This window comes from Tamandua tetradactyla, unplaced genomic scaffold (assembly GCF_023851605.1).
Source record: "Tamandua tetradactyla isolate mTamTet1 unplaced genomic scaffold, mTamTet1.pri scaffold_178_ctg1, whole genome shotgun sequence".
Taxonomy (NCBI): Eukaryota; Metazoa; Chordata; class Mammalia; order Pilosa; family Myrmecophagidae; genus Tamandua; species Tamandua tetradactyla.
The window spans coordinates 22,139-84,259 of record NW_027518291.1 but is presented as its reverse complement, the minus strand read 5'-3'; the positions used below and the strand labels follow the sequence as shown (position 1 = coordinate 84,259).

At 48.0% G+C, this 62,121-nt stretch overlaps 1 pseudogene; it reads right to left on the bottom strand.

Annotated features, from left to right (window-relative positions):
- Positions 1 to 2,048: 2,048 nt before the first annotated feature.
- Positions 2,049 to 40,764, bottom strand: LOC143673187 (transmembrane channel-like protein 3; annotated as a pseudogene).
- Positions 40,765 to 62,121: the final 21,357 nt, after the last annotated feature.

Below are 62,121 nucleotides of genomic sequence, written 5' to 3'. Positions count from 1 at the left end.
GCGGCTCTGTACTCCTGTCCTGTGAAGTGCGGGTATCCCCGATGAGGGTGAGGACAGCGAGGGTCTCAAAAGGTGGCAGCCAGAGGGGGACTGGGGGTGGGGGTGTGCCAGGCGCGAGGGCCCTGGTGGCTGAGGCAGATCCGCTGGCTGCAGCCCACAGCCCACCCACCTGGATGACCGCGCACAGCCAGTGATTTCTTCCCAGAGCTGGGGCTGCCCACCAAGGAGGGCGCACCACGCCGAGTTCCTCCTCCCCCATCTGGCCTAGGGGAAGGCTCTAGATGTGTGCGCAACTCAGGTGGCTGAGGTCCGGGCTCAGCGCCGGCCTGGACCGGCCGTGCCCCTGCCGAGCTGACCGCGGGCCCCTGGAAGCCAGTCCTGGCTGTGGAGGGCCTGGAGATACCGGCCAGCGCTGCCGGTCTGCAGGTCACCGCGGGCTGCCACTGACATGGACTGGGACTCCGTGAGGGCCGGCTCGAGCCTGGGCTGGCGGCGGGGCGCCTGAGGCTGTGGGCACAGCTTTCTGTACACCATCCCTGGCCTGGTCCGCCACCCCGCGAGGCCTTCACGATCGGGCACGCGGCGCACCCCGCGCGGGGCCTCTGGAGCCGAGCCGTGGCGTCCCCGCCTGTCGCCCGCGTGCACGCCAGGGGCCTGGGGCGGGTCTGGCGTGGAGCATGGACAGCCAGGCCGGCAGGGCGCCCAGGGCACAGGCTGACGTGGGTTCTCGGGGTGCGTCTCCACCACATCGCCATCTCTTCCAGCCCAGAGCACTGGAGCAGCTCTCCCGTAAGTGGCGCCTTCACCGACGAAGTAGCATCTGGGACCCTGGGCTCTGCGGCCCAGCAGGGAGGGCTGGGGGAAGGGCTGACCGGCTGGACGTCTCCGAACAGAGGTCCCCAGCGAACGTCTTCCAGGGGCCTCTTCAGCGTCTGAGGTGGACAGCATCTGCCCTTGTGGAGGCAGCCGGGGCTGGCACGCTGTCCTGGCGGATACCTGGAAGACAGGGAAGCCCGGGAAGTCACGGCGGGGGATTCTCAGAGCCCCTGGCCTCCCCAGCACACCACTTAGCATGGCCGCTGAGCCTGCTCAGCAAGCCCTGGGCAACTGGGGTCAGCAGGGCTCTTTCCTTCTGGAAGTCTGGAAGCCCTTAGTCTGGGTTGCACACCACTGTCTCCACGAACCACCTGGATGGAGGGTCTGCTCGCGGGTGTGCCTTTCCCTCAGGAGTCCACGGCACAGGCCAGGTTTGTGTGTCACCCGGGAGAAGCCCTGCCAGCCAGCCGCCGGACCCGTGTCCCTCAGCTCCCAGCCAGTGGTCCTGTTGGAAAGCTCCTCCCTCAATGTCTTGAATCTGCGCAGGGTCTGCTTTGCCCCCCATGGCGTAGAGACAGCACCGCAGATAGCAAGGTGTCAGCTCCTGGTTAACCTGGTTGTTTTAAAATCTCTCTTGATTTTATCTAAACACTCAGCGTGTTATGGGAGCCCTGAGTCTGCTTCTCTAGATAAGTCCTGCCCAGGGCAGCCCCATCCCTCCCCACTCTTCCTCTGGATGCCCCCCACGGCCCCCCACAGGCTCTTCTGCCTTCTCATCGGAGCCGAGACAACTGCCCATAGCGCACAGCAGGATCCTGTCCAAGGGTGCCCAAGCCAGAGCCAAAATCTAAGAAGAGTTTTCAGGAGGTAAGCAATGAAAGATAAAAACAGATGCTTTGTTTCCCTGGAATAAGACTTCCCAGGTGGGCAGGAGGGTTCGCTCGCGGACTTTGTGGCCCAAGCCTGAAGGAGGGACATGCCTCCCGCCCCATGTTTACCATCACATCAGCCTTGGCCCCTGGGCTCCTGGCGGGCCAGAAACTGAAAAGCCCTGGCCTCCTGGGATTCTGCCAGGCTTTAGCCCTCACTTGCCGTTCCTGGCACCCCTGGCATCATGCTTACCATGGCCGGGTGGCTACAGGAGCACACGGGCCTCACCTGGTTGGGTCAGGCTCAGGCCAGGACGTGGCAATGCTGGGAAGCGCTGAGCTGGGGCTGTGGGCCATGGGGCGCTGGGGCATGGGTGACACAGCAGTCTCTGCCCTCCTGCTCCTGTGGCTGGGGGAGTCACGGCTAATCACGTGGCCATTGCTTTGGGGTGTTGCGGACAGAACCAGGCACTGCTGGCTGACAAGGCCCCTGTCCTTCGCGAGCCCCTTGCTGCCATCCTCCTGGGGCTGGACTCGAGCTGCAGGAGAAGGAAGGACATGTGAGATCCAGGTGGGGTCCAGGACTGTCCTCAGCACCTACAGCTGCGTCCACAGACTGCTGTGTGCATTTCTGAATATGCCTAAGCCATGGGCAGAGAACAACCTGCAATTTGAATCATTTCATCTCAGAGAGTGGGAGCTGGAAGGGGGCTGGGGGAATCAAATGAACCCCAAGTCTCTGAAGACACACCATCTGATTCCCCAGGAGATGAAACACTGGGGCTCTGGGCTCAGGCTCATTACTGATGCGTGGGATATGGTAAAATTCACATGGCAGCTGGGTTGCTTCTGTGAACAAGGTCATGCAGCATTCTGAAAAAAGATGTGCTTTTGAGCTGGGAGCGTGAATGCTGGATGATACCATTGTCACGCAGAGAAAGTCAACCTGGATTTTGGTTTTTGAAAGCCACCTCGCCAAAAGCAACTGAGCTCAATTGGCAAAGAAGATTTGCAGTGACTATGGGTTTCCAGCATGAGTCTCAGCCTCCTTCCAGGGTGACTGTCCTTTGCCAGTTTCTCTTTAAAAAACTGGGCTGGGACAGGGTTAGCCCTCAGGTTTGTTCCCTGGAGGACAGAGGCTCCTTCCAGTGAACTGGTGTGAAATCAGCTACATGTGCTGTGGGCCCCATTTTCCTCGTGTTTGGAAGGCAAATGTGGACTGTGCCAAGGCACCTTCTGACCCCCACCCCTGCAGCTGGTGCCCCCCACCAGGAAAGTTCCTGACTGCACCTGCTGCCTTCCCCCAGGCCCCACCAGGACTCTGCTCCTTATCTTCCCACCTAGGAGGTGGTTCTCCTATTTTCTGCTCAAGCAGCCTGAAAGGAAAAAGCATGTCTAAATGCAACTGGACACATGGGAAGAGGAGTGCTTAAAGGGTCCTAGGGTCTGGGTGTCTTACTGGGAAATTGTCCCCATGGCTGTGCCTGCCCAGGTGGAGAGCTGTACCCAGCAGGCACCTGGGTGGGCCTGGGAAGGATGAGGGGGCCATCCAGAGGTCATCCACAGGAGGGTCCAGACAAGACATTCTTAGGGGTCTTCTCCACATTTTTATGCTCCTTTTACTCCGCATTTTACAACTTTTTTCTGATTTCAGACCTATTTTCGGGTTATTCACAGGCCTTGGTATGGAGTCAAAATTGTAGATTTAAACCAGCATTTACGTCACTAGATTTTATTTTATTGTGTCTAACTAATTATGGAGACTACGGATTATCAGGGATTTATATTGGAGAGTGCATTAAACTGTCATATATTTATTTAATGTACCCCGATTGAGATATCAGAGCTCTTCATATCCTTTTTTTTTTTACATGCACAGGCACCGGGAATTGAACCCAGGTCCTTTGGCATGTCAGGTAAGCATTCTTGCCTGCTGAGCCACCGTGGCCCCCCTCTGCATATTTTTTGATACTTACCTTCAACCATTTGGGCAACTTTTTTCTTATCTTCAGATCTTGCCTAAAATACAAATGATAGTCATGTTTGTTTTGCATTTAGAAAGAAGCAATAACACATACTATGCTTATGGGAAAACATTCCTTGCTCCTTTCCTAACTGCACTAACTAAGGGACCAGGCACTCTGGGCTCAGTCCAGTTATCTGAGTGAAACAATGAGGACATCTGAGAGGTAAAGTTTAAACCCAGACAGTTTTAATTTGAAGGGCAGTTGTCCCATAGACCATGTTCAATACAGCCAATAATTATTTGCCCAAGATGCAAAAGAGAACATCTGGATCAACACGCTGGAGAATTATACTTCTACAAAATTGTCCTTTGCAAGTCCAAATGAAATTCCCAGTTCAGCCATCCATAAGGCTGGCTGGCATGTCTGCATGTGAGCTGAGACTAACAGGCATATAAGGCTGGCTGGTGTGTCTGTGGGTGAGCTGAGACTCAGGGGCATGACTCCTTCTGAGGGTGGGAGGAGCTGAGATTCAGGGGTGTGGCTCTTTCTGAGGTTGGAGACGCTTCATGCTGGTTCTTGGACTAAGCTGAGGTCAGAGGAACACTTAGGGTGCACAATTTTTAAGGAGGCACAGACTTTAAGGGCTGGGGCAGTGCAGCAAATCCCACTCTTCACTGGGAGCCTCCTTAAATTTTATACCCTGAGGGCTGCATTCCCCTCATCCTAGGATATGTAAAGGAGAGAAACTGTGGAAGGTTTTGGGGTATTTGCCTGCCTCTGGATTCTGAGAGATAAGGTTTGGAGCCCCAGACAGGAGACAGGGTGATGTCAACTGCAACCTAAAGATTATGAAAGGTGAGTGGGCTTTTGGGTACAACAAGTGCAGATGGGCTCTGATGTGCAGGCCTGGGCTCCAATGTGCAGGCCGGCACAAGGTAAGAAGGGCCCTCTCTCTTTTTCTCTTAGCCCACCACTACTACAGAAGAGCATGGGGTAGTGAGGGCTTGCTGTGGCCACTGGAGGAAGCAGCCGTGCTCAGGCAGCTGCAAAGCCTTCAGGAGACAAGGCCATCAGTGTGATCCATGTGCTGCTGTTTCTGGGCAAATATGGACCATTCCTCCGCATTATAAATGATCCTGGCAGACCCTGGTGGGAGGGATCTGTACCACAGGGGTGTGGCCAAGAAGCATAATAATGTGAGATTTCAGCCATGCAGTGACACACACAATCACAAAAATTGCAAAATACTTGCCGTTTTGGATCTGACTTTTGAGTTGATGGTTGCTGAGCCTTAGTTATCTTGCAATACTCTGAAGGTAATAGATCAACATGCTAGGACAGACAACACAGGGTAACATACTTCAGCTGAGTGGTCAGCCTTCCAGCCATGTTCCAGCTCTGTTGGTGTCAGGAACAACAGGTTCCCATGCCAGCTGTGGGCCACCCACTGACCCTCCCTAAAGACAAAGTGTGTCAGGGTCTTCACAGCTGGCAAGTGCTAGGAAGGGGCTGCTTTACTTCCCAATCCTTGCTTTTCACAGCAGCCTCCATTGCTGTGCAGCTGGAATTCCATACTGGTGAGTGCAGTAGGTAAAGGCAAAGAATGGGAGAGGCATTCCACAATGTATGGAGCTGTGAGCTGTTTTATTTTTCCTTTAAGCCAATCAAGCAAGGTACTCAGCTGAATTTTGAAATTCCTTCTCAAGATAATTCAAATTTATGGGTATAGGAGAATGATAATAGTGACATTCAGCTTTGCATTGGTGGCCACTATAACTGATAAATGCTCTAGATGACTCAATATATACTGAGTGGGGGTGGAGCAGCACCCCCATCCATCTGAGGAGGGCTGTATCTCCCAGACCTTGCAACTTGTTCCTCTACTGTGTGACTTGGAAACCCTGCTCAGCTCATCAGGTCCATATAAGTTACCTTTTGAATAATTAACTTTTAATAATTATTGCAAACCAGTGCTTTGTGGTCAGCCAAAAGGCAGAAGTCCCCTGGGGGTCTGTGTGTGGGACTCACAGAAGCAGCAGCACTGCAGGCAGGGCCACCAAAGGGCTGCTGATGTAGCCAGCTGCTGAGCCAAACCACTTGGGAAAGTCAGTCTCAATTGTTTCTGACACGACGTTATACATTTTCTCTTGTCCACTGTGAGAAAAAAGAACATCACATCAGATCTTATTGCTTTTGGCAGAAGGATGCACAAAACATTTTAAAAGTCTAGATCCCTGGAGTATAATCCTCAAAATCAGTTACAAAGCTAGGGTAGATATGTGCACGTAAATGATATGTAATATTTCTGAGATGATTTCATAGAAAAAGGTCATCTAATTAATGCATCAATTCAATAGGTGGGCTCAGTAGCCACAAGGACTGTGTGTTTGAACAGTGTTATGTGCTTGCTTGTGTGAATTTTTTATAATGGGCACAGAGAGAATTATCCTTGAGGGCAGCCTGCTACCAGTGAAAGAGCACCCATCTTGAGTTAAAAAACAAACAAATTTGAGATCTTTCTGTTTTTTAATTGTTCTGTGAGCCAGGCAGTCAGTGTCTCCACGCAGAGTGACTGTACTAAAATAATTTACCTGAACAGCCCACAATTTAAGGATGCCTTGTATTGGACAATGGCAAATATGGTTGGCAGCATGCATAGGAATAGCATAAATAGGAGCATGGCCAAGTAGAAGTTGTTGCACCTGCAGAGAAACCAAAGGTCACACGTTAAATTCATTCCCTGGACAGTTGCTGAGGATGCATGTTGTAGAGAGCCGCTTTCCGGGTTTGGCCTAGTGGACACGCTGCAGCCTGCTCTAGAGTTCCCCCCGCCCATCGAGTGAGCCAAGATGGCGCTCACATCCTGCTTCCGCAAATGACGCACACGCCCACCAACCCTATCTTCCAATCACCTCTGTATACGTGGCACTAACCTATTGGGTTTGGGCACAGTATATAAGAGGTTACCCGGACGGGGTGGGTGGAGACGACCCACAGGGAGCCGTGCCTGACGGCCGCATAGAGGTTGTTCCCCCGCGGGATATTTCGCCCGCACGGAACCTGTAACAGAGAATGCAAGCTTAACTCCAGTAAAGGTCTGTGCTTACAACTGCTACGTGTCTTGGATCTGTGTTTCTCACCAGCGCGGATTTGTCTGCGTCTCTCTGTCTCTCCTCATTGTCTCACCCGCCGGCCGGGGGCTTGACGCTGAGCGAGAAGTCGCAGACATGTGGTGGCCCGTACGGGGAACCCTTCTGCTGCCTTTCCCCGAGCTGGTGAGGACGTGCTTCTTGAGTTCGCAGCGGACTTCCCGTGCCTGATCACCGCGAGAAGGTGAGTACTTCTTATTACGTGAGAGTTAAGGGCTGTGGGCGTTCAGGTAGCCCCAGTGAATCGGGAGAGCTCCCCGATTGATTAAAGACAGTGCCGACTGCAAGCATGGGGCAGTCAGGAAGTTTACCTTTATTACCCCCTTTAAAAACCCTTTTGAAGCAGCGGGGCATCTCAGTTAAGAAGAGTTCCCTCCTGCGGTTCCTTGACGATGTTGTTACCTTTGCCCTTTGGTTCGCCCATTCCGGTAGCCTTAGTCTGCCTTCTTGGTTAAAACTTGGTAATGACATAGAACGAGCGCGCCAGACGGGCCTTTGTATGGACCCGATCCTGGTCCCTATCTGGGAAACCGTCCGTGCTTGCCCTGAGGCAGAGTCTACTTCAGGCCTCAGTCCGTCTTCCGCCCTGCTGCAGGCACGGCACGCGCTCCAAGAAACTCAGTCAGTTTCGTCTGCGGACGGCTCCCGTAAAGGCAAGCCGCCAGAGTCAAGCGATAGTTCAGACAGCTCTGACTCAGAGTCAGATGGTGATGAGACCGAGGGTGCAGACGCGCCTCCGCTGATCGATTGGGGGAGGCCCCCTGTCTCACCCACGCAGCCTTCCGCCCCGCCAGCGCCTGCTGCAGGGACGCGGCGGCTTCCGGTGAATGGTTTTGGTGATCTCGCCAAAAACCCTCACCACGGGCTCCCTCTGGTGGCCGAATCAGGTAATTACAGTGGCTGCTCTCCAACTTCTAAGCGCTTGTTAAAAGGAATGGGATATGTCCCCGGCAAAGGCTTAGGAGCCTCATTGCACGGGCGCGCAAGGCCTATACAAGCTGTCTCCAATTCTGACAGACGAGGCCTGGGTTTTTCCTAGGGGCCACTGAGGGGAGATTCCCACCCACACCTATAAAACTAAAATGGAAGACCAGTACCCCGGTGTGGGTGCCTCAGTGGCCATTATCACAGGAAAAACTCTCAGCATTGCATACTCTAGTGTCTATACAGCTAAAAGAGAGCCATATCATTCCCTCCACATCGCCTTGGAACACACCCGTATTTGTCATAAAGAAAAAATCAGGCAGATGGAGATTGTTACATGATTTAAGAGCCGTTAATAATTGCATGGAGTCCTTAGGACCTGTTCAGATGGGGTTGCCCCTTCTCTCAGCTCTGCCAGAGCATTGGTCTATTTTCATCTTAGACATCAAAGACTTACTAAAGAAACAGAAAGGGGGAATAGGCCATGGCCTGTCCCCGAAGGCTCAACTGTCTGTAGCCTTATTTACATATAATTTTTTAAATGAAAATTCACTAGGAATGACACCTGCTCTTCAGCATACTACTCCGAGTCCTCCACATAGAGGTCTAGTCCGTTGGAAGGATGTCCTGTCAGGACAATGGCAAGGCCCTGACCCAGTGCTCAGCTGGGCCAGAGGCTCTGTTTGTGTTTTTCCCCAGGAGCCAGGACGTCAACCAGTGTGGGTTCCGGAAAGACTGGTGAGAACCGTGACATCGCCCGAGGAGGCCACGGAGCTGTTGCCTAAAAAACCAACAAGCCTTCAACCTGAACCATCAGATCAGGCCTCCAACTCTGCTGATGACAGCGGCGACTGACGAGATAGCAACGAAAGCGCCGGTCACCCTTCGATTGTTTAGAAGGGGGACCAGTTTTAATAACCCCCGTTGCCTTCGACCTTTCCAAACTGGGCGAGACTGTACAAAGTCTGTGGAACCGAGTCACCTCTTGGTTCTCTTGGCCCAATTTGACTACTTGGATTCTCGTGGCAGTGGGACTATTAGTGGGCTTAGTCACTGTTAAATGTTTGTTAGAACGCTTGTTCCAGACACAGCAGCAACTACGTGTTTCTACCATGTTAGCTATGTCTTCCCAGTCAAATGTGGGTGTGCGTCCCTCCTCGATAGATAGCCCGATTCACCTGGGGCAAAGCTCTTGTCAGCAAGGTTTGTTGCAGGCTCCCTGGCCACTACCCGTGTTTAGCTAGGCACCAGAGGCTGTTAATTTTGCGCGCCTAGCCGCCTCGACGGTGGAGCTGCGGCCGCAGTCCTGGCCAGACTGGGCTTGGCTCTAGCCATTGCACCGAGGCCTCCACAGCGTTTCCTATGCCCTGGCTGTCGCTCTCATAATCCCCGCTTGACCCAGTTGCGAGGCGAAGCACTGCAGGGAGGAGTCACGTGGTATCCAGTTCACGGACTCTCCGGTCTCTATATGAGGTGAGCATTCTGGTCGGTGCCAGAGGCTCCGTCGTGTGATGACGCGAGCCTAGTCCAGACTCCCCAAAGCACCAAACTATGTTGTGAGCCACTCAGGCCCACGGGAGCACCATCATCAATAGAGACACTGGGTACAAGAATACGGTCTACGGACCATGCCTCTTATAAAAACAAAAAGGGGGAGATGTAGAGAGCCGCTTTCCGGGTTTGGCCTAGTGGACACGCTGCAGCCTGCTCTAGAGTTCCCCCCGCCCATCGAGTGAGCCAAGATGGCGCTCACATCCTGCTTCCGCAAATGACGCACACGCCCACCAACCCTATCTTCCAATCACCTCTGTATACGTGGCACTAACCTATTGGGTTTGGGCACAGTATATAAGAGGTTACCCGGACGGGGTGGGTGGAGACGACCCACAGGGAGCCGTGCCTGACGGCCGCATAGAGGTTGTTCCCCCGCGGGATATTTCGCCCGCGCGGAACCTGTAACAGAGAATGCAAGCTTAACTCCAGTAAAGGTCTGTGCTTACAACTGCTACGTGTCTTGGATCTGTGTTTCTCACCAGCGCGGATTTGTCTGCGTCTCTCTGTCTCTCCTCATTGTCTCACCTGCGGCCGGGGGCTTGACGCTGAGCGAGAAGTCGCGGACAGCATGTGTCCAAGGAACCTACACAGAAACTGCACTCTCCACTCTCACAAATGGAAAATCCTCCCCCCATTGTTACCTGGAAATAGATTGGTGTCAGAAGGTCACATGCAGTGAAGAAATCTAGAAATCAGTGCTCCAAGGCCTTAGGAGACCCTCCAGCCCAAAATGCTGGCCTGACATTTGCTGAGCACCTGCCCATCCACCTTAGTATGGGGAACCAACCACTGCACCTATGGCCCCACCCAAGAAGCCCAGTTCATGGAACACATGTGTGTATAAGCATAATATATATATAAACATATGTCACAGGGGAAGATAAAAATGCATTGTCATGTGGGTCACGGTAAAAAACTTGAAAGCCAGTGGTCCAAACACACGTAAGTAATTAGTACATCAAAACAAAATAGCTGAGCTCTAATCAGTCTGTTCAAAATGTGTTATGAGTTATCAGTGGCTAAAATGAAAACCAAAAACAAGTGTGACTGTGGAGCAACTGGGATGTGCAAATAATGCAGGTGGAAGTGTGCCCTGGTGCAATCGCACTGAAAGACTTTTTGGTGAAAATATGCACCTATACCCCGTGTTCCAGCAACTGCACTTGTGGGTATGTGCCTAACAGAAGAGACACAGAAGCAGGATTAATCATCGGAGCGAAAATGGTAACATGCCCATCCCCATAGCACAGATAAAGAGATTGGGGTATATTTCCCCAACACGATGAACTTTACAAACAAAATGCTGAGTGGAAGAAGACAAATGCACAAGAGCCCCCACAGTGTGCTTCCGTAGACAGTGGAACACCACCCATGACTTCACCACGAGGCAGGGGCTTCTGGCTGCAACCCCAGCTCTGTTTCTTGATCTGGGTGCTGGCTACACTCTACAAAAAAGGATTTTCTGGCTGGTTCAGTTTGTGAAAATCTTTATGTTGAACAATTGTCATTTTTACACTTTTAGTAAATGATTATTTATCTTCAGTAAAATGTAAAAAACATGTCATGAGTCTGGAGGAGAAGTGGCTCATTACAAGAGGGGAACTCTGGAACTTTATGCAGGAGTAAAGCTGGAGTGGGGCAGCAGCTTTTGACAGGCGCTGCTGGGGAGGCCCTTGCAGAAGGTCTGGGTGAGGTGGGGGCAGCACGGGAGTCTGAGGGTGGCCGCGACCCCTCAGTGCCTGGCTGTACTGAACACCTGCTGATGGGGCATGTTGCAGGTGAGCATGGCCCAGCTCCGCAGGTATATGAGTTCGACCAGCTTGAGGACGTTGATGGCCGGGAGATAAGGGGAGAAGAAAGCCCCCATCCTGCAGCACAAGGGGAGGCCAGTCAGTGCGTGTGCCCCCCAGTATGGCCTCCACAAAAGAGTGGGCCCTGTGAGGAACACCTGTATGTGCAGACATGGAGAAGCCTCTGCAACCTGACACCCCAGTCCCACAGCTTCAGGAAATAAGAGAATCAAGTGATCCCATTTTGAAGTATCCTCTTTGCAAAGAAATCTGTTTGTGAGCCTCTTCGCAGGGAGCAAAGGGAAAGCTGTCCTCTGGGAAGACATAAATGATGGCTACCTGCAGTTTAGGGCAAGCTCCAAACTTTGCTTGGCCATGGTGAAGACTCTGTCCATAAATTACTGTCAGGCTCGGTTGACACTTAATGAGTTCCTATTTTCGCTGGGCGTCATGCTGAGTATCATCACACATTTTAGTCGTTTAACCATTTGCAGTCAGGAAGGGAGGTTGGATTATGGCAGGGTGGGTTATCACTCAACAAATGCATGTCCCTCATCTGCACCTGCACTCCTGGGCACCACTGTCCTAGGACCTTTGGAAGAGTCTATTATTTGATGAGAAATCAGTCAACTGAAACATGATGGGTTTCAGTCCAGTGGGTTTTGACCTGGAGGTCATGGATAGAGAACCAGGAAGTCAACAGACACCAGAGGAGCAGAAAGGAGCATACATGGTATAACGAAAAGATAAATTTGTGGAGTCTGTTCTGTTCAACTGATATTGCCATTGTGTGATATTGATAAGAAACAGCTGAAGAGTGCCCTCCAGCTGGGAGGACCGGCTATCCTCATAGACTGAGGTGGATTTTGATAATGATATCTGGGAACCAGGAAGTCCCTCTCAGTCCTTAGCCAGTTCCCAGGGGACCCAACTGAGCCAGGTCATGTAAGCTAATTGGAATTTGGCCACTATTGTGTGAAGATATCATAAAAACTGCATGCAAGCAGTTAAAGGAGAAGAAGAAGAAGAAAGAGAGAAAGAAACTTATGAGAAAGAAGAATAATGGGAAAGGAGAATCTTATGGGAAAGACAGAGCATCTCATCATAATCTTATCGGGTAAAAGAATGCTTTGCTGTGGATTTTTGTTAAGGAGACTCTGAATGCTGCTTCTGAGACTTCCCAGCACTTCCCTTCAGGTGTTAGCGCCATCTTGTCTGGTGATGTAACTATTTTCCTAATAAAATCTGTTGTTTATATCACCTAAGTCTGTGTTGTCCATGAATCCAAACCTATAAATTAAGTGGCCACTAATATCACATTGCCTTTCTTGTGACCCATGACCATGTTATGGGAAGCAGATTTAAGCCCCGGGACCTGAGGACTGCTGGTAGCCTGCTACAGGTTTCAGGGAGAAAGCTGTCTTGCTGATACCTTGACTTTGACTTCTGCTAGCCTAAAAACCATAAGCCAACGAATTCTCATTGTTTAAGCCAACCCATTGTGTGGTACTTGTGCCAGCTGCTTAGACAAACTAAGACAACAGCTGAAGTTTATGAGCAGAGCCTGAAAGTCAAGTGTGGGGAAAGCTAAGCGATTCACTCAAGACATGGGGCTAATAAAGGATGACACTATCATCCAAGCTGAGATGCTCTTGAGAGTGAAAGAGCTGGGAACTGGACTATCTCAGGAAAACTGAGACCTGTGTCCAAACTGCAAGTACTTGTCAAACATGATACAAAATCCAGGTTTTCTAACTTTAAGTCTTCATCAGTTTATATTCATGCTACATTTGATATAATACATGTAGGATTTGGCCATAGTGGGAGGGAAATAAGTCTAGATGCAGGATATGCTTAATAAGTAAAACTCTTTCAATTAAAAGGTTTCTCACAGCAGGCAGAAATGCCACTATCTGTGTGTGTTAGCTAGATGCTTGACTCTGGTTGAAGAGACTTCTCACACTGCCATCCCTCTGCCCCAGGTTGGTCTACAGCATAGTGTTGCTGTGTGCCTGGTCCCAGCATGTAAGTGGAAACAGGATGGCCTGTGGGAGGGAAAGTGGGGAACTGAGGGCAGTTCTCACCCATGGGTGCTCCTTGCTAGGAAGAAGCAACCACTCCCCCTAGCCTCCATCCCTCTTTCACAGCTTGCTTTACCAGTTCAATTTTTTTGGTTATTACTAATAAAACACTTCCTTTATCATTCCTTTCTGGAAAATGCTTAGAATTTTAATTAATAAAATTATTACATATGTGCACTTCTTCCATTTCTTAATTCTTACTACTGTCTTTATTATGGTCCCATCCCATCAAGACTAACAAAGTTAAAATTATAGCTCAGATGTGTTGTAAGTGAAGACAAGAAGCTTTGACACATACCAAATCATTCCTTGGTTGTAGACTAAATGTAGCACGTTCTCAGCTATTTTGAATTCCCCATATTCAGGCTACAAGAGAAAATTAAATTCTGAATAAAAAAAGACTTTCAAAGTTCTTTGCATAAACAAATTAATTATATGCACATATATAGAATTCTGTTCTCTAAAAGGCTCTTAGAGAGCATTTCATGTGTGGCAAATGGGGTGGAAACTTCACAGCAGGCCTAGGTTAGGGTGTGGCAATAGCATCGGGGTGGTCCTATTACTGGAGAACTTACAGAAAAGCCCTACGGAAGAAGGAGCAGGAATCCCAAAACCAGTGGAACTGGGTGAGAGAAGAGGGGCTCGCCATATGACAGGAGTCCAGAACTGCTGGCCAGCCAGAACCGGATGGACTCTGGAGGAAGCAAACCATCCTGCCCTCTGAAGCCACTGACCCACCCATCCCCTTTGCTTTATGATTGTTGTAGCAGCTGGAAACTAAAACCACACTAATTCCCTCTTCATTTTCTCTCAACACGTCACCCTCCACCATGGCCAGCATCTCCCAGCCTAGACATAGGAAAGGATGGAAGCTGCTTACAAACTTGCTTTCTAGGTCCCAGCACCAGTAGTCACTTAGATATCAAATGAAAAGTCCTCGGAAGAATTCTATGAGCAGGACGCTTGCCACCATGAAGAGCATGTCGATGATGGAAAGCTTCAGCATCTCCTGAAACACAGGTGTCTTTGCGGTCGCCAGGCCCCCCTTTCCTCCTCCCCTCCCCCTTTGGGTCCTGTCCACTGGACCAGTGGGCTGGGCTGTTGGGCTCACACTGTGGCATCTTCTCAGGGCATCTTTATAAGGAGTGGGGGGTGAAAGGGTGGGTCCCTGGCACATAACAGGGGCTCATTAAGTATTTGTCAGTTTGAGTTTGAATTCTGATATCTGAGGTCAGCATTATGTGAAACTAAGAAAGAACCTAAGGTCTGTGGTTCTCAGCCCAGCAGACTACTTGGGGTCTGGGACTCATTTTCACAGGGCACAAGATTGTGTATCTAAGGTGAAAGACAGAGTGGCTCCCAGCACAGCTTTCAGAGCAAACACCTGGGTTGGATCTCTGTTCTGCACTTCAGTATTGGGTCTTTGGAAAAGTTACTGAACCTCTTGGGCCTCAGTTTCCCCACTTGTACCTGTAAAGGTGATAATAGGATTGTCATGGGGATTAAGCCCTTAAAACAGGTCCTCGCACATAGCTAATATTTGTGATAACTCTTACTTGTACTGATTGTTATTGTTAACTTTGAGACCTGGAAAATCATAAACCCTCACTGAACTTTCCTTTTTCTATATAATAAAGAGAATGGTATCTCAGAGGATCATTAAGATTAAGTGATGATGCAGAAGTGGAAGCACTTTGTCAGGGTAAAGGAACCACCTGCCCAACGTATGTCTCCCAGCATGGGTCCTGGGGAAACTGGCTGTAGGACATGGTCCTGTTGGCCTCAGGGAGAGGTGAGGTGAAGGTTGGAATGCTGGCCTCTTCCAAGGCCCATGTGCTCTTTATCCTGAGAGCCATGACAGGCCAAGGAGTGGAATTTTCTCTTCCTCAGGAGCTAGTCTGGTGGTAAAGAGCATGGTGGATTCTACCCACTGGTTTGTGTTATCTCTGGTAGCAGCTTCCTGGGGAGGGAGAGAAGGAGGAAGGAAAGGGAGAGAGAAAAGATCAGAGGAAGAAAACTAGATTATCTACATATTTGTATATGAGAATTCACCAAAGACACCAAGGGTGTCATTACCTCATTGCATTATCCATGAATAATAGTTATTCATTCATTCATGCCTAGTAGATGTCACTTGACTAGCTATGACCTCAATAATGAAACATGAGGTCATGATGGATGGTAATTATTGGTCCCTAGCAAGTGTCAGACACTGTTCTAGTTTAACACATTATTTCTTCTCATCCTCACACATGTATCAGGTAGGAATCTTTCTCCATGTTACAGTGAGAACATTGAAGCTCAGAGAATTGAAGTCAAATGTCCCAGGTCATGCCAGGTAAGGATCCACATCTGTGCAACCCCATATCCCTGAGTCCCAACTGTCCCTCTGGCTTCTTCTGCCATATGAGCCTTGGGATGTGATGCTAGAGTGCTATGGCTTGTGTAACTCACTCTGAGATCCTCCTTCATTCTCCTCTTCTTCCCCCATGGCTTAGGAAACTCACAGTTGGGCAGGTTTAAATGAACCCCAAAGCTGCCCCAGGCTAGGGGGGTACTCCTGCTGGACTGGGTGAGCGAGGCCCACTCTGAACTTCATCTCATGGGATAATACATTTTCCTGATTTTCTGGGTGAGGCCCACAGTCTGCAGCTCTCCCTGGGATCACCTGCAATAGCTGCTGTTAGGTCTCCTGAGGGGACTCAAGATATGGGGTAGTAGATGGGTAGACCTGGGATCAAAAGACCTGCTTCTTGTCCCAGCACTGTCTCTCCCTAACCAATCACCCATGCCTCAGAGTGTTTATCTCTGAAATGGAATCCATTTCCCTATCTTTATCTTAAGAAGATCACAACAATGTTAAGTTTTGCACAGGATGTACGGAGTGCAAGTGTAAGTGATGAAGAGAATGATGCTGGTGAGCGTGTGAGTGCATGTGTGAGGCCAGGGCACTCACTGTGGGGCTCATGCACTGACTTTGTCCAGGAGAGCAATGATCAAGCTGTAGAGGTTCCCCAGGTACAGCACAAGGACCCTGAAAGCCACAAGGCCATTTGAGAGACAAGGACCCCCGTGAAAGTGCCCAGTTGTCCACCGCTGCCATCACAGAGATGGCCATGGCTTGGGGTCCTTCAGAACCTCCTCCAGGGCTTATAGGAAACACCAATGCTCGGGACCCCCTGCTTCAGCATGTTGGGCTGGGGCCAGGGTCTTTTCACAGCCATCCCAGGGGACTCCTCGTGGCCCATACATGGCCAGCATTTTAGAGCCACCGGTGTGGCAGAAGTGCAAGCCTGGGAATGGGGCTCTCAACAGGGGGAACTGTATGAGTTCTTGCATCCTGCTTCCTGGTATAAAACATGACTTTCTGTGTATTATCTCACTCCATTCTTATGACCTTCACTTAAGGGACAAGTAAATAGAAACATGGAGAGGGTAAGTGACCTGCTCAGAATCCCACAGTTTGGAAGAGGCGGGAACAGTCTCAGGTCTGTGTGCCCGGGGTCTGAGATGTGGGTTAAGTCCCTAAGTTTGCCAAAAGCCAGCCCCAAAGGGCAGGGGCTGGGGGAGCCCCAACATGTGGCAGGTGTGAGTGAGCTGGGTCTGCCAGCATCAACCTGACCAGGGCCAGCATCAGGGGCTTGATGCCAGGTCCCCAGGATTTGGAATGTTTTGGAAACACGTGATGGAATTTCCCAGGATACAGCCCTGGAGAAATGAGATGAGAAAGGAAGAAGGGAGGTATACAAATACCTCATTGGGACAGTGATTAGCACTTTGAGAATCCTACAACCAGTGTCAGTTCATGAAAAAGGCAAACCAGCTTTATCTTGTGGAAAGACTGCAAATCAAAGCTATGCATGTGCCACCCCCACAGACCTCACTTCCTCTCTGCACTGAGAGGGGACCACTAGTGTGCAGGCAGTGAGCAGGGGTGGGGCCTCACAGGGGCTCCTGTGGAACTTGCACTGGCCACCCTGAAGTTCTGAAGGGATTCCTCCCTGCCTCATGCCAGGACCTTTCAAGCAAAGGGCCAGTCCTTGGGTAGACTCGAGGAAGGGTGAATTGAACTGAGTCTCAGTATCCACAGTGCTCTGGTTTCCACCACAGCTTGGGAAAAGGTAATGTGATATGGTGGTGAGTTAATCAAACAAATAATGTGCCTGCTTTTATTACCCAAATTGGGCTAATTTGTCTGAAGCAAGTCTCTCAATGCCTGTTTCTGAATAGCGAGGCCAATTTGCATAACAGGATTTTCATTAGACCAAATGAAATCATGGTATTGATTCTTCCAGTACAGACCAGTGAAAAAGGTGCAGGGGAAACTTCCCTCCTCCTGATCAGAGGACCCGGAGGGAGCACTGAGGACAGGAATGGAGCACTGAGGACTAGGATGGAGCCCTGAGGACATGGAAAGAGCCCTGAGGATCTGGACGGAACACCGAGGACATGGATGGAGCACCGAGGACATGGACGGAGCCCCGAGGACATAGATGGAGCACCGAGGACATGGACGGAGCACCGAGGACATGGACGGAGCACCGAGGACATGGATGGAGCACCGAGGACATGGACGGAGCACCGAGGACATGGATGGAGCACCGAGGACATGGAAGGAGCACCGAGGACATGGACAGAGCACTGAGGACATGGATGGAACCCTGAGGACATGGACGGAGCCCGGAGAACATGGATGGAGCACCGAGGACATGGATGGAGCACCGAGGACATGGACAGAGCACTGAGGACATGGATGGAGCACCGAGGACATGGATGGAGCACCGAGGACATGGATGGAGCACCGAGGACATGGACGGAGCACCGAGGACATGGAAAGAGCTCCGAGGACATGGACGGAGTGCTGAGGACATGGACGGAGCCCTGAGGATCTGGACGGAGCACCAAGAACATGGATGGAGCACCGAGGACATGGAAAGAGCTCCGAGGACATGGACGGAGCGCTGAGGACATGGACGGAGCCCTGAGGATCTGGACGGAGCACCGAGAACATGGATGGAGCATTGAGGACATGGACGGAGCACCAAGGACATGGACGGAGCACCTAGGACATGGACGGAGCCCTGAGGAAATGGACGGAGCCCTGAGGATCTGGATGGAGCACCGAGGACATGGATGGAGCACTGAAGACATGGACGGAGCACCGAGAACATGGATGGAGCACCGAGAACATGGATGAAGCACCGAGGACATGGATGGAGCACTAAGGACCTGGATGGAGCCCTGAGGACCTGGATGGAGCCCTGAGAACATGGAGGGAGCACCGAGGACATGGATGGAGCCCTGAGAACATGGACGGAGCACCGAAGATATGGACGGAGCACCGAGGACAGGGACAGAGCACCGAGGACATGGATGGAGCACCGAAGACATGGACGGAGCACCGAGGACATGGATGGAGCACTGAGAACATGGACAGAGCACTGAGGACATGGACGGAGCACTGAGGACCTGGATGGAGCCCTGAGGACCTGGATGGAGCCCTGAGAACACAGATGGAGCACCAAGGACATGGATGAAGCACCGAGGACATGGACGGAGAACCGAGGACATGGACGGAGCCCTGAGGACATGGACCGAGCACTGAGGACATGGATGGAGCACTGAGGACATGGATGGAGCACTGAGGACCTGGATGGAGTCCTGAGAACATGGATGGAGCACTGAGGACATGGACTGAGCCCTTAGGACATGGACGGAGCCCTGAGGACATGGATGGATCACCGAGGACATGGACAGAGCACCGAGGACATGGACAGAGCACCGAGGACATGGATGGAGCACCGAGGACTTGGATGGAGCACCGAGAACATGGATGAAGCACCAAGGACATGGACAGAGCACTGAGGACATGGATGAGCACTGAGGACCTGGATGGAGCCCTGAGAACATGGATGGAGCACCGAGGACATGGACGGAGCACCAAGGACATGGATGGAGCACTGAGGACATGGACGGAGCCCTGAGGACATGGATGGAGACCTGAGAACATGGATGGAGCACCGAGACATGGATGGAGCATTGAAGACATGGACAGAGCACCGAGGACATGGAAGGAGCACCGAGAACATGGATGGAGCACCGAGGACATGGATGGAGCCCGAGGACATGGACGGAGCCTTGAGGACCTGGATGGAGCCCTGGGAACATGGATCGAGCACCAAGGACATGGACGGAATAACGAGGACATGGACGGAGCCCTGAGAACATGGACGGAGCACTGAGGACATGGACGGAGCACCGAGGACAAGGACGGAGTACCGAGAACATGGATGGAGCACCGAGGACATGGATGGAGTCCTGAGAACATGGACGGAGCACCGACAACATGGACGAAGCACCGAGGACAGGGACAGAGCACCGAGGAGATGCATGGAGCACCGAAGACATGGACAGAGCACCGAGGACATAGATGGAGCACTGAGAACACGGATGGAGCACCGAGGACATGGATGGAGAACTGAGGACATGGATGGAGCACTAAGGACCTGGATGGAGCCCTGAGAACATGGATGAAGCACTGAGGACATGGATGGAGCACTGAGGACATGGACGGAGCACTGAGGATATGGACGGAGCCCTGAGGAGATGGATGGAGCACCGAGGACATGGACAGAGCACCGAGGACATGGACGGAGCACTGAGGACATGGACAGAGCACCGAGGACATGGACGGAGCACCGAGGACATGGATGGAGCACCGAGGACATGGACGGAGCACCGAGGACATGGATGGAGCACTGAGGATGCTGGGCTTGTAGAGGGGACTGTGGGTCTCTTCCCAGATCTGCCCTAGGCTGTGAGGTGTCGGCGAACCTCTTGTTCTTTCTCACCATTTATTTTTTCCTTTGGAATAATGCTTGGATTTGGCCTGTAAGCCAAATTTCATCCTTGCCTGTTTTCGTAAACAAAATTTTACTGGAATAGCCATGCTTTTGCTACCGGGTTCTTGAAAGGAAATGTTTGCTGACCCCTGACCTAGAGCAACTTTCTAAAGTGGTCTGTGGAAAATTAGTTCTCCAGCATGTTATCAGGTATCACAAGAGAAAAATCTGTGGAAACAATGTCAGCGGAGGGGGAGAGCCATAAGTCAGTGGCCTTGGGCAGCAGCCCCTGTCCATGCATGGTTCAGGAATGTCTCACCCAGCGGCTTAGCTTATGGATGATACCGTGAACGCCTAGGTAGAGCAGGGAGGCAGCGACGGAGCAGTTCTGGACAGGAATTTCCTGTCCTGGGTGTCCCAGGAACTTGCTGGTCCCTGCAGCCTGTGCCCCTACTGTCCGGCCTCTGCACTCTCAGGCATGCCTACAGTAACCTGCTGAGTCTCGGCTTTGGGATGGTCAGCAGAGCTTTACCTGCCCCTCTACATTTGGACAGATAATGTGGGTCTTTCTCACCAGTCCTGGCCCCACCCTGTGGGAAACTCAACAGTGAGTGGAATGGGAGGCACTTTCCATCCTGTGGTCCTCTCGGGCATCTGCTGCCTCCCCTCCACTGTCCTCAGCCTTCCCCTCACCTCCTCCCTCCTCTTTGTCTGATTGTATTCTTTGTTGCGTTCTGATCCGTTTCTCTAGCCTTGTCTTCCTCCTCCCTTTCCCTCGTTCAGGCCCACCTCTCCAGAGTCGCATCTGTCAGTAAAGCTCTGCGGTAGGCTCTGGGGGAAGTTCTGGCTGCTGAGGGTGTCCCACCCATAGGGGACCGGGGCTTGTCCGCATGCACACGTACCTTGCCAGCTGGAAGCGCAGCGTCCTTCCTGGTGGTACATCTACAGGGCAGCGATGAGGTCGAAGGCCGAAGGCACAATCATGATGATGAGGGACACCACGATGCTCACCTACAGAGGCAGCACGTGCTGAAAGGGTCCTGGGCACCCACTCCAGCCTCACCAATGGGCCTCACCAGCGTTGGGGTTGAGGGCAGAAGTATTGCTGTGCCTTCCCCCATGGAAACCTCCCCAGCGTCTGCTGAGGGGCCTCTTTCAGAAGTCCACGGCCACCTGAGCTCTTCTTCCTTGGGGGAGACTCATCCATGCCCTTTGGATTCACAGCATTTCCTCCATGTTCTCAATTACCATCTCATTGTATCCATGCTTCCCTGGCCTTGGGTGAGGATGGAACTCACTGCCACCAGTAAAAGCAGGAAGAGGAAGCCTGAGAGGTCATCTGACCTTCCTGATGCATAGGGAAATTCCATTTTCTGGAGAATTATGCCCAATTGTTGTCATTCTGCACTTACAGCAAATGAAGGAAGAGCTTTAGTTGGAGGAGCTTTAGTTGGTACATAAGAAGTTTGAGTTAAAATAAGAAATAAATTCTGAATATATATTAAAAAATTCTATCCAGCTACCGGTCTGTAAACACTAAAACAGATATTTATATAACCCACTTAACTGCCATAAAATAGAAAGAGCTGTGGGAAAAGGAGTTAGATTATTTATTATAGACTCAGATTTAGATATATCCTCCATTAAGGACAAACTGATTAGCAATATATCACTTATGCCCTTTATTATGTGAATCCCAAAAGATGCTAATCATTTCTACAGAACTGGTCTGAGATACGATGACATTTGTGCTATTTCTGCCTTTCAGGTCTTTTCAAGTAAATTGGACCAATCTTTCAGGATGAAAATCATGCTGTACACATTAAGAATTCTAAAATTAACTCCTAAACTTTCAATTGGTAATTTTACAGTCATGGGACTATTCAAAATGAGAAGAAAAGCTCTTTTAAGAACTAAGCCATTTGTGTGCCACTGGTTCAGAGGCATCCTCTATAGTTTAGAAATATGGAGGCACTCAAGGGCTCGCCATTGGCAGATGGTCAAACTGAAGCCCACGAAGGGACACAAGTGGTCATTAGCAGTGGCAAGCCTGTGGGTAAAGTCAATTTCCATACATGTTTGTGAGGAAGCAGCAGGTGAGAAATGCATAGCACGATCAGGAAAGTTCAAAGGCAAAAGGCATGAGGTGTTTTCTGAATCAAAATCTTTCCCAGTTGAGATAAGTGACTTAGGCAAGCCTTGGTGCTCCCACTTTTATCTGAAGCCCTAAGTCTATGTTCTTGGACAAGATGGCCAAAAGGTTTTCTACCTGAGCTGCATAAGAGACACCACAGGCCAGGTCAGGCTCCTTCATGCCTCCCTTGGGTATATGCGGACACACGCAGGCACATGCAGGCACATGCATGCACACACAGGCACACGCAGACACACACAGGCACATGCAGGCACACGCAGGCACATGCAGACACCATGCAGACACATGCAGCTAGTACCTCATTCTTTTCCTAAAGTGACAGCTCCCTCTTTGACTTTTCCAGCCTCTGGGACCTGTCCACCACAAAGTAGATGAGTTAGATGCTCCCAGCGAGTGAGAGAAGTTGCCAGGATGTTGGCGAGGACCCTCAGTCAGATGGTGATGGCCCTGGGGAGTGGGTGTGCATAGGCACAGGTAAGGGTGTCGTGTGGAGGGGCGGGCATGGGCACAGGTCAGGGTCGTGTGGAGGGGGCGGGTGTAGGCACAGGTCAGGGTGTCATGGGGAGGGGGCAGGCATTGGCACAGGTCAGCATGCCGTGGGGAGGGGGCGGGCATGGGCGTAGGTCAAGGTGCCATGGGGAGGGGGTGGGTGTGGGCACAGGTCAGGGTGCCATGGGGAGAGAGCAAGCATATGCACAGGTCAGGGTGCCATGTGGAGGGGACAAGCATGGGCACAGATCAGGGTGCCGTGGGAGGGGGTAGTCATGGGCACCTGCCAGGGTGTCTGCTCAGGGCCCCGTGACACATTCAGGGTGGTTATGCCAGGACAAATGTGCTGCCAGGTGGGCTCTCTGCCCTGAAGAACCACTGCTTAATTTCCCCCTGAACTCCTTGTTTCCCACAAGGTCAACAGTGAGTTATAAATTCAACCAACCAGGATGCATTTGTTTGCTTTAAAAATGCAAAAGACATTTGTTTTTACAAACAAGCAAACAAAAATCACAGATTTTTTAGTTTTAATATTTGGGTTCAGGTCCTCATTTTCTACTAAAATTGGAGTCCTGTTGTAAGCACATTTAAATATAGGAGTTCAAGTAAATGTGTTGAGCAGGGAGAGGGGGTAATGGGAGAAAACCAATTTAAATGGGGTGAGTGACACTGCCATTCCATTTGATGCATCAAACATTTCACCTTTGACATCTACTTGGTCTGTCAGCTCTTTTCCCTTTAGGATGTAAGCATCACATTTCTCAGTCTTTCTCACTGTGGGGTCCTCAGGGCTTAGAACAGGCCTAATGTATGGGGTCACTTAGCCAGCATTTGCCTAGATACATGAATTTAAAAAGGCACAGTTGAATGGCACCGAGATGGACCATCTCATCCCATGCCTCATTTGGTCTCCCTTCCCACATACCCCCTACAGTGTAGGCAGATCTTGGAATCAACATAATTTGCCTCCTAAAGATACATGGACATTATCTGGTTTTCATCAAAAAACATTCACTTTTGCTATCACTGGAGACAACTTGAAGGAACATAAGCATTGCGTTGTGAGACTTGCAAAAAATGTGGATTCATGTGCTGCATGCCCATGAAATGTGATCTAAGGCCCGCAGTTCAGCAGGTAATTGGCATGGGTCCGAGAAGCACTGGGTGACAGACGAGGCAATGGAGGTGTGGACAGGGCATGGGGCTTCCCAGGCCACTGAGCTGATGACAGAAGGAGGCGAACACTCAGGTCTCCTGACCCCTGGGGGCCCCTTTCCCTCAACCCCCAGTCACTGGGTGTGTCCCCAGCTCCCTGTGTCCTTCTCCAGAGCCTTCCCCAGAATGACCTGTGAGGACAAGTTACCCTTCTTGGGAGTGGCCTGCAGGTTTCAGCAGTTGTCCAGTGGAAGGCCCCACCACCTCAAGGAGTACCTCAAACCCAAGAAATCACTGGAAGGTGGCTAAACAGGAACCTGGTAAGAAGTGTGGTTTTGGATTCTAGAGATTTGTTTTTAAATAAATTTAAGTTTCACAGAATTTACTTTTTTGTAGAGTTTAGCAAACTAAAACTTAGTGCTAAAAATATCTCTTTAGTTATGGGAGGAAAAGAACAGGAAACTTGTTATATTCAGACCCTCGCCCTTGCCACAGAATCCATGGAAGGAAGTGGTGCCCTGAACTGCCGTGCAGAGAGGCAGTGCATTCTCCGCCATCACATTCCAGAAGCAGGGATATTAGCAGGAAGGAAGGGCTGCCAGGCAGTGCGTGGACATAAGGTATAGCTAATGCAGCAATCTTAGCACCAAATTGAAACAAAGCTTAGCAATGAATCCAGCATGAAGGGTGTTACTACATACAGGTTATTGCTTTTCTTTTCCTGTTCTTAAAGTACAGCCTCCTTTAAGGAAAGACACACAGCATTAGAGCTTAGCAATTTCATTCATCCTACATCATTAGAAATTAGGTATTCAATATTTTAGTGTCTTCAGTGTCTAAGGCATCATTTTGTAAGAAATTGTTCATGTCAGTACCTTATCTAATAAGCAAGAGATAGAAAAAGAAGTTGGGATTGGGCAGAAGGAATGGAGATGTAGCAGATCAGAATTTTTTTTCCAGTGAGATATAAAGCTGAGCCAAAGTATTTGATGATAATCTCAAGAGGACAAAGCATTTTCTAAATATGGCCCAAAACCCAAAAGACACAGAGGATTGAATTATGTAAAAATTAAAAAAAAATTCATCCCAGTAAAACTTACCAAAAGGAGATCAAATAACAGTGAACCAGGTTAAATATTGGTAACTCATAACATCAAGAAAGAACTACTTTTCTGAATATGTATAGAAATTTTGCAACTTAATAAGAAAAAGACAAAAATGCCCATAGAAATAAAGAAAAAGAATCCAGAGTGCTTGGAAAGGAAAATATTAAAGGTCCTTAAACTAACAAGAAATGCAAATTAAAAGTGTTCTAAGATACCATTTTTAATTTATCAGATTGGGGACTATTCAAAGTTTGGATGAACATTGTGTGGGCAAAGTCATGAGGGAAAATGTACCCTCAAGTACTGCTGGTGCCCATGTAGGTTGGTCAAGCTTCAGTGGAGAATAGTTTAGTGATTTCTGTCATATACCTATGCATATAAGTATGTGCATGTATAAATATACATAAATGCACATGCACACATATATACATGTGTGTATATCTAAAAATGAAACACATATTCAGTTATACATAGATATATTCTTTGATTAACAATTCATCCTAGGAATTTATCCCACATATATGCACACAAATGTGAAAAGATGCAAATGCAAAGACATTCACTGCGACACTTTTGTAAAAAGAAAACGTTGCAAACAACCTCAAAGTCCAGGAAGATGGAGGGCTCAACAAATTATGCCACATCCCAGCATTGGTCAAAGAAAGAGTCAAGGCCCATGTCTTGATTGAGAAGGACATCCCAGCTCACTCAGCCACCGATGCACATGCCATCCCATCATTTGTGTACATCTGCAGGGGTTCCCTCTGGAAGGAGTCACCAGGAACCCCTGACAACTGCTGCCTGGAGAGGAGGGTGCCGAGGACAGGGGTGTGCTGAGGCAGTTCGCCAATGGAAATCTGGACCGTGGAATTTTGACTTTTTCAGCAAATTAAATGGAGGTCATTTTTAAAGGATGAGCAAAGCAAACACAAGCCTAGGAGAGGCCCCGGGGCCGTAGCTCTGCTCAGGAACAGGGGTCCTGCGGGGCTGCTGGGGCTGTGGGGGTGCTGAGAAGTGTTGGTGGGCTCAGGTGGGGGAGGTGAGCCAGGCAGGCGGGGCGGGGGCTGGAGCTAGCCCTGGGGAATTGGGAAGCTTTGCCCTTGGAAATAGGGTGTCAGAGGTTAGCAAAGAGAATCCAGAGTTCTTAAGTGCAACACCCAAGTTAAGCATATGCTTCCCCAGCTATGATGCACACCAGACAGAACAACGGACATTCTGATGCCCTGAGGGGAAGGAAGGGGAGGGCAGCCCAAGGTGGGTGCCAGAGGCCACAGGAGGGCACATAGAGGGGCACCTATCACTGAGGATCCCTTAGGGCTGCAAGACATCCATCTTGGAGATCACAGACACGATGCTGCTCAGTGGTGCTGGACACAGCCTGGCAGAGAACCCAGCACCCACTCCCCACACCTGCTGAGAACGTGCTGGTGCCTGATCCGACCCCAAAGACAGAACTGCTTTCAGAAACCCACAGGATCCTTTCCCATGTGTCTCAAGTACAAAACACATCCTTTTTAATTTAAGCCTTTCACTGGAAAGCTTTCTCTAATGTACTGCACCTTCCCTGCCTTCTCTGAACACACACGTGAGTGCAGTGCATTCCCCGTGACTCAGTTTCCCTACAGTCACAGCCCTTTCTGGGGGGAATGCACCCAGAACCCACAGTGCCCCAACAGACAGCAGCTGCTGTGCTTCAGGCCCTGTTCTCCTGTCCGCAGTGTTTCTGGTTCTCCCCGGGCAGACACGGTCGACACCCTTGCCCTCCTACCGCCTGGGTGGAAAACGCTTTGCTTTGGACACCAGCCACCCGGTCCTGTGATGAGGCATGCCATCCAAGCAAGTGGTTCAAGTAACTGCTGTGCCTCCTTCTCCTGCAATGACACCTAGGCTGCTGTGGCCCCCAACACGTGGCACCCAATGCTTTCAATTGCACTGTTTTCTAAATAAAAAGCAAAATGCTTATATTCCCAAGAGGTGTGCATGAAAATCATGAAAAATTCACAAGTGGACATTTTTAAAGACTGAAAGAAAACTAATGAGGACTTCAGCAGCCCCCTGCCTGGGTGGCCTTGGGCTCACCCACCCTGATGCCATTGACGACAGCAGCTGCCTTGCTCTCAGCAGCCTCGGGGCTCCCGATGAGGTAGTCCCAGGCACAGAACACGCACCAGCAGAAGGTGTAGCTGTCGCTGGACACAGTGGCCAGGCTCATGTGGGAGTTCTTGGCCATTCTGAAAGATTGGGCCCGGCAGAGGTCACAAGGGAAGAGTCAGGACCAGAGCCCACAGCAGGGGCTGAGAGTCCCCCACAACCTCGGGGTGAACATCCATGGCCCCCCAGGTCACCGGCGCGACCAGTCTTCCCAGCCACCCCTTGCGCAGCAGGAAACTGCCAGCGCCCATTGCTGAGTCCATTTCACACAGTCCCACAGCCATGCTGACCAGCAGGCCCCAGTGTGCGTGCACCCCAGGAGCCAGCCCACTCACCTGGGGGTGCCTGATTGCAGATGAAAGCCTCTCCTTTGAGCTGAATCAGTCCCAGGGCCTCTGAGCACTCACATAACTATAACCTGACCCCTTGAACTGCCTCCTTCTTGCCCAGCTGAAGCCACCTGTCTCTAAGACTGTGCCTCCTGTTATAAGGGCTCTGCTTTCCTTGCCATCCGTGGGTCCTGGGTCTGCCCTGATTTAATAGTGACCTTCTTAAATGGTGAGTCTAGTCTCAAGTAGGGTCTTGAGATCACCCCCAAGTGAAGCTAGAAAGTCATGGGTGTCCCCTCGAGGGTTGCTTTTCTCTCCCCTGAGGATTACCCTCTGCAGACAGCAGGACAAGGACTGGACTGGCAGAAAAACCCAGGAAGCAACAGGTGATCCCAGGGGGTGGGGCCAGGATGTGCTGGGGTTAGAGCCTACCTGTCAGTCTGCACACCTAGACTGTCAGCTCTGGAAGGGGACTGGGCATTTTCCAAGCCACCTGCCCCAAGACCCAGAGGGGGATATGAATTGCTGAAGGCTTCACAGTGGGGTGTTGTAGGATGCATCACCCAGCCTCTTTCCTTTCTTTTGCACTGTGCCTTCTCTCAGTGATGAACTAGCTGTGCAAACTGCATACAAGGCACACACACTTGCCCTTCTTAGGCTGTGTAGCCAGATCACAGGCCAATGTGAGGCCAAAGGATGATGTTTTGCTTTCTGCATCCTCTGGTCTCATAGATCATTAGCATAATTGCTACATTGTCTAAAATTACATTAACTGGTGAGTCAGTACAATTCTTTTTCTTTCTAGACCCAACACAAAACTTGGCTGAAAGTAATATGTGTTCAGGAGGTGCTAGTTAAAATGAATGTACATCTTGTAGCCTTGGCTGCCACATCTGAAAAAACATGCACAGTGATGCCCTAAGTTTACAGGGTTATTGGCAAGACTGAGTGAGATCACATAAGTCATATTTTGATGATTGAGCAGCCATACTTCTTTAAAAGAATGATGAAGCTGTAAGCAAACACAGCCATCCCCACCAGGAAGTAGGCCAAGGGCAGCTGGTAGCCTGCTCTACCGATCCTTCTCTCTCTGCCGTAATAGCCATAGAAGAGGACCGAGTACTGGAGGTAGCCCTGCAAAGAGAATACCTGATGTCACTCAGGACCTCCAGATCCCAGAGTGTGGCCCCTTTACCGCCACCCCCCCCCCCCCGCGAAGGAGAAGAGTGTGGCTGAGCATCAGCCTCACCCCCAGGGACCAGATGGTGTCCAAGTCTTGGGCCGATGCAGCATGCTCCCTGGGGATGGTCTTGCTGGCAGTGCTTCCAAAGGGCACAGAGACAGGAGGGTGCACCATGAGGCCCTCTGGGTGGGAAGGGCCAGGAGAGAGGGCACTGGCCTCCACATGCTGGGGCCCTGTGACAGATCCCCAGTAGGGAGGTTTCTGCTTGATTCTCACTGGTGGAGAACTAATCATGGTGGCCCGGTTTTACTTTTGGAAGACATTAAATGTCTTCACTAGATGTTCACTGCATTACATTCATAATTTGAGTCTCTGTTTCTTTTCTCACTGACATCCTATGGGAGTAAAATTTGGACACTGGGGTTGGTCTGTCATTAGTGAGACACCAGCCAGTGGGTTTCCACTGGGCAGAATGCATGGACAGTAGGTCCAGCCCACAGTTCTCTCCTCTAGGGAGCGTGGGTCCATGAGCGCAATACTTGCTCTGCACAGAGTACAAGATATCAGCCTGGTTCCAAAGACTTAAATGTTGGGGCCCTCTTCTAACCTGTGCAGTTTACTCTATAATCACTAATTTCCTCCTGTTTCTAAATCCAATTCCCATTTTTTGGTTCTTTTCTTACCTGACCTCTCTTCAGCATTTGCCATTCTATTGCTCCCTCTTTACCCATCACTGCCCTGTTTTCCCTAGCGCTCTGCTCTCTTGGTTTTGCTTACTCTCTTCTTGCTCCTCCCAAGTATTTTTTAGAACATTTTTTTCTTGAGCTGTCCATACAGGTCACCCCTCCTCAGCATTCTGCCTTCAGCTCCTTCCCTTTCCTCTCTGCACATTTCACCTGTAAACCAATCCTCTCTCACAGCATCCATGGCCATCACATGCTGATGGCCCAAATGTGTAATTCTAATTCTAATTCCTCTTTTGAGCTTCACATTATTACTACCTACCACTTATGGGCCCCTGTACTTGAAAGTTCTCAGATGCAACATTCCCCAAAATGGACCCATTATCTTCTCCTTTTTGCTGAAGAGACTATATCCCCAACCTTGGCTAATGACGTAAAAAAAATCACCTGAGTTGTTGAAGTCAGAGTCCAGGATGCTGCCTTCCATCCTTCTCTTGTTCACCTTCCCCCATACCAGCCAGTCCCCAGACTTCATACTTCTACCTCCTAAGTCTCTCCTAAGTCTGCTCACCTTTCTCCATCCCTTTCCCGTTCCCCAGTTGGACCACATTATTACTTGCTTGCTCCAGTCTCCTGTTTTGTCCACCTTCAATATATTCTCCAGATTATTTTCCTAAAGGGAGATCTGGCCATGTTGACCCTCTCTTGAACCTGCAGTGACTACCATTTTGGCTTTACAGGCCGTTTGCCATCTGGACCCTGATCACAGATCTGGCTTATCTCCTATCTGTCCTCCTGTCTCCCACTGGCCCCCACATCACTGCCAATTCAATACCACAGTCACCCAGGATCAGCCGTGTTCTCCTGTGGATATCATGCTTTCTTTGGATCCTGCCTGAAATACTTCCTGTCCACCCTCCAACAGACATATGCACAGCTCAGCCCTCTGAGATGACCATTCTCTCATCCTGCTCTTCAGTCTCAGTGCTGATCACTTTCCTGGAGGATGGGCCCCTCAGTCCCATGGCTGGGTTAACTATTGACTGCTCAGTCAAGAAGCTACTCATACGAAATTGATCATGCCTAGTGAATCTATGTATGAGACCACTTTCCTGATCTTTCCCTGACCTTCTGCAGATGGGACTGCCTGGAAGATGGAAGTCATGGGAGGCTGCAACCTGCCCCCAGGGGCCCGTGCCATGTGGTGTGTGTGTGGGGGGGCAGGATTAAGCCCAGGTGCCAGGCCAGCTGCCCTTCTCAGGGCCTGTCTATGAGACCCTGGCTGGGCACGGCTTCTCTGATGGATGACTGTGGCTGCAGGGGATGGCCTCAGGACTATAAGGATGGACAACAATGGCCTGTAGGCCATATGAACCCACCCCTTCTTTTGAGCTAAGAGCTAAGAGCTAAGAATCATTTCTATGTTTTAAATGGTTGGGAAAAAAACAAAAGAAGCATAATATGTGTGGCTCAGGAAAATGATATGAAGTTCAGCTTCAGGGTCTATCACTAAAGCTGGGTGAGGATGGGCTTGGTGTGGCCGAGGGGCTGTGAGGGGGACCTTCCATCTCCCAGCCTTGTATGCCCCCATCTGGCTGTTCACAGACAGTGCTGCCACCCTGTTCCAGCACACACGTGGTGCACCCCGCAGGAACCTGGGGGTTGCCTCTGCCGCGAATCCCCGGTGTCAGCAACGGCATGTGTTGCCCCCTCCCCAGTCCTTACCTCTGGAATGACAATGAAAGCACCCATTATTTCAGTGAGTACAATATTAATCCCAAATAACCATCTCAGGAATATGAAATAGGAGGCAACACCAGATCCAAAGTGACCTGAAGGTGGGTGAGATAGTGAGAAACACATGTGTCAAGTCCTCACCAAGCAGGAAGTTCTCCTAGAGCAACACCGTAATTTGTTCTTACTTCAGCAGGACATAGAGTAAGAATATGATATTATTGAGCCAATCAGGGTGGCCACAAAAAATGGTAATTCAGATGGCTCAAGATGCCCATTAACTGGTTACATATGTGGGAAAAGTTCTGTTTACCTAAAACACTATTGGATAATTTCCCTAATGGCATATTGATCTAAAATGCCTTATCTAATTTACAATGCTTCATGTATGCTGGGAAGTGTCAGTATCTTTTCATAATTTGATACATTTCTATTTTTCATTGTTCTGAGAATTCCTAGGATTCTTAAAGAGCACTTTTGCCTTCACTTCAAGACAAAAGATCCATCTCTAGATGCTAACATTAGGAGGAACTGCATGAAAGGTGTGCAGGAACTCTCTCTGCAAGTTTTCTATAAATCTAACATTATTCCAAAATAAAAAAGTATATTAAAACAACAAACTTTTATCTCTAGATGAGAAAAGAGGGACACAGAAGTGAGATAAGGGAGTCAGTGACTTCCTGGAACAAGGGGATTTGAGCCGTGTTAAAAAAGTAACACCTACTGGATTTTTATTTAAAATTTACTTTATATTTGTCATAATAAACAGGAAAACACAAAACAGCACAAAGAAAGCAAGAAATAATAAAATACCTATTTCAAGATCACTAAATGAAAATTGCCACTAGAATTATCTCCTATCAAACTTCAAGTGAATACCACATTGTAATTTTATATGGGTAAATTACACACAATTGGACTTACTCTACAATATGGATCTTTCATTGTCAATGTATTACAGACGTTTTCTCATGTCCAAGAAGTCCTTCTGTAATGTGAATTTTAGTGCTCTATCAAGTGAACTTTCCATAATTTTTTCAGACTACCCTCCACTACTTGACATTTGGTTGCTTCCAGCTTTTCACTAGGGAAAAATAACTCCATAGTTAACTTCTGCCTAAGGTCAGGGTCTTAGAAACAGAGATTGAGGAAGAGATTCAGCCACCATGGCACAGAGAGGATGCATCCTCAGTGGACAGGAAGGAGGGGCTGAGGAGGGTCATGTCCTCACTGGAGACAGCTCAGCCTGACCCCATTGGGTTCCCTGGTCCTGCTGGAGCAGGAGCCTGGCCTTTACACCCTCTGCAGGTGGCCACTGGCTATAAGCCATCTGGGGGTGGGCTGGGACTGAGAGGAAGGCCATGTGGAGCCAGGATCTCAGGGCCAGAGTGGCCAAAGGCAGTGAAAGGAGCAGCTCTGGGTGCCAGCAGCCAAGGCTCAGAAGAGCAATGGGCAGGTGTGCCAGCCAGGGAAATGTGAGCATGCATATAGCTGCTTACAGGCTTTGTTGTGATGTTCTTTTCTCTGTCCGCTGAGGAATAGAGGGGTTTATCAAGGTATACGCATTTTGGAGACTTTTAGAACACACTGTAACTTTCCTTAGGAGACCTGTCCTGATTCATATGCTCATGAACTGTGCATAAAAGTACACAGTTCACTTTGGGTTGAAATGTTTTCTCAGTTGGTCATCTTTTTAGCTTTTAAAATTTTTCATATACATACACTTTTTTCATGTAATTAAAATAAAAGTACTTTCTTTACTGATTTCATCCTTCAACTTAAAAATTAAGTTCCTCACCAATCTGAGATCATATCATTCATATTATTTAAAATTCTTTCATGGCTTTCTATTTTCCATTTAAATATTTAGTGCAACTTTAAAGTGAGGGACCTAAAATAAATTTAGTATTTTTAAATCAATTTTTCTGGCAAAGTTATGGAGTAATACAGCCTGACCCTACTGTCATATACTAAAGATCTCTCTCTCTATATATATACTATTATCTGTTTCTGAGATTTTGCTTACTTCATTGACTTGTCAGTCAATTCCTGCACTATTGCTAAACTGCTTCAACTGTTGCAGCTTTTATAATGCATTTTAGCAATTTGGTTAGGTAAGGACATTTTCACTTTGTCTTTTAAAAAACATTTTGGTTAGTCTGTTGGGTGTTTTCTTCTACATGAGTTTTCTGATCATTTCATCAAATACTAAAGACAGTACATTGGGATTTTCATTGGAATTGTATTAAATTTGTAAAGTGTTTTTGGGAAATCAACATCTTCCAAATATTCATCTTCCCACAGCTCTCCACAAGACTTCTTTTTATCCTGTGGTCCAACTTTTCAGTTTTTTTTTTTTTTACTTTGTACTTAATAAGTTTATTCTTCACAGAATATGTATGTGTATGTGCATTTGTATATGTGACTGATTTTTAAAGGATATTTATAAATGATTATTTATTAAGATAAATTTTCTAAATGGCCACATTCATTCTATGAAAATGAAGATTTTTCTTCATTTTTGTTTTGTAACTGTGAGCTTATCCTTTTTGCTATCTGCAGGCCCTCACTTGCTCCTTCAGGTTTGCATGGTGTCTGGCTGAATGGATGAACTGACAGAGCAGCAGAGTGTGGAGATGCATAATGGTGTGGCCTTCCTTGTGGGATGTGGTGGGTGGATGCATGTTTTCCATCGCCTTTGCCCAGTGCTGAGCCTGGTGGAGCACATGTGCACGTGTACTTCTGACTACCCATGTATAAGAGCAGGGCCCAGGCAGACTCTTCCTAGCCTCACTGCCAACTGGATACTAGTCCTGCATCCTATGCCCCCTTACTCCAAGTGCAATTACTTACTGTCGATTTTCTTTATCCTCATTTCCCAGGGAATGAAGATGACCACAAAGTTACAGGCAAGATAAGCAAGTTTCCGTCAGAGCTAGAGAGAAGGGAGCAGGATTATACAACTTCACCTTTATGACAAAAGCAGTGTCTGTGCATTGTGGGGGTCCTAAGTGGAGGCAGGGCTCTCAGACACACCCCATGATACCCACAGCTGTGGCTTCAGAGGACCATGTGCCCATCTAGGACCAATGTGGCCCCTTCTCTGTGCTCATGACCAAGTGGTGGACACCTGCCTTATACCTACCATATCAGCTGCAGGAAGTTACCTAAGGAATGGCGACCAAATACACCCTCTGGGCCCCACCATAGACCTAAGATCCCTCACCCACCTGTGTAACCAGCTCTCCAGAGGCTTACAGTTCAAATCCTTGGGCAAGGGTGAGTCTAGTGCCTCCTGAATTAAAGTCCCATTCTGTCTTGAGCCTCAGCCTAGTTGAAGTTGCTGGATGAGGTCCTGAGATTTGTCTTGCATCTTTAAGATGCAGGTGACAAAGTGAAAAACTCAGTTGCAGAGTCTTCTAGTCTCTGAGACCTTGAGGCAGTAAATTCCTGCTGTTAAGGCAACCCATTGTAAGGTCTCTGTTCTAGTATCCAGGACACTGACCCTTCTCATAGGAAAATAAAGCAAAACATGTCTTGACCCTGGCCCTGCCCTCCAATTACATTGGTTGGTTGTTCGTTTTAACTCTCAAACATGCAGGGTTTGTGTTGGAAGCAAATGACACTGATGTGGAAAGAGGAATTGCAAATGCAATTACAGCTTTCTGGACTGTCAGATAGCTCCTGCTCCTGAGGCAGATATGCTTAATAATGTTTTGGATGTGTCTGCTAAGGACAGAATAGCTGCTTGTAAATGAGAATCTGTTTGCATTTCATCAGTCCTTGGAGTCTGCAAGAAACCATTCCTGCTGGGCCACTGGTGGCATGCAAGGGGCCAGGCTGCGTTAAGGGGGCTGGGCTGCAATGAAGGGGCTGGGCTGTGTGTTCGGGGCTGGGCTGCATGGAAGGGGCAGGGCTGCATGGAAGGGACCGGGTGGTGTGGAAGGGACAGGGCAGCTGCGTTGGTCAGGTGCTGGCTGAGGACTTCATGGTGAGCTTCGGTAAAGCTGAAACTTTGGGTTCACTCCTCATTCTAAAAGCTCTTCTAATAATTTAACCCATTGTCAACTACACCTTTGCCCCATATTGGGTTAACTGTCAATAAAAGTCCCAATGTTTTTTTATTGTTATATATGTTATATAACATACAGCATTCTATTATATTATATGCTGTAATTTATATGTTACAGGATTTCTGAACCTGAGTGAAAGACCTTACATTTCACAAATGTTTTCCTGTGGCATTTAATGCATAGAGAATACTTAGGAAAAATAAGAAACAGTCTTGGCAGCACATATGCTTATAAAAATATAATTTTGGTTTATGTATTTATTCCATAAACTGAATTTTTATTCGATAAGCACACCATGCCCATCACGGTGTGGCAGAGATAAGATGTTCTGGGTAATTTCGGTCATAAAAGTGAATTTAAGTTTTCAGGATGAATCTGTGAAAAAGTAAGAAAAATAAATTCTAAGGCAGAAACTTGGAGATCATTCATTTTTTATTTATTTTTCCAAAAATCTAAAATTTCTGACTAGCTTTAATTTAATCTTTATCAAGAACGTTTTGTTTCAGGGACTCTAAAAAGAGTGTCACTGTCTGTTTTTGTTTAAGATTGTAATCTTATTTTATTAAAATCATAATTTTTAAAACATATGACAGTATTGATGAAGTTATTATGAGAACAGTAAATCCTTCCACTGTGGATGACAGTATAAATAATATAAGGTTTTAGAAAATAATTTATTAGGTATTCACCATGTACCAAAAATTGGACCATATGGTGGTCCCAGTTCTGATCTTTAACCTTAGAAATAGAATTAGAGAAAATGGGAAGAGCCACAAGTGCAAGGATAACCTTTGCAGGGCTGTTAATAATAATGAAAAATTAGAAACAGTTTAAATATTCATCAGTAGGGAAATGACTAATGAAATTAATATACATTTATCTTTTGGTCTATTACGCAGTCATGGAAAATGAGAAGCATAAAAACCGTATCAACATGGAAAAATCCTTATGTTGTAGTGTTAAGTGGAAAAAAGCAAGACAAACATGTTTGTACACTAAAATTGCTACAAAATATAGCAATATTATATATATATTGTAATGAAAATTATATGTTTTGCATTGAACAAAATGTGCTATTTTTAAAAAGATACCATATTGGGAAGTAGGAGAAGTGATTATTTTCCTTATCTTCTAAACACATACGGAAATTATTGCAATGTCTTTATGAACCGATAAAATCAGAAACTCACCTCTCAGTTACCAAAGGGAGGGAAGTAACAGAGCCCTCAGCACCTACTATAGAGTGAGCACTGGGGTGCCTGCCCCTTTCTCAGTGCAGGGAGTGGGCAGAGCCACACCTACGAGGGGAGGGAGCAGGGAGGTTCCTTCTCCGGAGGGCGGGTCTGCTGAGTCACACCTCGGTAGCTGACTGCGCTGGGTCCACAGCAAGCCTTGGGAAGTGCCCCCTGTCTACCCCATGCCTCGGGCAAGCACAGCTGACCCTCCCCCTATGTGCAGGGCGACCTGTGCCCTTTACCTCTGCTCCCGCGGCCTGGTAGCCTCGGGTCCTGGTCAGCCTCCCTTCACATGCCAGCACAGCCTCTTTGGCTCGTCTGCAGAAGAAACACATGGCCGTGAACACGATGGCGTCACGCCCTGGTTATGCACTGGGGGCCAGAGGCAGTGGGCACTCTCGGGTAGCTCATGTCTGGCTTTTAGTAACCAGAAAACATCTTTCAAAATGGTTTTTAACATTACATAGATGAACTGACGTTGAACGATGACTTACTACCCAGCTGAACTACAGCTCAGTTCTTGGAGGCCCCCTGGCCCTGGCTGTGCTGGGCAGCACCTGCTTTCGGGTGCCATGCTTCCTGCCTTCATCTTGCAGCCTTCCTGCTGCTGGCAGCCTCTGGGGCAAAAGTCAGACTCTGGAGACTCGGCTTCTGCTGGTGTGGGCAAGGCGGTTGTGTCCACACGGCCATGGGCAGCTGGCTCAGCACAAGCAGGCCGGAGATGCTGCAACTGGCCACACTGCTGTGCTGACCCCATTACTCTGCCTAAATGGTTAATTCCTGAAAAAGGCCCAATGCATGGGGACAAGGGTTAAATGCTTGCAGAAGGAAAGCAGGCACAGAGGTCAGCCCCGGGCAGGTTCCTGAGCCGCTGAAGGGACGTGCGACCCACTTGGCCAGCCTGTGCTGCCAGGCCCTGACCCTTCGACCCCAGGGCTGCCCCCTCTGCCTGGTCTCCTCACACGGCCTCCACCAGGGGGCCTCTACCAGGGGGCCTCCACCCACGACCCCAGCAGGGGCTGGATCTGCACCCCTGCACTGGCCGCATTCAGACCAGAACCCGAAGTGGGTGGTACCCACACCCCATGCCATGCGCCAGCGGCCTCCCCTGCACACCCGAGTGGCGCTTCCCCCCTCCCCCCCCCCCGTGGAGCCTGTCCATGGCAAGAAGCCACGCCAGTCGTTTATTTATTCCTATTTTTACCAGCAGGCGTTTTCCGCACACCTGTTTTGGGTCAAGCATAGAGGTCTACAGAGGTGCATCACTGTCTCTGCCCTGGAAAAGGTCACTGCCCAGCTGGATGAAAGAGATGTAAGAAGGGCTGTGGTGGGGCCAGGGGACAGATTTAGCATGCAGGGATGGACCAAACCCAGGCCCTATTGGAGGCCACTGCTGAGCCCCCAGTGCTGACCACCATGTCCCTAAGGAGAACAGGCATGGCTCAGGACCACAGCTCCCTTCTCTTCTCAGTGTCCAGCAGTGCCTCCTCATGCCAAGGCAGGGCCCAGTGCCTCGGACCTCCTTGGAACAGCAGTGCAATGACCTTCACTGCATCCAGTTAGCAAGCCATGGCTGCAGTGGCTTCTCAAGGTGACGAGGGCACACATGTGTGGCAAGCGGACGACAGCAAGAGCTGCACTCTGTGGGCCAGGCCTGTGGCCAGACGTCCTCCGGTGCTGGCTGAGGCCTGGACTCAGCGACAGGGTGCCCGGCCTGGCGAGCTCTTTTTTATTGAAGTGCTTGATAGAAAAGCCATCACTCGCTCTGCTCAGGCTTGAAAGGACTTCATGGTCTACTGCTCTGATAGCCTTAACCATCATCTGTGTGAGTTTTAGAAACTCCTTTTCTTGGATGGATTGGTAGAATGCCTATGTTCCAGTAGAACAGAGCACTGGTCTCGGGGTGGGACACCACAGGCCTAAGGCTCAATGCCAGCACTCAGGAGCTCTGTATCCTTGGATAAGTCACTTAACCTCTCTGAGCATTACTTTTATCTTCTGAAAAATGGAGACAATGCCATTCTTATTCAAAGAAAGGGAAGTGATAAGAGCTGGTAGCAGATAGGAAGGAAGATAAGGGAGAATTGGAGACTTGTGAGAGTGAAGATTATGGACGAGCTTAGCTGTCTGTTGACGTTTCCCTCAGACAGGCTGTCCCAGGTGGACCGGAGGGTCTGGAATGGAAACCGGTGAGGTGTGCTGCGGAGGAGCCATGCCTAGCAGATGGAGATGGAGAAAGGGCGTTGGCTCGGCTTCTAGAAGGGGCACAAGGAGACCTACAGTGTTCCAGCCTCGTCCGCAGTGGTGCCACGACGATCTGGTGGTGAAGGCCCTGCTGTCCACTCATAGGCCTGGGCGGCCCCGAGGCACCAAGCTGCCCGCCTGGGCTTGGCAGTGACCTCCGAGCTGGGCGGCCCCAGGCCGGGAAGCAGGCAGTGCCACGCGAAGCTTCACCATGCCACCCTGCAGCTGGCTGCGCTGTGCTTCCCAGACTGGTCTGCACACTCACTGACCCAGGCTTGGTTAAGATACATGGTCTGGGGCTGCAGCCCACAGTGGATGGCTGGAGATTTTGAGTTCATGGGGCAGCCTGAAAGTTTTGCAGTTCACAGTTTGGGAACATTGCTGCAGGAGATGGTGCTGTTTCTCACCACCACTTCAGTGTTAAAGAAAGGGGAACTGGTATTTCTAGTAACTGAGAAAAGTAGCTAACCACTCTCACATGGCCAGTGAGAGGTGACTTTTAACCCAGGAAATCTGCCTTCAAATCTTTAGCTTAAGGATTATCTAGACAGTGTCTCCAATGTGATTCTAAGAGTCATAACAGTCGGCTTCCCTCTGGATTTTCCCCCAGCAGAAAGCAATGCCCAGGCAGCTAAACCTGTTTTCATTCTGGTTTACACTGCTGCTGTCTGGAGTCTGGTTGGCTCTGTCCCTTCTAGAGACAATGCTAAGTAAAATCCAGGGCTTGGGACTGAGAGGAGACCAGAAACTATGCCAACACACACACACACCAATATATGCATATGCACACACAGATGCACACACATACACACATATGCACACATGAATGCTCACATGCACACACACACACACACACACAGAGGAATGTTCCTTGCAGAGACTGTTACCTCAGCACCCTCAGCTTCTGTCACAGGGTCCAGGGACTGCAGTGGATGTTTGCCATGAATTCTTTCTGGAGCTGGATATTCTGGAAGATCTGCTCTGGATCACTCCTGTCCCACACTTCATCACCATTGAAGCTGTCATCCAGGTTTCTGGAGGGATGGGGTGGTGGGGGGAGAGCTGATTAGTAGGGAGCTCTGCCAGGGCAGGTTTGGCACCTCGTTTCCCCAGCCCCAGGTGCAGCTGTGCTGTGGGGTGGGAAGCAGGGAGAGTGGTCAGTGGAGCTGTAGCTACTGAGACACCTTTACTGGCTCCCAGTGTTTCTGTGGGTGAGTGAAAGAAAATGGTTTCTCAGGATGAAAGATGTCTGAGGATGTCATGAAAGAAGGAAAGAGGGTGCAGCATCTTGGTGGCCAAATAATTTCTTTTGTAAGCTCATTGAAAAAATGAGCTGATTTTCGAGGCACAACTCCTTTTTGTCCCCAAACTCTGAGGGTAAAATAAATGAAAATCAAATTTCTTTCTCCCAGAGACCCCTGCCCACCCTCCCACTTCCATTCATGTGAAACCTGAGATAGCTGAGGTTTCTGTGGATACCAGAGGTGAAGAAGAAATCAGCTAAGCAAATGGACATTTCAGGGACATCTTTACTGTCTAGAACGGTTTTCCAACATGAGCCAATGTTCATTCTCTGTAATAATTACTAAGCTAATCTTTACACAACTACTCAGGAGAGAGTAAGAGTACTCTGTTGTGGTTATTATGGCAATGATGCACTTAGAAGTAAGAGAAAATATTTCCTTTGTTTTTCTGTAATTTGGATTGTGTGAATTACCCCAAGAAGAATTTTCCCCAGAGCCTCCAAATCAGTGAGGCTTTAATATACCTGTACAAATATTTAACACATTCTAATAGCACTTATACATATCTTAGTAGCCTAAAGCATTTTTCCAACAGACACTTGGTTATTCTAACAAAAGCATGACGTGCTCCCTCTTGGGACTGCCAAGAAAGAACAGGTAGGCCGCGCGTGGGCAGGCAGCTAGGAGCGCAGGGCGCGGGCAAGGGCAACTCACTGGGAAGCAGGGGCTTTCCTGCTCTCAGCGTCGCTGCGGCTGCCGCCCAGTTGTCCCGAGCGCTGGGGACACAGGTTTCTGAGCTTGCTGTGCAAGGGAGCCCCTTCCCCACCCTCCGCCTAGACCCGAGGGCAGCCCAAGTGACCCAGCGCTCCTGCCTCATTGCCCCTGTGCACGGGCCGGCTCACCCGAAGAGCAGAGACTCCTGGTGGAGGTAGCGCTGGCCGGCGATTCTCCGGGTGCTTCGACAACTCCGTGGCACTCTTGAGGGGTTCATGGTGCTCACGGCTGTATGCCAGTAAGCACAGTGCAGCGGGGCCCGGACACGGTGGAGCTGTGCGGGGCAGAGGCTTTGGGAGCAGCCGAGCGGCTCCGCGCTCCTCAGGAGCAGCCCGTGTCGTGCCGCTGCCCCCGCAGGGGAGGGCCCGACCGGGCGCCCGGGTGCACAGACCGGCGGGGATGCGGGCGGCCAAGTGCGGGAGGGGTGCGATCCAGGAGCCCTTGGTGCTGCCCAGGCATCATGTCAACCACCACGCTGGGGCTCACGTGGCCTTGAGGGCAGCGCTTGCGTTCCCCACCGCCCTCTCCAGAGGAAGGAAGGATGTAGCTGCAGCATTTTGTTTGCATTTATCTTTGATCAACTCTTTCGAAAGACATCGAAGCTGCAGGCAGGCACGTTGCCTGACCAGCCCCCTGCGCTGTGCGCTCACACCCTCCTCGGCCGTGTCGGTGCACGTCTCGGGTTTCCGCGGCCTGCGCCGCGCGCCCCAGTGGAAAGGAGTCAGGACGTTAACAGGGATCGCAGTTCACATTTCACAGCGTTTTACACTCACTAAGTGTGGGCCCGTGGATCTTCACGACGACCCTATGGGACTGAGGACAAGGGAAGTGGAGGGGCTCCTGAGAGCTTCCTGGGGAGAGGGCAGGACTCTGGTGGCGAGGCGATTCGCTTGCAGCTGTTCTCAGATGGGAGGCGGGCTCGCTGTCGGCGCCCTCGGGGGTAGTCGGCAGGGCGCACACGCGGGGGCTGCAGGTGGCCTGTGTCCTGCCGCCTCTTGCTGGCCCTCCCTCGCCCTGCCTGCCGCCTCCTGCCCGGCTCCCCAACGCGAGCGCACCCCGGGTGCAGGATTTCCCGCACACTCGCACACACTCTGCAGTTAAGGCAACCCGTCTGCGGAGCTCGAGTGCGCACTCGCAGGGACGGAGGGGAAGCGCTGCGGGGTCGCTCGTCCTCTCAGCGCCAGGGGTCCGCACAGCCCCAAACCCACCGCCCGCCAACCATGTGGAAGTGGCCAGGGGGCCACGAGGGCCTTCGTCCATCTCTTCCAGCACCAATTCAGCAGCAGCGCCTGGAGAGTAGGATGGCTGCCGCCCGCGGGGCTGCCCCGAGCCAGGGCCCAGCGCGGGTGCGGGGTCTCAGGATCACTGGGCATTGCCCCAACCCAGCGCATGGGGGTGCACACAGAGGGCACCAGTGGCCAGAGCCAGTCTTGGGCTGAACATGGACTTTGGCGCCTGGCTCAGGTCAGCTTCTGCCACCTTTCCTGAAACTGCTGACTTTTGCCCTCTAGGGCTAGCCACTCCACTGAGACTTTTTGCGTCCTCGGAGATCTTTGGGCGCATGGCCTATTTCTGAGCATAGCAAAGTCTTTTTTCACCCTACATTTTCTAAAAGCCCCTCTGCCTTGCTTTGAATACTCATTCAAAGTTTTGAAATATTTTGTTACTCTTATGCAATGAACTATTTTGAGCATTTTTGTCTCTTCTTTACGATTATGTTTTTTTATGAGTAGGAAGAACTAGTAGCAAATTTTGAGGTACTGTGGAGATTTATCAGTGCAGACACGTTGCTGTTTCTTATGTTTTTTCAAGTAATCCTGTTTGATAATATGGGCAAGATATGCTTGGTCGGTCAGAAGATGTTTATCTCAATTGCATTTTGTTTTTAATATCTAAATCATGAATAAATTGGGGCAATTAAATAAAAATAATTGCTACTTTGATACAAATCAAGTACTCTAGTTTTTCACCTAATTTAAGGAAATGTAGATTTCTATCCATTTTTATTGTGGAAATAATATATAGTCATTTAATAATAAGTGGAAAGAGTAGGGAATTAGAAATAGGAAAAATCTAGGTGGTTTTTGCTTAATGATATTAACATTTTTTATCTTTTTGCTAAATGTGTGGTTTTAAAATATATTTTTAATTTTATTGAATACATACCTTTTTCTTAGATGTTCCATTAATTTTTCCTTTTTTTTTTTTTTGCATAAGCAGGCTCCAGGAAATCAAGCCTAGGTCTCCAGCCCATTAATTTTATATCTAAAGTAATTTCCATGTTATTCTTTATTTTTTGTAAACAAAATTTATCAATAAGCCATTGAATGAAATAGTCCATCTAGAATACAAGCATTCAGCTCTGCCCCATTTCTCCAACACTCATCTCTTCCTATATGATTTTATTTTTACATTAATCTTTTTTATGCTTCTAACATCATCTCTTTACTTTTCTGGAAGGGACATTTTTGAAACATTTTTATTGTGAAATATAACATATATACAAAGAAAAGAAAGAGAGCAATAATTTTCAAAGTACACTTCAACAAATGGTTACAGAACAGATTTCAGTGTTTGTTATGGTTTACCATTCCACTATTTCAGATTTTTCCTTCTAACTGCTTCAAAATACTGGAGGTTAAAAGAAATATAAACCTAATTATTCTGCAGTCATACTCATTTGTTAAATCTTATTTTTTCTGTTATAACTACTCCTTCTCCTTTGATCGTCTTCCCCATCTATAGGGATCTTTAGGCAATGCCTGGTCTGACTTTTTCATGTTGAGAAGGAATTTTGACAGTATAGGATAGGGGGATGTAATTAGTTGATAATGTTGGAGAGGCTAGTTCCTCTGGATTTCAGGATTTATGTGGCCTAAGAACCTCTGGAAATTATAGGTTCCAGGAAAGCAAACTTAGAGCATGAAGCTTTTATGGAGTCTTAGTTTGATCCCTAGGTGTTTTTTAGAGTTAACAGAAGTGTTGTTGACTGGAGGGTAGCAAACCATGGCAACTGACACCATCTAACAGAAGCTTGCATAAGACTAGCCTCCAGAATAGCCTCATGTCTCCATTTGATCTCTCTTAGCCGCTGTTGCCTTATTTCGTTACACTCCTTTTTCCCCTTTTGGTCAAGAAGGTGTTACTGATCCCATGTGTGCCAGGGCCAGACTCATCCCTGGGAGTCATGCCCCACCTAGTCAGAGAGTTGTTAGCCCGCCCACAAAGGGAGGAGGGTAATGATTTTCTTTGCAGAATTGGGTTTAGAGAGGCCATATCTGAGTAACAGTAGAGGTTTCCTGGAAGCAACTCTTAGACCTTGTATTAGTTAGGGTTCTCTAGAGAAACAGAATCAACAGGGAACACTCGCAAGTATAATATTTATAGAAGTGTCTCACATGTCCATGGGAACACAGAGTCCAAAATCCACAGGGCAGGCTGTGAAGCTGACAATTCTGATGGAGGGTTTGGACAAACTCCATAGGAGAGGCTCGCTGGCCAAGACAGGAAGAGCCTGTCTCTTCTGAATCCTCCTTTTAAGTTTTCCAGTGATCAGATTGAGCATCACTCATTGCAGAAGACACTCTCCCTTGGCTGATTACTAATGGAATCAGCTGTGGATGTAGCTGACATGATCATGAGTTAATTCTCTGAAATGTCCTTATTGCAACAGACAGGCCAGCATTTGCTCAACCAGACAAACAGGTACCACCACTTGGCCAAGTTGACTCATGAACCTGACCATGACAGACCTCATTACAGGTTGTCTCAGCTTCTCTGTGGAGGGCCAGAAGCAATCAATCAGGCCCAAGCAGAAGCAATCAATCAGGCCCAAGCAAGGAAATGTCCCCAAGAGTTAAACAATAACCAATGTTAGGAAACTGAGAGAACGGGATATGTTTTGGTAACAGCTAATGGCATTTTTCTGCTTCTATGATACACTTGCTTGCTAGCAACTGCAAAACCACAACATGATTTTAGCCTTTATAAGCACCCTTTGAAAACCTCTGGGGGCTGCTCTCTGAATCTTCCTTCTTGGAAGTTTCTGAGGCAGTCACCGGCCAGCTAATAAAGACTCCAAATTGGCTTGCAGTTTTGAATTATGTGGTCTCTCTTTCGGTGTGCCCCACAACATTTGGAGGCCCCAGTGAGATCGTCCCTAATGGGCCATCTGGTGATCACAGGTCTTGGGGATCGCCCCCAGAACTGAGGTCCAGCCTAGGGGAAGCCTCGGAGAAACATTCCTCTGCCCCAGACAAGGACCAGGGACTGGGCCGGTTCTACAGGACCCTCCAAAATTATACAAAATCTGATGCAGTCATCTGTTTCTGGAAACCTCACCGGTGAGTACAGATTTGTTATAGGATCCAGTGAGGACCTCTGGAAGGCTGGACGCAGCATTACTTCCAAGGTCAGGTTCCAGAGCAAGACGTTGCCTGGGCTTCTGTTAGGAATCAATTAAGGAGAAGGCTTTTGTGTGTCTTGGTTTAGTTTGTCCCTTCTCTCATCTGTTGGTCTGGTCATATTCTGTGTCATGCTTGTCATAACTGCCATGGGTCAGTCAAGCTTATCTGTCTGTACTCCTCGTCAACGTTTTTTGAAAAATTTCCAGGAATTTCAGTGGAAGGCCGGAGACTACGGAGCCCCTGTCAACGCCTTCAACTTGAAAAAATTTCTGCTCATGGGAGTGGCCAATTTTTGTTTCTGGGTGGCCTCCTGAGGGAACTACAGATCTATCTGTGGCTTATAAAGTCCAAAGAACAATTTTTGTAATCCAGGCCAACCTGACCAAATCCCCTATATACTAATTTGGGTCGAAATTTTAACAGAAAACCCAAGTGGTTATGGTCCTGCCTGGAGTCCCAAAAAGAAAGACCCCCAGAGCCAAAATGGCCCTCTTAATAGAAACCTCTCAAAAAGAAAGGACTAATGAGATCCCAGTATTGACAGGACCATCATCTTGACGGACCCTCCCCCATACCCAACAGCCCCACCGCCACCTCTAAGACCAAAGGGGAGTAACAACCAAAGAGGCGGCAACCAGCCCCTCTAATAGCCAGAAGGTGACCTTCAGTCCCTTCATACCAGAAGTGGCTCTGCTTACCATCCTTCTTCTGATTCACAATTGCTGGATTCTTCCGAAGCCCCAGTTTTACCCTTGAGGCAGGTTGGCCCTGCCCCAGGGGACGACGGCCCACCGTTCATGGTCTGTGTCCCCTTTTCCTTTAGCGATCTGTATAACTGGAAAAACCAGAATCCCTCCTTCTCTGAAAAGCCCCAAGGGCTCATCTCCCTGGTGGAGACTGTCTTTTTTACCCACCAGCCCACCTGGGATGACTGCCAACAGCTCCTCCAGGCCTCTTCACCTCCAAGGAATGAGATTGAGTCAGGAGAGAGGCGAGGAAATTAATTCTTGGACCTAATGAGCAACCTACTACTGAATCAACCTGATTAGAGGCTGTGTTCCCCTCCGCCCATCCCGGATGATAGAGGTGACCCCAACACTGATAGAGGTGAGGAGGCTCTCGATCAGTATCACCAGACTCTGCTCCAGGGGATACGAGCAGTGGCCAAGAAGCTGACCAACTCATCTCGGGTAAGCAAAACCGTACAAAAGCCGGATGAATCTCCAGCCGCTTTCCTTGAGTGCCTCCTTGAGGCATACCACTTCTACACCCCTATAGATCCAGAGGCACCCAAAAAAGGCAAGCCGTAAATATAGCATTTGTCACCCAGTTGGCCCCAAATATAAGAAAAAAGTTGCAGAAATTAAAAGGATTTGAGGGTAAAATGCTGTCTGAACTGATAAAGATTGCCCAAAGGACTTTTAATAACAGAGATGACCCCGAGACCACAAAGTCCAAAAAAAAAAAATAGCCAAAATTTTAGTATCCACAATGGCTGAACAGGAAAAGCATAAAGGTAGATGGGAAACCACTGAAAAAAGAAAGGGAAACCAAGGAAAAAGGTTGGGCCTAGGTGCAAACCAATGCACTTACTTCAAAGAGAATGGATATTGGAAAAATGAATGCCCTAAAAGAGGACTTAAAAAAAAAAAGAAAAAAAAATTAAAAGATTACTTAAAGTACTGAAACCAGCCCCTGTTCTAGTTGAAGAGGCAAATTGACGGGGCTGGGGCTCCATTCCATTGAGCCCCCGGGAGCCCAAGGTCACATTAGAAATTGGGGGCAAGCCTATAAAATTTCTTGTGGATACTGGGGTGAACTTCTCCATCCTCCAGCAAGCAGAAGGGCCCACATCTAAGGAGCAAATCCCCATACAGGGAGCAATGGGACAAACAAAGTTTTACCCATGGACTAAGACTAGGATCACTAACCTTGGAGAAGGAACTGTCACCCACTCGTTTCTTACAATGCCAGAGTGTCAGTACCCCCTTTTTGGGAGAGACCTTTTTCAGAAATTATAAGCCACCATCTCTTTCAAAAACAATTCGGCCAAGCTCTCCTTCAATACAACCCCCTCGGCAATCCTCCTCACTTGTCCCTTATCGGAAGAGTATTTACTTACTGCAGAGGTGGCCCTGCTGGCCCCAGGCCCATATTTGCAAGAATTTAAAGAAAACATATCAGGCATATGGGCAGAAACTAATCTACCAGGATTAGCTGCCCATCAGCCCCCCATTGTTGTCCAGCTGACAGCACCGCCACCCCAATCAGAGTCCGACAATACCCAATAAGCTGAAAGGCTAAAAGAGACATAGCAGTCCATATCAAAAGACTCTGGACGCAGGTATTCTAGTCCCTGCCATTCGGCCTGGAACACCCCCCTTCTCCCGGTCCAAAAACCCAGGACCGACGATTTCTGGCCAGTGCAAGATCTCTGAGAGGTAAACAAAAGAATTGAAACCATTCACCCCACTGTGCCTAACCCATATACGCTCTTGAGCCTGTTACCTCCCAACCAGCAGGTCTACACTGTTCTGGATTTAAAGGATGCCTTCTTCTCGCGTCCCTTGGCCATGGTAAGTCAATCTATCTTTGCTTTTGAATGGACTGACCCAGAGGTGGGGGTTCTCTGGACAACTAACCTGGACTTGGTTGCTGCAGAGTTTCATAAATTCTCCCACCTTGTTCAATGAGGCCTTAAGCCAGGATCTGGCTCGTTTTAGACAGGAGCATCCAGAGATAACCCTCCTATAATATGTGGATGACCTCTTACTGGTAGCTAAGAATCTGTCAAATTGCAAAAAAACAACCAAAAGCTTGTTACGGGAACTAGCCCAGTTGGGCTATCGGGTCTCAGCCAAAAGGCTGAACTAGTAGCTCTGACCCAGGCTCTAAGGTGAGGAATAGGGAAAGTTGTCAACATCTGTACAGACAGCAAATACGCCTTTGCAACTGCGCACGTCCATGGGGCACTATATCAGGAGCACGGACTTTTGACATCGGGAAGAAAGGAAGTAAAAAATATTCCAGAAATACTCACCTTGCTATAAGCTGTCTGATTGCCAAAAAAGGCAGCCATTATACATTGCAAAGAACATCAAACTGTCAAAACTCAAATTGCCAGAGGGAATGCCCTGGCTGATAAAATGACAAAAGAGGTTGCCCCAAAACCAGTGGGGATGCTACAGATACTTCCTGTCTTACCAGGGCAAATGCTGCTGAGCCCTCCAAAATATACCGGGGAAGAAATTAAACTAGGCAAAACTCTGGGCACTAAAACAGATCCAGATGGTTAGAAAATTCTCCTGGACAGGAGAATCCTAGTGCCAGAGCACCTGGGGAAAATTTTGGTTACCCACGTCCACCAAAGTACACACCTGGGCAGTACAAAATTAACTGAACTCTTACAGCGAGATTACTACATTCCCTGATTGCAACAACAAGCCTAGCAGGTATCATCCAGATGCCACATCTGCACCCAGGTAAATTCCGGCTGAGGGAAAGAAATGCCCCAAGGAACTAGGCTGAGGGGACAAGCCCAAAGGAAACATTGGGAAATAGACTTCACGGAAATATGACCTGGTTCATATAGATACCAATACCTATTAGTCTTCATCAACACCTTCTCCGGATGGACTGAGGCATTTCCTACCAAAACTAAGACAGCACTAATAATAATAATAAAAAAAAAATAATAATAATAATAAAACTGGGGCAGGCCACGGTGGCTCAGCAGGCAAAAATGCTTGTCTGCCATGCTGGAGGACCCGGGTTCGATTCCTGGTACCTGCCCATGTAAAAACAAAACAAACAAACAAAAAAAACTGTTTTCTGAAATTGTCCCCAGTTTGGCCTCCCAACTGTGATGGGATCCGACAATGGGCTGGTGTTCATGGCCCAAGTTGCACAATTATTAGCAAAAACATTAAATATCAAATGAAAATTACATTGCATTTATAGGCCACAGAGTTCAGAGCATATTAAAAAAATAAATAAAACAATAAAGGAGACCTTAAATAAACTAAAACTCGAGACTGGGGAAAACTGGGTGAGTCTCCTTCCATTTGCCCTCCTAAAAACTAAATGTACTCCCTATATTAAGGGAATTACCCCATATAAAATCTTCAGGCAACCACCCCCACTAATCCCTAAATTGGGAGAAGAAAAAAATCACTAAATTAAATAACCATTCTCTTCTAAAATCATTACAGGCCCTGCAATCTGCCACCCAGAAAACTCAGGAACTGGTGAAGGCAGCCCATCTGGGACCAACAGATCCTGCCCGTAAAAAAGATCTACTTCAGGTGCAGCCTAGAGGTCTAGTCTAGATAAAGAAGCTTCAGTCAGCCACCTTGGAGGCCCGGTGGACAGGACCCCTGCCAGTGATATGAAAACTTACTTTCCTGGTCCCCGTGGCTGACCACGCCCTTGTCCACCACAGCAGGGCCCTAATTCTCATATTATTAATGTTCGGACCCTGTGTAATCCGCTGTCTAACCTCATACGTGCAAAGAAAATACAAACTGTTAAATTATTAGTCCTTGGAACCCAGTATCAGCAAATTTATAATCAAAATAAAGAAACAATGATTTAATTCTTTCATAAACCCAATGGGGAATGTGGAGGGCCAGAAGCAATCAATCAGGCCCCAGCAGGGAAAGTCCCCACAACATTGGGGTGGAATGTCCCCAAGAGTTAAGCAATAAGCAATGTTAGGAAACTGAGAGAAGGAGATGTGTTTTGGCAACAGCTAATGGCATTTTTCTGCTTCTATGATACACTTGCTTGCTAGCAACTGCAAAACCACAACATGATTTTAGCCTTTATAAACACCCCTTGAAAACCTCTGGGGCTGCTCTCTGAATCTTCCTTCTTGGAAAGAACATAATAAAAACTCCAAATTGGCTTGCAGTTTTGAATTATGTGGTCTCTCTTTCAGTGCACCCCACAACATCTCCACTACAGAAATGTTTCATTAGAGAAAGCCTCAAAATCAAGGGCTTGTTTATTTTCTTGGGAGTCCCCGATGATTGTGAGGGTACCTGCGGTTTCCTAGATGGGAAAGTTTAATAATGGAGGGGACATTTTTGTATTAAACAGAGTAATCACTGAAAAATCCGATATGTCTCTACCCACTACATTCATATTGTTCTGATGTACTTATATATGCTATTTTATTCTCATTGAAATAAGACTTTAACAAGATCATATTTGTCTTGTTGTTTATATGAGTTCCTCAGTTGGTTTTTAGAGTTCAATCTCAGCCCACCTGCATCCATTCTGTGATGAGCTCGAGGTGAGCGTCCCTTCCTTCCGGCAGGCGCCACTCACACCTGCCTTCCTATCTCCTCCCAACAGGAGGAGGCCCGCGGGAAATGTTGCTTTCTGAATGCAAAGGGATTCATCACTCAACGTGCATTTGCAATCCTCTGACAGGTTGAATACAAGCTGTAGATGTGCTGGCTTGTCTTAGTTTAAGCCAAAATGTGTCTAGAGACTTCCCAAATGCTTACAACTGGGACACTAACACACATTACAAACCAACAAATAAACACATCAGAAAGGATCCAAAATGGGCTGATCTGTTAGTCTACAGACAACTGCTTACAGGATCTGTGGGGTGGGCAAGGAAGGCGGGGAAAGCAGAGGTAGAGAAGGAGCAGGATAAGGCCAATTTTATAATGCACGAATCCCTTTCAGTTAAAAAAAATAACATCTTGTCATAAATCTCAGGAGGTTTTAGCAGAAAACATTTTGGTTTACAGGAACAAAATTCAGGTTAGCTTACAGGAACAAAAGCATTCATTTCTTATGTCATCATTTAAAGAAAAAAACTTTACCTGACTGAGTTTATGCTATTCCCCAAATTACTAAGTATATTACTGAAGCACATGAAAACATGTATGTAAATAATCCCGTGTGTCCAATGGTGATGCCTGGCTCCCCTTGTCTTCATTATCAGGGTGAAAAATCTCTGGATTTTTCAAGATTCACTTTCCTTTTCCTGAGATATATTAACATGCCTTCTATATTATTCCAGTCACTGGAAAGCTTTTGTTTTAAATTTAGAAAATTATTTTGGTCCTGGAAAATGTTATTCAGGGAAGATGATCAAGAACATATTGCCTCCAATTATCTGGGTAACAATTGAATTTGTTGAAACATGAGAACAATTTTTTATATAATTCCTCATGAAATCAGCAGCAGCAAATGTGCTTGAACCTGGCCAGATGCTCCGAGTTCCATTAGTGGCATGCAATACACGCAGACTCATTTAGAGATTTATAAAGTGGGTGGTGGCTGGGCAGGGCTGCCCTTGGCCACAGCTGGCTCCTGAAACAAGTGAAGACATTGTCACCACATGACAGAATCTTCTAGAAGTAGGAACTAATTAACATCAGCCTGCTCTTGAGTTTTCCCAAGGAGTGAAGTCATATCATACTTCTCCTATGATATGACTGTATCTAAATACATAAATTGTCCTAGGAAGAGGGAATGTGTGAAATTTCTTAGAAATTGGGGAAATGGAAAGTAGTTGAATTGCTTGTCAAGCAACCATTTAGTAGTTGGCTGGGATTTTTCTTTAATGATTTTTAGAACAAGTTTCTATTTCCCTAACATTGGGGGGTATGACAGTGCTCAGCTGCTCCCTCTCACCATGTCCTCTAAACGCTGAGTCATGCTGAATTGCAACCAGATGAAGGACAGGGAAGAACTGACTCCAGACAAAACTCCCTACCCCATGTTGATCTGAGGTGTGGATGTTTACGACATTCTTGTTTGGCAGTACTTAAAGACCCTCTCTTTTATGAAAATTGTCTCCATCTTTTCCTTCAAGTTTTACTAATGTATGCCTTTTCATTTTGTATTTTTGACATATCATTTTCATTTATTGTTTTATACATATCTTATTTTCTTCCTTAAAGTACAAAGCAATTTCTCTCCTAAAATCTAATTTCTTTAAGCAAAACTTGAAAAATCAAATACCTTTTTCTCTTTACTTTTTTCCTTCCTTTTCTTTCTTTCTTTCTTTCTTCTTTTAAGTTTTCTTAGTACTTGATCTCCTCCTTTCGGGTTAAAGCATTCAACACATTTGTTGATTTTTGAGTGAGGAGCACTCAGTTTTGGCTTGGGGTAAGTCCATTTCATCCTGGCTCCCTCCCACTTCAGCCCAACTCATGTTCCCAACTCCCAGTCCAGCCAACCTAGATTTGGTCCACTATCAATGCAAATGGCAACACCCTTGAGAAGCCTTCTCAGCCAGTTCCCATGATGGTATGGGGTCCTGTTAGAAACCCTAAACATTGCTTATAGTTCTCTGAATGAACCCTGACTGAAACAGCTCCCCTGGCTGCTCTTATCCTGGCTTGTATCTCAGACCACTGAGACAGTTGTATTCTTCAGGCAGGGCTGTTCTAATTTCTTCTTCACCTCTCCCCTCTGACTCCTTTCTCAGGAAGGGCAAATGGTATAGTCAGAGCAATGATTAGATCATAAATGACCTACTGCCATGCTGTAGTTTGGTCTATCAATATTGCATATTAAATAAACTCAGAGAAAGGTGTGTTTATGACTGTATCTCCTAATATCTTGTGTTGGTTAAGGTTTTCCTTTATTTTAAAATTCTTTATGTGATCATTAGAATCACAGCAGTTGATGGTTTCAGTGGGGGACTGGAGAGGAGGTAAGGCTGGGAGCACTCTCAGAAGAGGAATTTATGTTGTTTCCTCATGTTTCCTCCCTCTTTGCACCCGCAATGATTTCTCCTGCACTGTTGTTTGATGTGGCCTTGGTTTCAGGGCCTTGCTGTGACTCAGCCTGCCCTGTGCACTCAGAAACTTTGAGATTTGATGGGATCACTGGAATCAGTATCAAATACTAAGCCTGGAGGCTTCCTGTGGGGACAGTCACTCTTGTCTCATCACCTGCCCCCACCCCTACAATCTGATTCTCCCATCTAGTCCAGCTCCTCTGATGCAGGGGCATTTGCAGGGCTCCACCAGACCTCCTCCAGCAACTTCTTCTTAGATGCATCATCCTTTCAATCATTTGCTTGGCAAGCATTTATTAGATTCCTATGCTGTGTTAAAAGTCAAAGTGTTAAATCATTTGTCACAATATTTTCATAAGGCAAGCATTGCAAGTGTTAGAAAAACTCTGGACAGGGTTCTCAGAACTGAGAAACTTTGGTTCCAATTCACTATTAAAGAGAAAGGATCTGACCTGCAGATTCTGCTCAAGTGATGCACACAATAAACTACTATATCTAAAGTTTAAATCAGAGAACATTCTCAGGGTCACTGCAGTGGGCTTAAAAATGATTGCCTCTTTGATACCCACTTCCTGGGACCTGGAATGTGAATGTTACCTGACATGGTAAAGAGGGGAAGGTCTTCACAAATGCATTGAGATGCGGACAGCACCCTGGATTACCCAGTGGCCCTAAATGCAATCACATGCATTCTTAGGGGAGGGAGCGGGGGGATTTTACTACCCATAAAGGAAGAGGAGACTTGAAGATGGCATGCTGAGAGATCTGAACATGGTGGAGACAGCGCCCTGGGAGATGGTGGCCTTGAAGATGGGAGTGATGTCACCCTAAACCAAGGAATGCTGGCCACCAGCAGGATTGAGGCCAGGGGCTGATGGTTTCCACCTCTCCAGAGTGAACATGGCCCTGCTGACACCATGGCATGGGCTCCATGAGGCTGATGTAGAACATCTGAACTCCAGAACAGAGAGGATAAAGTTCTGTTGGGTTAAACTCATGGTAATGTGTTACAAGAGCCTAGGAAACTATGACAGTCACTTTAGTTCTGAAATTAGATAATAATAGGAACCACGTCAGAGAGCTTTTGTGAGGATCAAATAACTGAATCCGCCAAAGAGATCAGAACAGCACTCTACATAGTAAGTGTTCACCAACAGCAGATATAACTGGGATAGATTTATTTGAAACATTGGATCATATAACTCTTCAGCACTAAAAAAGTTAAACAGGAAAGATATTCATGAAAGGTAACTTTTATCCAAAATAACTCAGTGGTCTGAGCATCCACCCACTGCCACATCCCAGTCCGTCCACCACCACGTCCCAGTCCGTCCACCGCCATGTCCCAGTCTGTTCACCGCCACGTCCCAGTCCGTCCACCGCCATGTCCCAGTCCGTCCACCACCACGTCCCAGTCCGTCCACCGTCACACCACGTTATCACAACTGCTTCCCCATGCACTCCCTGCTTCTAGTAACTCCCTCCAAAGTCTGTTTCCTGCCCAGCTACCTCTTGTTATCCTGAAGCCCCAGTAAAAACTGGATGCCAGAACTCCTGTCTTCTCCTCTCCATGAGTGTGAAGGCCAAATCCTCAGCAGGGCCTAAGGCCCAACACCAGCTGCTCCTCACCACCCCGAGCCATGTCTTACCAGCCTCTGCCTCTCCCTGCTCTGGCCTCCTGGCTATGCCTCGGTTCAGCCAAGCCTGTGGCCTCAGGGTCTCTACCCGTGGCTTCACCTGGCTGGAGTCCCCTCCAGGTGCTAGGCTGCCTGCTCTGCTTCCTCCTTCACGTCTCTGATGGACGCTGCTGGAAATTGGGGAGCAGTCTGCTCAGGTCCCCCTCTTCTGGTGCCGTTACACACAGAGGTCCCAGCCCCCCTCAGGCTGACACTTGCTGCAAGGACTCAGGGTGTTTGCTGGAGCCTGTCTCTTCATGGTTGCATTTATCACAGGGAAATGTGCAGATTCAAGTCAGCCAGGGGAAGGCGTTCCAGGACAGGCATGAAGGGCCCGTTGCCGTCCCCTTGGGGGCCTGGGCAGTGGGGACCATCCTGCTGACAGCGTGTGACTGCCTGTGACGTGCTGCCCACAAGAGGCTCACGGCAGCCCTGGCATCCTGTCCTTCCTGGGCCCCATCTGCGCGGACACCCACAGCACCCGCCTTAGTGTCTCGGCCCCCTGAGGTTGCACTGATCTGCATGATGAACTCACACCGTGGGTGGGGTCCCATGGCCAGGCCCCCCAGGCTTGGTGTCTCAGGGCTCAGGGTCACTGCCTGGAGCTCAGGGCAAAGGCCAGACACCAGCCGGGCAAGCTCGGACTCTTCATGAAAGTGACCTCAGGTATGGCCCTCATTTGCTGGCAATCCCGCTCTGTTTTCCCATGTAGCCCTGATCTCTACTGGGTGTTGACGCCTTGCTCGCCTGCCTGCCACAGCCTTACACTGACAATTGAAAGTAAAAATCAAAAACTATTTACCTGTTGCATTTTTCTAAAAAAAGACCGAATTTGTTCTGATTTGCATGAATAAGTGAAAATTGAGTCTACCCCTTGTTCTGTTTCTCCTAGGAATCTAATTCAACCAAAATGCCCAGTTTCATGTGGTCAGTTCTGCATGGACTTTGGGCTGAAAAGTGTCATCATGAGCTGCCAGCTCCATCACTTACTGACTGGACTGGAAACACACTGCTGGTGCTTTAGACCAATTTCTAACCTCAAAATGGAGATAATCTTGCAAGGTTGTTGTACAAACAGTGATACTGTATGTGAAGTCCTGGAGGCATAAGGGGTGTGAAAAACAGGCCATGTGTTTGGTGGTTCTTCTGCAATGGGTACTGTTACTTAAATCCCACAGGAAAGCCTGGCTGGATTGGTTTGGGTTAAATACTATTATTGTGGCCATATCACCATCATCATTATTACCATTATTTTACCTTCTCCATGAAATCCTGGTAAGAATGGCTTGAACTGAATTTTTGAGAACTAACCTGATTAGCATAGAGAATTTGCAAAGAAAACATATTACAAATGCATGTATTAACTATGGGACTGACATAACAAGTGTGCACCTGAGCTCAGCACAGATGTGAGTTGTGAGGCCGTCGTTGTCCAAGCAGCACAGGGACCTAACACGTGAGCCCTGACAGCCAAGGCTGGATCCGCGGGTTGCGTTCCTGGGAAGCTGTGGCGGGGAGTCTGTCAGGCTCCGCGGAAGCAGACTGTAATTGGATTGTGACCCCAGCCCAAATTTCAGGAAGGAAGAAAATTGTTAAATGGTATCTTTCATGAGGTTAAAAGGGAAGCAGACTGTCACTGACTATTATAGGGTTTGATTAAACTTCCCCCCTACAAATCTGGAAACTGTTACCCAGATGCAACCAGTAATGCAGAGTGTGTGTGAGCTTTCAGTGCTGCAGAGCAGCTGTTTTGTGCTCTGGACACTGCTGGACAGAAAGGCCATCTGCCCACTCCCTTGCGCACACCACAGCTCGCTTCCCCTGGAAAGCGGGGCGGGGGGGGCCGGGGTGGGGATAAGGAAACCACTCTGGACATTGCCAGTGAGGAAGAACCTAGTGGAAGCAGCAAGGAGGAACTGCGGGAAGTGGCAGTGTGTGCTGCACACACCAGACCCACCCTGCTGCCCGTTTCCCAGCGCAGGGGCAGTGAGGACAGAGAAAGCATCCCCGGGACACTGTGCTGTGGCTGGGGGGTCACTGCAGAACTACCATCCTCCCGGGCTCACTTAGGTCCTGCCAACGCTGCCTGCCCTGTGACCCCCTTCCATGGTTGCTGAGAAAGATGGGCTGCCTGTTTCTCTTTTTTGACTTAACTGTCTGGATACAAGATCCTATAAACAAATTAATTTCTCCTGGGACTCTTGAAAGCCTCCTAACTGCATTATCACTTTTCTGCATAAGGGAAGTTTAGTAAGAAAAAAGTTATGACATGAAATTAAAATTATCTCCAAATGGCCATCAAGTACAGATGGCAGTCAGCAGCAGTGGGAGGAAAGAACAAAGTTAAAAAGGGTCTGTTGGCTAAGAGTTAGGGTTTATTTACTTGGAAAGCTGAGCTTTCTTTTTCCTTCATGCCCATCCAGTCTACACTTCCTGTCAGCTTCTGCAGAATCCTCCTGCACACTCAGTTTAAACATCTGGGCTCTCCTCTTTATGGCCTCAGCCTTCTGCTCTGTTGCTGCCAGTCCAGCCTAATATGAAGGCTAAAGCAAAACACTCAAGCATGGCCTGTCCTTGGACAAATGATACAGCCACATTGGAAAGGAGCAAAGCAGCATATGTTCATTTATTTCAAATATTTACTGACCATCCAGCTTGTGTGTAACCTTGGGCATGCTTTGGGGATGAAGTGAAGAAAATGCACCATCCTCAGCTTAAAGCAACTTGAAGGTGCTTCTTGGGGCAGACAAAGCCAAGCGGTAATTGCTGTGCTGGACAGTCCTTGGGCTGCAAAGGTAGACTGAAGGGGAGTCGTGATAGAGAAGTGTCTTTTCTGAAAGTGCAGAGTGGGTAGGGAAGGGGCCCAGCATATGCAGGCTCTGCTGCCCTCCTCCAATCAGACTCTGAACCACAGTCTTAATAGTCTGTCCATGTGTCTTCCTGCCTCACCTGCAGAGTGCAAGGAGGGAGTTGCCAAAGCCATGGCCAGAGGTCTGGGGAGAAAGGACAGTGGGACTCCGGGGCGTGGAGGAAACACAGACCCAGGAAAGGGGAATCCAAAATTTAGTTCTAGCAATCCAGGGATCCCACGCCCGGAGAAGCTGATGGCCTAATGGCCCCTCAGGCCTAGAGACATTGCTGGATTAAAGCTGAATGAAGAGCACTCCATTCATTTATTCATTAAGTACTAGCTCATTCATTCAGTAATTCATTAATTCATCAATTTACTGATATTCAAAATGTGCCAACACCTCAACAAATGTTCCATGCATTAGGGTAACTTTCCAAAAACCTACAACCTCCAGGTGAGTCCCTGGACCAGATTAGCCCTGAAATGCAGAGGGCCCAGCCTCTCCAGAACATCAGCTGGTTCCATCTCCCTACCCCATATTATCAACAGCCCCTTCATGAAAAAGAGTGGGCATAGCCCAAATACCAATAAACAGCAAGAGAAAGAGTAGGAGAAAGAGCAAAGGTGATGATGGAGTTATACAGAGGAGGTAGGGTTTAACAAATAGGTATGGTTGATGCGTCATTATACTGGTATTCTTTTAGCCTCCAATGTCTTAGAGCAGCTAGAAGTGAAAACCTAAAATTGTGGATTTGTAACCCATACCAAACTCTGAAATCTGTACAATGAATTGTTGTGCTGTGTTTTGAAATTTATTACATTTATGTACATATGTTATTTAATGGCAAGGAGGAGCATAACAGAAAAGGTAGGATTCAACAAATGATATGACAGCTGAATCATTATACTGATATTTCTGTTAGTCTCCAGTGTCTTGAGAAGCTAGAAAAATTAAAAATAATGAAACTGTAACCCATACCAAGCATTAAAATCTGTTCTATAACTGCTTGTTAAAATGTACTTGGAAATGCATTCCTTTTTGTATATATGTTATATTTCACAATAAAAAAGTTAAAAAAAACAATAAAAATATGCCATCCTTCAGCTAGCTCCTTGGGACACGATGATAAATCATATGCCAAAAGTCACTGCATATTGGGGCATCTGAGAGCTCCATATCCACTCATTGCTTCATGGCTCTGGATGACAAGGGACCCTGACACTGCTTTGCTCAGATACACCCCTTCTAGAGAACCAGAGATGCCCCTCCTCATTAGCATCCCCTGAAGGCTGCACTTTCACTTCTCATGCCTCTGTTGGAAGGATTCCTCCATCTGACCTCCTGGAACCTCCACATTTGTCCCCTCTCCTAATGCAGCATGGGGCTTCATTCTACATAATCTGGCCTCTTCCTGCCACCTCAGCCCCTCCTCAGCTCCATCACCTGCAGCAGAATGTTCTCTACTCTGCTGTTTGCTTGCCTTCCCCACTCCGCTGACATCATCTGCACCCTGGATCATTTTCTTATGGGCCTCCTCTGACCTTGTCCATCGCAGTCTGTCCAGGTGGGGAAGTTACCCAGCCATGCTTCCTGTCCTGCCAGGGCGCCACCCTCTGACAGCTCCCTTCTCTCAGTGCCTCTCCTGCCTCAAGTCCAGGCTTAACCCCAACTCTTCTGGTCAACCCTTTTTATGACCCTAACTGTGAGAAGGCTTTTAGATTCACAATTCCAAGAGAACTGACAAAGATGCAAAGCACCCTTGAGGAGGCATCGCCATTTGCTACTGTAAGGATAGGCAGAGAAGAGGAAGAACAGATGCTTCCATCCTTTCCAGAGGTTAGGTTTAAGGTCTCCAGGAATTGAGGTGAGCATGTGTGGTAACAGAAACTCTCATTCAGTGCTGATGCAAATGCAAAATGGAATAGATACTTTGGGGGACAGTTTGAAAGTTTCTTTTAAGGCTAAACATATTCTTAGCATATGATCCAGCAATTGTGCTCCTAGGTATTAACTCATCTGATGTGAAGATTTATGTTTGTGTGGACTTATTTTCACACAAAATGGCATAAGAATATTTCAGTAGTTTTATTCATAATGGCCAAATCTGGATGCAACCAAGATTTCCTTTACTAAATATATGCATAAATCCACTTGTTACTCATCCACACTATGGAACAGGGTTCAGTGGTAAAAAGGAATGAGCTCTCAAGCCACTCAAGGACATGGGTGAAGCTTAAATGCATTTCTCTGACTGGAAGAATTCATTCTGAAAAGGCTGTCCATTGTGAGTTTCCATTTATATAACATTCTGGAAAGGGAAAAATCATGAAAACTGTGATGAGATCAGTGGTTGACAGGGAGAAGGTGGGAATGAAGGACTGGATAGGAGAAGCCCAACGATTTTCAGGGCACTGAAACTGGATCTGTGTGATATTTAATGGTGGTTCCATGACAGTATGTATTTATCAACACCCACAGGACTTTACAGCATGTAGGAAAAATCTCGATGGATGCAAATCTTAACAACTATTCAGGAGGTAAGGAAATCCCAGGATGGAGTGCAGACTGTGGCAAAAACATCTAACTGTATTACAAATATTGAAATAATCTCACTGAAGGGGGTTGATGGAAAAGATACTGACCCAATAAACTTTGTAAGTGAGCAGATGATGTAGGATTAAAGACAAGAGGAACCCTGGTTGTTGAAGGTGTCTCCCATGGGGGTATGTGCTAGCAAGTCTGCACCCATTCAGTGTGTTCCCTGGAGTAGGCCCAAGGGTGCAGACAAGGGTGGTTTCTCACCTGGGAAGAGGAGCAAACAAGCAGGGTGAAAGGTTAGACTAATCCAGTCAGCACAGGATAAATCAGTTAGAGCTGGAAACATCAGAATGAATTCATGTCTAGCCTAATGCACACATGGAGTGGCAGGGATGTGTGCATTTATACCCAGGTCATGAGAAACATACATGTTTTTCTGCTCTGATGGCTGAGAGGGTGAAGGAACAGCTAAACCACATGAGCAAGGACTACATTTAGCACCAGATGCTGATTTCTAATATAATTCTTCCATAATAGAAACCTGGACTCCTTGGAAAAAGGCTGATTTTATAACTGAGGCAGGAAATAAAGTAATTGAGCATCTTGCATTCCAGAAAGAAGTAAAGAAGTGCTGAGAAAAGCAACTCTACATTGATGGGGTATGTCAAAGAGGCCCAGGAAGCATGGGTAGAGTGTGCAATGGCCAAACCTGGAACAATCTTCACAACAAAACAAAGCAGTATTGGACTTTAACCCAATGTATAAAATAAGTTCCCATGAGCCCATGCTGATATAAGCAATTGAATAAATACACGGGAGGGAATAGACAACTCTCTCATGTAGAAGAATGCCGACTCCTTTATGTAGCTATTTCACCTTCGAGGAAGTGAAGTTTAACTGTCACCCCTTCAGCAAGGGCTGCACTTGCCACTTCCTTCCAGAGTAGAGAATGGGCAGGCAGGAGTGAAGCTTGGTGGGAGCCCCCGGACCATGCACAGGCCAGGAGGGTGGGTGAAGGTGGCAGTGGGGCTGGACTGGTGGTGGTGGTGGAAGTAGACTTTGCCACTGTGCCCAGGACCCACAGTCCAAGCTGATCTTGAGGACAGCATTAGTCAAACCCAGATGTATGCTGTCCACAAACATCTGGCCAGCTCTCCTTGAAACTGTCAGGGTCACCAAAAACAAGGGAGTGGCAGAAATTGCCATAGCCAGGGGCAGCCTAAAAGACTGCCTACACGTGTTGAGGTGTCCTGGAAAAGAAAAAGGACATTCAGGAAAAACCCGGGAATGAAGTATGGGCTTTGGTTAATAATAATGTGTCAATTGGTTCATAAATTGTCACAAATTTGCCATGCTAAGGTGATAGTAATGGAGGAAACTGGGTGGGAACATGTGGGAATCATCTATACTGTCCTTGCAATTTTCCCACAAATCAAAAACTATTATGATAAAAACTTGTTACAAAATGAAGCACTGTCTTGTTCAGTAAATGAAGAAAGTTTTAAACTGCCTTTCCAAATGTCCACTTCCCTTTTTACTTTTAAGATTTTAATGTTTACTCTGCTTATAATGACATGGAATAATAAAGAACAATGCCAACAGTTAGAATTTGCTGAATGCTTTCTGTATCCTGTCACATCTATTGACTATAATAACATAGCTCTAGGATAACCCCAAAAGTAATGACCATTAGGAAGCAACCAGGGCTCTGCCATTCTCGTCGTCTTTTCCTTCCTGAGCACACGGGAAGATTCCATTTCCCAGAGCTGTCACACTCAGGCCATGCGACTGGTTCTGATAACAGTCGAATGTGAATGTAAATGCACGTGACACTTAGGATCTGGTGGGTCCACGTCTTCTCCTCTTTTGCCGTGACTAAGGAGGCACAGAACCACAAGACGTAAAACAAGCTGGGTCTCGAGTGACCCTGTGGAAGAGAGCTTCCCTGGAGCATCACTGGAACTTCACCAGTCCATGACGTGTGCCAGATACAACTCCGCAAGGGGGTGACATCACACCTCCGTGTTGGAGTCTGCAGGGCAAACACACAATGCCCATGTATTCCACGACTGATCACTCGGTAACCTTTGTTGCTAGGATTGATGGGCCCTCATTTTTGTTATAAAAATATCCCAAAGAACCTTGGCTCCAATAAATGACAATCCCTAAGAAAATTACTGTCTTGTTTTGCACATCTTGTAAGTACTTGAGTCAGACCTTTCAGCTGGCTGTAATCCCATGGCCTTCCTAAAACACCCAGTCTCATGCTTATGAATGCTAACCTCTGTTCTTTCCTATTGCTGGACTATGTGCCTATAAATTGTATAGTAA